This window comes from Gopherus flavomarginatus, chromosome 12 (genome assembly GCF_025201925.1).
Source record: "Gopherus flavomarginatus isolate rGopFla2 chromosome 12, rGopFla2.mat.asm, whole genome shotgun sequence".
Taxonomy (NCBI): domain Eukaryota; kingdom Metazoa; phylum Chordata; order Testudines; family Testudinidae; genus Gopherus; species Gopherus flavomarginatus.
The window spans coordinates 18,745,357-18,817,207 of NC_066628.1; the positions used below are offsets into that span (position 1 = coordinate 18,745,357).

The 71,851-nt window shown below is 43.4% G+C and overlaps 5 protein-coding genes across 5 annotated transcripts; 1 reads left to right on the forward strand and 4 right to left on the reverse strand.

Annotated features, from left to right (window-relative positions):
- Window positions 1-1,588: 1,588 nt before the first annotated feature.
- Window positions 1,589-4,755, reverse strand: LOC127032119 (olfactory receptor 14A16-like). Its single transcript, XM_050919150.1, has 2 exons — window positions 4,744-4,755; window positions 1,589-2,530 (listed from the first exon to the last, which is right to left on the reverse strand). The coding sequence occupies exons 1-2, from the start codon at window positions 4,753-4,755 to the stop codon at window positions 1,589-1,591; spliced, it is 954 nt and encodes a 317-aa protein (XP_050775107.1).
- A 10,867-nt stretch (window positions 4,756-15,622) lies between these two features.
- LOC127032609 (olfactory receptor 14A16-like) lies at window positions 15,623-16,585 on the reverse strand. The gene has a single exon (XM_050919896.1). The coding sequence runs from the start codon at window positions 16,577-16,579 to the stop codon at window positions 15,623-15,625; it is 957 nt and encodes a 318-aa protein (XP_050775853.1). The 5' UTR covers window positions 16,580-16,585.
- Window positions 16,586-28,622: 12,037 nt separating this feature from the next.
- LOC127032494 (olfactory receptor 14A16-like) lies at window positions 28,623-29,582 on the reverse strand. Its single transcript, XM_050919806.1, has one exon. It carries the CDS (start codon window positions 29,580-29,582, stop codon window positions 28,623-28,625), a length of 960 nt encoding a protein of 319 aa, XP_050775763.1.
- Window positions 29,583-50,208: 20,626 nt separating this feature from the next.
- On the reverse strand, window positions 50,209-51,144 carry LOC127032533 (olfactory receptor 14A16-like). Its single transcript, XM_050919837.1, has one exon. The coding sequence runs from the start codon at window positions 51,142-51,144 to the stop codon at window positions 50,209-50,211; it is 936 nt and encodes a 311-aa protein (XP_050775794.1).
- An 11,716-nt stretch (window positions 51,145-62,860) lies between these two features.
- On the forward strand, window positions 62,861-63,808 carry LOC127032513 (olfactory receptor 4D1-like). The gene has a single exon (XM_050919822.1). It carries the CDS (start codon window positions 62,861-62,863, stop codon window positions 63,806-63,808), a length of 948 nt encoding a protein of 315 aa, XP_050775779.1.
- The last annotated feature ends 8,043 nt before the right edge of the window (window positions 63,809-71,851 follow it).

Sequence of the window (71,851 nt, forward strand, 5' to 3'; positions counted from 1 at the left end):
CGTGAGCTGGTGAATGCTACCTCTGGATCACAGACCTAAGCTTCTGAAGGAGGAATGATCTGGCCATCAAACCTGAGCCCTACTCCGGCATGAAGTTTGACTCTAATAGTGGGCCAAAGTCTGAAACTAAAAGAAGGTGGCATCTGCCTCTGTCCAAGGATTTTTAATTTTGGAAATGTCACTTGAGCACAGCAGAAAATTTGGAAGGTGCTGAAACTATTTTTGGAATGAAAATAGGTTACAGATGCACATTACTGCTGGGTAGAGAGGATGGGAGGGAACAAAGGGAGAGGGTGTTACCCACCAGTTTTCTGAACCCAAAGCTCTCACTAACTTTACTCCTTATGAGGCAGTGTCAGGAAATAAATCAATGGGGACACAGCACACCCATATCATAAGTGGTTGATATAAACAGTGCAAACAAGAGTGCTTTCACTTAAAGCTTTTACTTTATTTAGTCTCCAGCAAGTACACACACAAGCAACAGGTTATGTTGTAGCACCCCAAACTGTAGTTACCCCAAGGTCTGGAGTGGTCCTCAAGTGTCCAGTGACAGATTTCCAGTGGCCAGCCTTCTGTCTGCTGCTGGGGACTTGAGATGGTGTTCACAGCAGGAGTTCACTTAACCCAGGTCTTGTCCCCTTCTTCTCCTTACAAGTGTTACATAGCTTGGCAATCAAAACCAACCATTAAGCAAGAAGCAGGTGTTAAAAAACATGTCACTTAAAAAATAACATTAGCAAGCAATTTTGAGCTGTTAGCCTTGCAGCTGTATTTCCCACATAACAGCAGTCAAAACTATAGCCAGACTTCCTGTTTTTCTAAGATGCAAACTTCAGCAATTTCAAAAAGAGAGCTTACCAGGAAGGATGCAGGCTCATGCTCACGTCTTGTGTTCGCTCACCCCTGAGCTGCTTTTAGCAATGATCAAGATAATCAGGATTCCAGCTACAGGCAGTGGCCAAGGCATTTTGCTAGTTGTCAAAAGCTCACCAAGAGGGGTTTTGGATAGCAACAGAGGAGTGATTAAAGTGGGGGATAAATGGGGTGGTGGGTCAGTTGGAGAGGAATGGGAGCTAGGTGGAGTGGAGGGGAGGGTGTGGCACTGCAAAGGGGGACGTGATAGTGAGTGACAGGGGACTGGGGGAAAATAGATGCAGAACAGGTATGGCTGACAGCCCCTATTCCCTCCTGTGTGTGTGCCAATATCTGCCTTTACCATTCAATAGAGCTGCAGTGGACACAGTCAATGCTGCTAGTGTGCAAGCAGATGATTACCACTAGCTATTGCCAGCTCCGGGGGACAACCTTAACTAAACTACAGTGTTAACTAAAGTTTTGTTTTGGTTTGTTGCAATATAGAGAGAGAAATATATAGATAGTTCGATCTTATCTAATTTACACCGGTGTAAGCCTAAAGTAACTCTATTCACTTTAGTTAACTGAGTTTTGATCATTACAACTCATTTTACATAAGGAGATTGCACATCACATTCCTGTGGAGACAATAATTCTATCTAAAAAGTCAGACAGAATGAAGTCATGGTCTTGGAAGAAATCTGGAAATTTTATTCTTGGTTAATAATGTTCACTGAGTCAGTTTCTTCAGAGCACTTTTAATTTTCTTGTTCCTCATGCTGTAGATGATTGGATTCATGATCGGTGGCACCACGGAATAGAGCACACCCACCACAAGATCCAGACCTGATGGACAGATGGAGGGTGGTTTCACATAGGCAAAGATCCCAGTGCAAATAAACAAGGAGACCACAATGATGTGAGGGAGGCAGATGGAGGTGGCTTTATGTCGGCGCTGCTCTGAGGGGATTCTCAGCACCGTGGTGAAGATCTGAACATATGACACAATTATTAAAACAAAGCAGCTTATAGTCAAACATGCAAAAAAGGCAATAACGCCAACTTCATTGAGATATGAGTCAAAGCAAGTGAGCTTGAGTAGCTGTGGGATTTCACAGAAGAATTGATCCACCATGTTGCCTCCACAGAAGGTTAATGCAAATGTGTTCCCAGTGTGCAGTGCAGAGCAGAAAATACCACTGATCCAAGCACTGGCTGCCATTTCAATACAAGCTCTCCTGTTCATCAGAGACTCATAGTGTAATGGTTTGCAGATGGCGACGTAGCGGTCGTATGCCATGATGGTGAGAAAACCAAGGTCAACCGCCATGAATAAAATGAAGAGAAAGACCTGGGCAACGCACCCAGAATAAGAAATCGATCTGGTGTTCAATAGGGAGTTGGCCATGGACTTGGGGACAGTGACAGAGATGGATCCAAGGTCTGTCATGGACAAATTCATCAAGAAGAAGTACATGGGGGTGTGAAGATGGTGGTCCAGGGCCATAGCTGCAATAATGAGGATGTTCCCCATCAAGGCTGCCAGGAAAATCCCTAGAAACACCACAAAGTGTAAAATCTGGAGCTCTCGAGTCTCAGAGAAACTCAGGAGAAGGAATTCAGTCACAGTAGTTTGGTTGGATATTTTCCTTCTCAGGACATCGTATGCTGCCTGTGGAGGGAGGGGCAAAAGCAATGTCAAGATAGAGCACTTCTGCCTGCTCACCTCTGACAATCACACCACGACTCAGGTGCATTATCATCATACTAGTGTAAATCGATATAGCGCCCTTACAGTCAAAGGATGGCTCCATTTCCACCATCTGACTATCCATCCAAGATGTGGCTTAATAAAAAGTAGTGTAAATATAGAATGAGTCACAACACAAATCGAACAATCTTAGGAATGATGGTCCTGCTATTGCGACAATGGAGAGCTATTTTAGGAGAGGAGAATCAGGCACTGCCTGCACTATGAGCTAGGAGTGTGATTCCCAGCTTGCATACACACACTCGCAGTAGCTCAATAAGAGCTGATATGAGTATAAATTGCAGTGTAGCCACCATAGCATGGACAGTGACAGTGGGGGCACAGCTGGCCACGTTCCTGCAGGGCACAGAGGAGGTTGTAGCTGTGCCCATGACCCCACAGATACACTGCTATTTGTACTCGCGCTAGCACTCATCAAACTAGTGCAAGTATGTAAACGGGAAATTACACCCCTAGCCCTTAGTTTAGACATAGCCTAGGCGAGTTTGGTTTGTGTAGCCTAGCCAAACACCAGTTGAAAGGGGATATGATTATTCTCTGTAAATAGATCAGAGAGGTAAACACCAGCGAGGGAGAAGAGCTGTTGATGCTAAAGGACTGTGTTGGCATAAGAACAAATGGTGATAAACTGTCCATGAGTAAATTTAGACTGGAAATGCAGAGAAGGTTTGTCCCCGTCAGAGAAGGGAGGGCCAGGAACAGCCCTCAGAGCAGACAACCCAATTAGATTAACATGGGAATGGGTCAGTTTCTGATGGAGATTATATGACGGGGTTGCCAGTGGTAGCAGAGGATTGGATTTGATGACTCAGGTCCCTTCCTGTCATATAGTCTTATGATACACAGCAAGTTCACCCCTTGGACAGGAAACTAAACTTCTAAACCACCAGCACAGCCTGATTCCCTTGTCCTAGGGAAACATGACGCAGACATGCCCAGCACACTGAGCACCAGCTGATCTCTAATAGTTCCTATCTCCCTTTCCCTGCCTTGTCCAGGGCTGCTGAGAGCGGATTCAGGCCCTGGTGAAAAAAAAATTTTGGGCCCCCCAGCAAGGTTGGACTAGCTAAAAATCTTTACCCAGCATTTGTATTGATGTGCAGAAAAAAAAATGCCCTCTCTGGTATACAAATGAAACACAGAATAGGAAAAGAAAATATTTATTCTTAAAGAATGTATTAAAAAAATTAAACATTTAAAAAAAACTTACATTAAAATCACATATGCAGCATAGTTGGGCCCCATTCCTGACCACTGGGTCCCAGTAATTTATACCGGCTTCCCACCCTCTCGTCAGCCCTGGCCTTGTCTAGTTGCACTGTGAGCTCCCGTGGGGAGTGTCTGTGTCTTACTATGTCTGTCTTCTGTACCTTTATCAAGAGCATTGGTGTTTGGCTGGCACCAGTGTGGGGCAGAGGCTCTGATGCTAGAATAGAAGAGCTGGGTTCTCTTTCTGTTGACCTTCTTTCTCTTCTTAGGTTGTATCATAATAGCCAGACCTTAGCTGGCCAGTTCAACTCCTACTCTAGGTTAAAGGTAATAGTGGTTGTAAAACACATTCTGTGGCTAACAGCTTTGCTTGTTACTCAGTTTTTATCGTCTACTCGCTATTCCTTGAAACTGAAATAAACACAATTGCAATAGCACAAATGGGTTGGAAATCATGGTATTATTCACAACTATTGATGTTTCCCACTTTTGCTAACAACTCCATTTCCAATAAGGGGCAGTCAGAAATTTTCGTTCCAATTATTGTTTTCAAAAACAGGATTTTAAACTAAACAAAAATGATCAGGGAAAGTGTCTGTGATATTATTTTTTAAAAAAATTGGAAACTTCAGTTTTCTTTAGTTTTCAAATTAAAATTTTTAGTTTTCAAGGTTTCAGCTGAAAAAAATAGTTTTTGGCTGCCAAGTCTCCAAAACTTTTCTGATTTCATGTTTCTGGTGCAAAGTCAAAATTTTCCACTGATTTTTTTTTCGGACTGGATCTAGATGTATGACTAAATAGATAGCAAAAGCCTTACAGAGTTCAAAATGTAATTTATATGTTGGGTCTTATGTATACTCTGTATATTAGTCCCCAAACATTTTAAATTGAAATAATGAACTTACTGTGCAGGTCATTGTGGATTTTTCCCAAACTTGTGATGCATTCGATCCTCCAGTGCCAGGATTCTTTGGTCATTAGCTATCTAACTGCATTGTTAACACCACTGGAGTATCTAGAAGTCAAAAGCTAAGCCATGTACGAGTAATTTCTCCTCTCACTCTTAGACTGATCTGACAGAGCTAGGCACAGACTTGTTACCCTCAGTAGATGAGCTGTGTGCAGCTGGCTTTGAGCTTCACTGATATTAAAGAACTGATGCTGTGGAAGGTGACTTATCCATGTCTATTTTCAGGGTTATGGGAGTCACTCCCCGGAGCTCTGCACAGCTCAAAAGCAGAGGCCCAGAGGCAAAAGTTTAAAGAGTCATAGAGACAGCCAAAAGAAGCCATTATGATCCTATAGTTTGTCCCTCTGCATAGCACAGGCCCTAGGATTTCCTCCAAAGTTCCCCAACTCCAGCCCAGTTCTATGTTATCTGTGGGTCAGGATTACAAAGGCATTTAGGCACCTAAAGATGGAGACAGATGCCTAGCGGAATCTATCAAAGCTCCTAAGTGAGCGAGGTGGCTAAGTCTTATTGACATTCAATGGGATTTAGGAGCCTAATGTGCTTAGGTGTTATTGTAAATCCCAATAGGTCTGTATCTCCATTCTTAGGTGCCTAAACATCTTGCAATCCTGGTCCTGTGTCTATCTCATTAACTTCCAAGGCCTGGGCTTCTCTTGAATTTCAGAAACATTAAGCCTGAGTTTTGCAAAGGAGCCTAAGGGAGTAAGACATGAACTCCCTTAGACTCCTTTTAACATCCCAGCCTATGATAACAAGTACAGCCAGGTAACAGTGGCTAGAAAGGTGATCAAGACACTAGGTTAGCTCAATTCTTTGTGCCTCAGTGTCTCCAGGCCTAACATGGGACTTATAGTGATTCCTTAATTTCGGTCTGACCCACAATTTTTTTTTCTCTAGGTAGGTGCTGTGAACCTTCTCTTTGTTAAGCTATGTGTTGATACATTTTGTTTGTTTGTTTGTTTGTTTGTTTGTTTGTTTGTTTGTTTGTTTGTTTGTTTGTTTGTTTGATGGAAAATTCAGTTTTCAGCTAAACAATTTTTTCTCAGAATATTTTCTTGGAAATATTGATTATTCTTTGAGAACTGAAAACTAAAAAAAATGGTTTTAATCTTAAAATGTGCATTTTTCAGCTGAATTTTTTGACAGACAAAAAGTGAAAAATAAATACATAAATAAAACTCATATTTTGAGGTTTCAGTGAAAATTCAGAATTTTGCAGAAGGGAATAAAAATTCTGGCCAGCAGTAGATATTTCATTACATTGATACTAAAAGTCAAAACCAGATCAGATTGTAATTTCACATTTATGTTCTTAAATTTCCCCTGCATATTAATCCCCCAAAATATATTTAACTGAGATAGAAAATTTACTGTGCTGGTCTTTGTGGAGTTTGTATCAGCTTGTGATTCCTTCAGTTCTCAACCATCAGTATTGTTTAGTCTATCTACCTGTCATGCACCCATCATTGTATTAGCCCACAGTCGTTTCCATGTGTTCAGTTGAGTTATGCTGATTTACACAGGCTGGGATCTGGCCCACTCTCTCCAATGGAGCTATGTCAATTTACATCGGCTGGGGATCTGTCCCATTACAGTTTCAAATCCATATTCTTTGCCTGTGAATCTGAACTGAAGACAAGTCACAAGTTCCTAGCTCTGCTGCACGTCCTTAATTTTTTGCCTTTGAGATTAATTAGAAGTGTAACTTTTAATGGTTAAGGATTGATTCATTCAGTCCTCGGGATAGAACTTGGAGGAATTCAGTGTTACTAAGATTTTCTATATCTAGTCTTCCTATTCTATTGGAACGAATGACCCAACTTCTTTCTTTCTTTCTTTCTTTCTTTCTTTCTCAGCAATTCCAATTTTTTTCTTACCTCAGACAACAGCTCATTAAGCAGCAGGTGCAATGATTCATGACATTAGTATATATCAGCCGTAATTTTATTGAAGTCAGTGGGACCTGATCCCCAGTTTGTGTAAATTGGCATAGAGCTAAGGAGCTCTGTTGCTTTGCCTGAGTTGAGATTTTGAAGAACTTGCAAAAGAAACAAAAATTAACAGCAAAATAATAATAAATAATAATAATATTAATAATAATAATAACAGAAGCAGGAAGCCTATCAAACAGTCAGTGGACCAAATGGTTGATTGAAGTGCTAAAGGAGCACACAAGGAAGACAAGGCCATTTCAGATAATCTAAATGAATTCTTTCCATCAGTCTTCACTTCAGAGAATGTGAGGGAGATCCCCACACCTGAACCGTTCTTTTTAGGTGACAAATCTGAGGAACTGTCCCAGAATGTAGTGTCAATAGAGGAGGTTTTGGAACAAATTGATAAATTAAACAGTAATAAGTCACCAGGACCAGATGGTATTCACCAAAGAGTTCTGAATGAACTCAAATATGAAATTGCAGAATTACTAACTGAGGTATGTAACCTATCGCTTAAATCAATCTCTGGATCAGATGACTAGAAGATAGTTAATGTAACACTGATTTTTTTAAAAAGTCTCCAGAGGCAATCATGGCAATTACAGGCCAGTAAGCATAACTTCAATACCAGGAAATTGGATGAAATTACAGTACAGAATAGAATTATCAGGCACATAGATGAACACAATATGTTGGAGGAAGAGTCAACATGGCTTTTGTAAAGAGTACTCATGCCTCACCAATCTATTATAATTCTTTGATGGTGTCAACAAACATGAGGACAAAGGTGATACACTCAGCACAGTGTACTTGGACTTTCAGAAAGCCTTGATAAGGTCTCTCACCAGAGGCTGTTAAGCAAAATAAGCAGTCATGGGATAAGAGGGAAAGTCCTCTCATGGATCAGTAACTGGTTAAAAGATAGTAAACAAAGAATAGGAATAAATGGTCAGTTTTCCTAGTGGAAAGTGATAAATAGTGGGGTCCCCCAAGGATCTGTACTGAGACCAGTGCTGTTCAACATATTCATAAATGACCTGGAAAAAGGGGTAAACACTGGCATGGCAAAGTTTGCAGATGATACAAATTTACTCAATATAGTTAAGTCCAAAGCTGACTGCAAGGAGTTACAAAGGGATCTCACAAAATTGAGTGTCTGGGTAACAAACAACAGATAAAATTTAGTGTTGATAAATGCAAAGTAATGCACACTGGAAAACATAATCCCAACTATACATAAAATATTATGGGGTCTAAATTAGCTGTTACCACTCAAGAAAGTGGAGTCATTGTAGATATTGTTCTGAAAACATTTGCTCAATGTTCTGTGGTGGTCAAAAAGACTAACAGAATGTTAGGAACTGTTAGAAAAGGGATAGATAATAAGATAGAAAATATCAAAATGCTTCTATATAAATCCATGATACGCCAGCACCTTGAATACTGCCTGCAGTTCTGGTCACCCCATCTCAAAAAAGATATATTAAAGTTAGGAAAAAGTACAGAGAAAGGCAACAAAAATGATTAGGAGTATGGAAAAGCTTCCATATGAGGAGAGATTTAAAAGGCTATTTTAAAAGGGCCTATTCAACTGAGAAAAGAGACTACAAAGGGAGAATATGATTGAGGTCTATAAAATCATGTATGGTGTGAAGAAAGAGAGTAGGGAAATGTTATTTACTCCTTCACATAACTGAAGGACCAGGGGGTCACCCAATGAAATAAATGGGCAGCAGGTTTAACACAAACAAAAGAAAGTACTTCACGCAACGCATAGTCTACCTGTGGAACTTGTTGCAAGGGGATGTTGTGAAGGCCAAAATTATAATGGGGTTCAAAATAGAATTAGATAAGTTCATGGAGGATAGGTATATCAGTAGCTATTAGCCAAGATTATAAGGGATGCAACCCCATGCTCTGGGTTTCCATAAACCTTTGACTATCAAAAGCTAGGACTGGAGGACAGGGGATGGATCACTCAATGGTTGCCTGTTCTGTTCAAGCCCTCTGAAGCATCTGGTGTTGGCCACTGGTAGAGACAGGATACTGGGCTAGATGGACCATTGATCTGACCCAGTATGACCGTTGGGGAATACATCACATCTTTCTACGTGGGACAGATGCATGTGTATCTATAGTTCTCTGTACAGATAGAAAGATAGTCATGTAACTTTATTTGCTATTTTTCTCACTGTCTCTGATACTATGGGATAGTATTAAAATGGAAAAAAGTCAATGATGGTTATGAAGGAGATTAGAGAGATACAATGTCAGATAGTAAACAGTCAATCTGAAAGTTTTAGAGTTCACTTAAACAGCTGAAAGCTAAGAAATAAAAATGATGACACAAGATGACAAAGCTCCAAGTTTAATTTTTAAATCAAATTTTACTTAACATTTTCTATTGATGCTCAGGCAAATTTCAGTCTATGCAGAGCCCTTCCTTTCTATAGTGACAATGGATACACGATGTCAAGTAACATACAGACCAGGGGTGGCTCTAAACATTTTGCCACCCCAAGCATGGCAGCATGCCGTGGGGGTGCTCTGCTGGTCCCACGGCTTCGGTGGACCTCCCGCAGGTGTGCCTGCAGATGGTCCTCTGGTCCCACGGCTCCACTAAGCTGCGGGACCAGTGGACCCTCCGCAGGCACGCCTGCGAGATGTCCACCATAGCCGCGGGACCAGCAGACCCTCCGCAGGCAAGCCACAGAAGAAGGCCTGCCTGCCCCATCCCAATGACCGACAGAGTGCCCCCCTTGGCTTGCCACCCCAAGCAAGGGCTTGGCGTGATGAGGCCTGGAGCCGCCCCTAACACAGACTGAAACAATATTATGGTCACCTTTTGCCTTTTGGCCCTGCTCCCCTGCCGGAGCCCCGCAAACCCGTGGCCTCACTCTCCCGGCCAGAGCCCCGCAACCCTGAGGTATTGCTTCCCCGGCCGGAGCCCCACAATCCTGCAGCCCCACTACCCCAGCCAGAGCCCCGCAACCCAGCAGTCCCGCTACCCCAGTTGCAGCGCGGCAGGTTCCGCTGCCCCGGTACCCCAGCCAGAGCCCCGCAACCCCTTGGTCCCACTCCCTCAGCCACAGCGCAGCAAGTCCCAGGACTTCGCTACCCTGGCAGGAGCCCTTCAACCCCGCAGCCCCACTCCCCCAGCCAGAGCCCTGCAATCCCTTGGCCCTCGTTCCCCGGCCCGAGAATGGCAAGTGCGTCTGCCCTGCTCCTGTGGCCGGAGCCCTGCAGCCCTGCTTCCTCAGCTGGAGTGCAGAAATCCGAAGTGCCGCAGGGAGAGTACATGCCCCATGAATCGGGCCCCGCACTGTCTAAAGCTGGCCCTGATCATTCTTATGAACTGTACACAGATCACCAATCCAGTTCATACAGCTTAAATGCTTGTGATAACACTGCCACTAGTAAACTTGAGGGGTGAATGGTCCCTGTGTGCCCAGTGATGAATGCAAGGTGGGTGTTGAACACTCCAAAGCTCAGGCCTGATTCTTTCTGGTGTTTTTGTTTGGCCAAAGATAAAGGATAGGCCAACTGTAAATATGAGGCTGGGTAAATTTCCGCTTCCCAAAGCCTTCAGCTGGCATTTTCAAAGAGGCTTAATTTTCAAAGGTGCCCAGCTACCATGGACTGTCAGATATCTAGCAAACGGAATAACCTTTAACTGATACCCAGCTGGGAGCAAATTGATCTGTGTGAGTTAGAGGTGAGAAGGTCCCTGTCTCAAATGAGATGGTAACAGCCCTACACTTTCAAACCCCCAAACTCCTATTCATCTAGTTCAACCTCCTACTTAAAGCAGGACCAATCCCCAATTTTTGCCCCAGATCTCTGTAAATGGCCCCTCAAGGATTGAACCCTGAGTTTAGCAGGAAAAACGCTCTCATCACTGAGCTATTCCTCCCCTCAGGGTCTGTGCTAAGCCTTACCCCTGTTGCAGTACTAGGTGCCTCAGTCCAGGTTGGTGGAAAGCATCCATCTTGGCTTGTGTTCCAAGAGTCGGGCACGTATGGTATGTTTTTGCAATGTGGCTGAGCCTCTAGCTCATAGCTGTCAGACCCGTGGCTAGGATACTCAGCTGGTCTGTGGGAGAGCCCTTGTTCAAATCCCTCATCTGCCTGATGAGGAAAAGGGACTTGAAGAGGGATCTGCTATCTCTCAAGTGAGTCAACTAACCACTGCACTGTAGGATATTCTGAGATGAGTGCCCTCAATTTGATCTGATCCATCTTGGATAAAGACGTCATTGGGACAGAAAGAAAGCAAGCACCAGAGTGACTCCCTAGCCTGGTGATTAGCAGAATCCTCTGGGAGTTGGCAAACCCATGGTCCAGTCCCCTGCTCCAATGACTCTGTAGTAATTTATTGACAAGGAGCCCTTCCTGATAATACCCCATAGCACTGATGATGTGGAGAGTGGCACTACATCCTTCCTCAGTGGAAACCCTTGTCAGTGTTTTTCTCTCTCTGCTCATCCACACTTTTGCCCTGTTATTCAATCCCAAGTGACAGGTTTGAGTTTGGGGCTGTGGCTGGATAGGGTGACCAGGAATCACAGGAGGGAGCCTGATCTATCAGAGCAAAGGGGACTGGTGGGTAGGACAGACTCAGCAGAGGTGTCTCTGGAGAAGCCCAGAGTCTGGAATGGGCCTGAGAAGCAGAAAGAGCTGGACCTGATGCTCTAATCCAAGGGTAAAGACTAGAAGAATTTCAGGGCACAGAGAGTCTCTTGAAGGGGACCCAGGGTGGATCCAGGGTCAGAAAGGACTTGGGAAGGAGCTCTCCAGAGGGGAAGATTGGCTGGAGTGACCTGTACTGCAGGGCAGGAACAGAATCCGCAGAGGGACTTAGGAGCACAGGAGGAGTGTAATGGCTTGGTGAGCCTGGAGAAAGCAGCCTGGAGAGACTGGCTTTGAGATAAACATTTATTTTATGTCAATGACCAGATCCCAGAAGCAGAGATAAATTTACATGCACCAATTGTAGCAGTTTGTTTAATTGGGAAAGGGGAGAAACTGAGGCAGTGGCAAGTCTGACACCAGTTGGCCCTATCCTTAATCCAACAAAACACAAGCATGAGATTAACTTCCAGTTTTCAATGGGACTGCACATGTATTTAAAGTTAAGCATGCCCTGAAGTGGTTTGCTGGATCAAGGTCTTAAGTGCAGAATATTCAATGGAGAGGAGTTTCGAATTCACAACTATGAGTGTTCTGAATAGATCCTCAGGTTGTGTAAATTCTCAGATCTCTGTTGACTTCAATGGAGATATAACAATTTACACCAGCTGAGGATTTGTCCTTTCCTTTTTAAGGAACCTGCCTAACATGGTTAATGTCAGGCTGGCTGAGTGGTCTAAGACTTGGTCTTTCCACCAATCATCTGTTTTGGTCTTTCTATGGAGACCTAGATTCAAATCTCACTTATAACACATTCCTTTCATATAAGTAGGAGCACAGTCAGCAGATTCAGAGAGGTTATCATTCCCCTCTATTCTGCATTGATGAGGCCTCATCTGGAGTACTGTGCCCAGTTTTGGGCCCCACACTACAAGAAGGATTTGGAAAGAGCACAGCAGAGGTCAACAAAAATGATTAGTTTCAGAGTAGCTGCTGTGTTAGTCTGTATCTGCAAAAATACCAGGAGTACATGTGGCACCTTAGAGTATGTCTATACTACCTGCCAGATTGGTAGGTAGTGTTTGATGTACTGGGGATCGATTTTTCACATCTAGTCTGGACATGAATCAATGCCTGTACTCCACCTTGGTGGGAGGAGTAAGCGGAGTAAGCAGGGGAGCCGCAGGAGTTGACTTACCAGTGTGAGAATGGCCAGGTAAGTCGAATTAAGATACTTTGACTTCAGCTACATGAATAGCATAGCTGAAGTTGTGTATCTTAGTTCGAACCTCTTTGCTAGTGTAGCCCAGGCCTTAGAGACTAACTAGATACATACAGAGAACAGGAAAGGTGGCAGTTGCCCTACCCACCCTAAAGGTTAATTAATTAAGATGAGCTGTTATCAACAGAAGAAAAAAAAATTGTAGTGATAATCAAGAGCCCACGTGAGACAGTTTGACAAGAAGGTGTGAGGATACTTAACATAGGGAAATAGATTCAATGTGTGTAATGGCTCAGCCATTCCCAGTCTCTGTTTAAACCTAACATGATGGTATCTAGTTTGAATATTAATTCAAGTTCAGCAGTTTCTTGTTGGAGTTTGTTTTTGAAGCTTTTCTGTTGCAAAATTGCCACCTTTAAGTCTGTTAGTGAGTGACCAAAGAGATTGAAATGTTCTTCTACTGGTCTTTGAATGTTATGATTCCTGATGTCAGATTTGTGTCCATTTATTCGTTGCATAGACTGTCAGGTTTGGCCAACGTACATGGCAGAGGGGCATTGTTGGCACATGATGGCATATATCACATTGGTAGATGGCTGGAGCACATGACTTATGAGGAGAGGCTGAAGGAACTAGGATTGTTTAGTCTCCAGAAGAGAAGAATGAAGGGGGATTTGATAGCTGCTTTCAACTATCTGAAAGGGGATTCCATAGAGAATGGACTGTTCTCATTGATACCAGATGACAGAACAAGGAGTAATGGTCTCAAGTTGCAGTGGGAGAGGTTTAGGTTGGATATTAAGAAAAACTTTTTCACTAGAAGGGTGGTGAAGCACTGGAATGAGATACCTAGGGAGGTGGTGGAATCTCCTTCCTTAGAGGTTATTAAGGTCAGGCTTGACAAAGCCCTGGCTTGGACAATTTAGTTGGGGATTGGTCCTGCTTTGAGCAAGGGGTTGGACTAGATGACCTCCTGAGGTCCTTTCCAACTCTGATATTCTATGATTCTATGAACTGATCCACTCAGGGAAGGGAAACAGAGCATGTTAAAAATGTATCCAGTTGAAACAGCTTAAAGTTCAAACACCAAGTATTTAGGATGAACTGTTTGTAGCTGAGCTGTGTAGTAAGGTATTGCGAGAGAAATTCTTTGGTAAATAATGTTGAATAATTAATTTTTATAATAAAATCATGTTCTGGGCATAGTCTTGGTCAGGAAATGAGTCTCAATAATTTGCATAAACTATTCATTATCTATCTATCTAACAATTCACAGTCAAATAGAAATCTATCATTATGACACAATTAGGTTGTGCCTTAGGACAAAGAATGGTCCTCTCTTTCTGTCTATCTAATTTCAGACTCTGCCTTTGTCATATATGCAGTGTACACAACCATGCACAAAAATAGTGTTCTTATACTAATAACAGCCCAACTTCTTAGATCCTTTCTCAGTTTGGATGTGACTAGATTTACACTGAATAACATATGGAATACCAGATCGGTGCATGTTCAAGCATTTTCCCATTCACACAAATATTATAACAAAATGATCCCTGACAAATAACTTGCACCAGAGTTTGTTACTATTGAAGTTAGTCCTGTGTCTTTGGTCCACGACCTTGTCAGTATCAAACTGGTGGTGTTAACGGAGCTACTCTGTATCTGTTCTGGTTTAGCTGAGATGGGAATCTCACCCTTATATCTCTGTTGCATTCATTTTCTCCCGGCTGCCTTTACCGACACTTGGATCCTTGTGTGTTTTGGCCACTGACCAAATCATGATTCCTTTGAAGTGAGTGGCTAAATTCCAGTTACTTCAATGGGATCAAAATTTGGCCTCATTATCCAGAGTCTGATTGTCTTTAGGAAACATTGCAAAACCTTCCTCTTAAATAAGCCTTTCAACAACATCAAAAATAACACAACACTGATTTATGCACTGGTGTTGTCGCCATGTTGGTCCCAGGATATTAGAGAGACAAGATGAATGAGATAAGATCTTTTATTCCTCAACTTCTGTTGGTGAGATAGACAAGCTTTTGAGCATACACAGAGCTCTTCTTCAGATCTAGGAAACGTACCCAGAGCGTTACAGCTAAATACAAATTGGAACAGATTGTTTAGTGTAAACAGTTAACATATTTCAAGGGATCATTCAAGGTGAATTGGCCTGTTGACGACACATGGTATCATCAAACAATCACAAGCCATACTCAATGGGGACCACGTCCTGAAAGAAATCTTTCCAGAACTCCTTCTTCTGGTCCTCAGACAACCTTCCAATTGCTCCAAGCTCATCCTCTGAAGCAAGCTCCCCACAGAACAGGACACACCAACGCAGCCAGAACAACAGATATAAAACCTGCAGACATATCTCCACTGCTATGATGATCAGCACCCTCCACAAAACATCTGTCAAGATCCATGGGTCCTACACATGCTTATCACAACATGTGGTGTGCCTCATCCAGTGCACTAAATGCTCCAATAACAATTATGTGGGTGAACCCAAACAATCACTATGCTCTTGAATGAATTCACACAGGAAAATGATAAAACACAAAAACACCCTACTGCCTATGGGTGAACACTTTTCATAAAGTGATCATTCTATATCTGCAAAAAGAGTCTATATCTGATGGCTCAGTACTTCTCTCAAAGGAAACTTGCACAACACCTTCAAGGGATGGGCCTGAGAGCTTAAATTCATAATGTTGCTAGATGCCAAAAATCATGGACTTAATAGAGACATTGGATTTATGGCTTATTACGACAATCCATAATCCACTAACTACCCCATCCCCCCACCTCCTTCCTCATGACTGGAGACGTGTTAATGGACATCTTACTTACACTGGTATAAACCTAGAATAACTCCATTGACTTAGTCGAGTGAGTCTAGATTTACCACTATAAATACAGCATTTTGCATAAAAAAACCCACAACATATTCTTATGGGGACAATAACAAAGTTTCATCAATGGATTGTGTTTGTAAAGAAACACAGACAAAATCCATGTTCATAAGAGAAATATAGACACTTTATTCTTGCTGAATAACCTCCACCCAGTGAGTTTCCTCAGGGAAGCTTTGATTTCCCTGTTCCTTATGCTGTAGATGATCGGATTCGTCACTGGTGGCAGTATGGAATAAAGAACAGCCACCAGGAGATCCAGACCTGATGGAGAACTGGAGGTGGGTTTCAGGTAAGCAAAGATGCCAGTGGAAAGAAACAAGGAGACCACTATGAGGTGAGGGAGGCAGGTGGATAGGGCTTTATGCCGACCCTGCTCAGTGGGGATTCTCAGCACTGTTTGGAAGATCTGAGTGTAAGACAGAATTATAAAAACAAAACAGCTTAACGTTAAACATGCACCGAAGATGAGTACCTCGACTTCACCAAGGTATGTGTCAGAGCAGGCGAGCTTGAGTAGCTGGGGAATTTCACAGAAGAACTGATTCACCTCATTGCCGCCACAGAAGGAGATTGCAAATGTGCTCCTCGTGTGCAATGAAGAATAGACAATTACACTGATCCAGGCACTGGTTGCCATTTGAACACAAGCTCTCCTGTTCATTATAGCCTCATAGTGCAGTGGTTTGCAGATGGCGACATATCGATCGTATGCCATGACGGTGAGTAAGGCGAAGTCAGATACAGCAAAGAAGACGAGGAAAAAGACTTGGGCGACACATCCAGAATAGGAAATGGACCTGGTGTTCATGAGGGAATTGACCATGGATTTGGGGATGGTGACAGAGATGGTACCGAGATCTAGAATGGACAAATTCATCAGGAAGAAGTACATGGGGCTGTGAAGGTGGTGATCAAGAGCTATGGATGTGATGATAAGAAGATTCCCTGTCAGGGCTGCCAGATAAAGCACCAGAAACACCAAGAAGTGCAAAATCTGCAGCTCCCGAACATCAGAGAATCCCAGGAGAAGGAACTCAGTTATGTTGGTTTGGTTGGACATTTTCTTGCTTAGTTCATGATGTCCTGCATGTGGAGGGAAAGACAAGGGCAATGGTCAGGATTATACTGAGAGAGAGAGTGACCCTGATTCCCCTCTCCATAATCTCTCATGATGTGAATGTCAAAGGTGCACAGCATTGGTCACTACTATTGACTAGAGTAGCTAGTGTTCCTCACCACTCACAAACAGAGCACTACTCTGCTGTGGTATCACAGGACTGTAAATTGGCATCACTCCCTTAAAGTCAATGTAGCTTGGTCAGTTTACACCATCTGAGGATCGGGCCCAATATGTGGCTTGATCAAATGCAGTATGGAGGATAGAACAAAGTACAACCCAAATCAAAAATGTTAACCAATGTTTTGCCCCTGTTGCTAAGACACCAGGCTCATAACTTGTCCCTGAAACTAAAATGCCCACACAGCCTGATTCCCACTTGGGTGACCAGACAGCAAACGTGAAAAATCGAGACGGGGCGTGGGGGGTAATAGGAGCCTATATAAGTAAAAGAACCAAAAATCGAGACATCTGCTGACCCTAATTCCCACTTTCCTGGGAAAAGCAGCATAAATTTATCAGGAGTCCCACATGGCAGTTCCTCTGTGATGATTCCATCCCAACAGCTGATGCCTGTTTTCACATTGATTTATGGCACCAAATCGTAGCTGCATTTCCATCTCTGGGTGATGATGGGCTAGTAGCATTGCTCAGTTAATTCTAGGTTGTATTGTTTCCCTCTGTGACTTTATGTCTGTATAGTGAGGGTCAGTGGCAGTCAGGAGACTTGGGTTCTACTCTTGGCTTTGCCATTGACCTTCACTGTGACCTTGGAGATGTCACTTCTGCCTCTCTTTCCCCTCCCTCCATTTCTCTGTCTTGTCTCCTTTGAATGTAAACTCTTTTGGGGATGGACTGTTTCTTCCTAGGTGTATGTTCTGTGTATATGTGGACAGTATTTTTGTACAGAGGGCAGCAGTGTGGGACAGAGGCTACGATGGTAGAAGAGGAGAGCAGAGTTCTAGTTCCATTAACCTCCTGCATTTCCTTGGGTAAGATGAAGATAGACAGGCTTTGTCTGGGGCTTCAACTCCCTGGGCTTCAGTTTAGAGAGGTCAGTATGTTTAAAACATATTGTGTGAGCTACCAACTTTGCTACTTACTTAGTTTCACCATCCGGCAGCTACCCCTTTGAAAGACATAAACATGGTTGCAATAGAGGGAATGGGTTGGAAACTGTGGTGTCATTGGACAATATTCACCTTCCCCAAACCCTGACTTAAAGCTAAGTTTCCAGTAGTGAGACAATTTCTGCTTTATTTCAAAAGAAAATTGAGTTTTCAGTTGAATTCATTTTTATGGAAAGTCTCTGCTAGCCGTAAAAATGAAAACATTTTGTTATTATGACTAAAATTTTTCAGTTTCCAACAGTTTCAGGATGAAACTGTTTGGTTCTCACAACCTCAATGAAAAGTCATTTTTTTCTGATAGATTTTTTTTAAATCTGATCATCTCTAGATTTCTGCATAATTTGATAGTTAAAGTCTTAGAGAGCTCTAATGGCAATTCATATTTCTGAAATTAAAATTTCCCTGTACATTAATACTCTAACATATTTAATTGAAATAGAAAACGTACTTTCATAGACTCATAGACTCATAGATCTGGAAAGGGCCTTGAGAGATCATTTAATCCAGTTCCCTGCAATCCTGGTAGGACTAAGTATTATCTAGACCAGGCCTGTACAACTCGTAAAGAGGTAAGGGCCATGTTACTCCAAAGAAAACAGCTGTGGGTCGAATCCCCCCAGCCTCGCCGAATCCCCTCCAGGTCCGGGAAACCCCCCAAAATACTCCCCCACCCAGCACTGCCCACCCCACAGAAACTAACCCACTTCCGCAGCACTGCCCCACCGAAACAACGGTATTGAACCTTGGTAATATGTAATAGCGGGCCCCTAAGGTAGTATAATTAAGGTAAAAGAAAAATATCTTTTTGCTAGAAGTAGAATAAGATCTTCCCCCAACTTTGTAATCAATTGTCCTTTTGAATGAATGAGGTGTGAATGAGGAAGGTGTGGAAGGCAGCACCTCCAGACAGCTGCAACCCTTGGAGAGGGGATGGGAGCCAGACCAGTTCAATAGAACAGGTCAGACACTGACTCCTCGCTCTCCTCCTCAGCCCCCCATCCACTCCCAGATCACCTACTCACCTTCCGCCACTGCCCGCCCGCTTGCCTCCTCAGCCCCCCACCCCCTCCAGCTCGTCTCCTCACCACCTGCCACTGCCCACCCTCCTCCTCGGTCACCCTCCCTCACCCGCAGCTCGCCTATTCACCCTCCATGGGCCGCACATTGAGCCCACCTTCTTACCCCCCATGGGTCACACAGTGAGCCCACACAGGCCGCACGCAACCCCCAGGCTGCATGTTGTACAGGCCTGATCTAGACCATCCCTGACAGGTGTTTGTCTAACCTGCTCTTAAAAATCTCCAATGAAGGAGATTCCACAACCTCCCAAGGCAATTTATTCTGGTGCTTAACTACTCTGACAGTTAGGAAGTTTTTCCTAATGTCCAACCTAAACATCCCTTGTTGCAATTTAAACCCATTTCCTCTTGCCCTGTCCTCAAAGGTTAACAGTTTTCTCCTTCCTCTTTGTAATGACCTTTTACGTACTTGAAAACTGTTATCATATCTCCTCTCAATCTTCTCTTATCTAGACTAAATAAACCCAATTTTTTCAATCTTCCCTCCTAGGTCATGTTTTCTTGACATTTAATCATTTTTGTTGCTTGACTCTGGACTTTTTCCAATTTGTCCACATATTTCCTGAAATGTGGTGCCCAGAACTGGACATAACACTCCAGTTGAGGCCTAATCAGCACAGAGTAGAGTGGAAGAATTACTTCTCATTTCTTGCTTACAACACACCCCACAATGAGGTTTGCTTTTTTTGCAACAGTGTTGCACTGTTGACTAATATTTAGCTTGTGATCCATTATGACCCCCAGATCCCTTTCTGCAGTAAACTTTCCTAGGCTGTCATTTCCCATTTTGTATGTGTGCAGCTGATTTTTCCTTCCTAAGTGGAGTACTTTGCATTTATCCTCATTGAATTTCATCCTATTTACATCTGACTATTTCTCCAGTTTGTCCCGATCATTTTGAATTAAAATCCTATCCTCCAAAGCAGTTACAACCCCTCCCAGCTTGGTATCATCTGCAAACTTTATAAGTGTACTCTTTATTTCATTATCTAGATCATTGATGAAGATATTGAACAGAACAAGACCCAAAACCGATCCCTGTGGAACCCCACTTGTTACAACCCTCCAGCATGACTGTGAACCACTCATAACTACTCTTTGGGAACAGTTTTCGAACCATTTATGCACCCACCTTATAGTAGTCCCATCTAGGTTGTATTTCCCTAGTTTGTTTATGAGAAAGTCATGCCAGAAAGTATCAAAAGCCTTACTGAAGTCAAGATATACCACATCTATCGCTTCTTTCCCATCCGCATGGCTTTTTACCCTGTCAAAAAAAAAATCAGGTTGTTTTGACGTGATTTGTACTTGACAAATCCATGCTGACTGTTACTTATCACCTCTTTATCTTCTAGACGTTTGCAAATTGATTGCTTAAGTATTAGCTCCATTATCTTTCCGGGTATAGAAGTTAAGCTGATTGGTCTGTAATTCCCTAGATTGTCCTTATTTCCCTTTTTATAGATAGGCACTATATTTTCCCTTTTCCGGTCGTCTGGAATAGCTAATGGCTCAGATATCAACTTCTTCATATTCATCCTTTGTAATTTGACCTAGTTTCCACTTTTTGTAGGACTCTTTTTTGAGTTTTAGGTCATTGAAGATCTGGATGAACCAGCAAAGAATCCTGTGGCACCTTATAGACTAACAGACGTTTTGGAGCATGAGCTTTCGTGGGTGAATACCCACTTCCTCAGATGCATGTAATGGAAATATCCAGGGGCAGGTATATATATGTGTGCTAGCAAGCAAGCTAGAGATAACGAGGTCAGTTCAATCAGGGAGGATGAGGCCCTGTTCTAGCAGCTGAGGTGTGGAAACCAAGAGAGGAGAAACTGGTTCTGTAATTGGCAAGCCATTCACAGTCTTTGTTCAATCCTGAGCTGATGGTGTCAAATTTGCAGATGAACTGAAGCTCAGCAGTTTCTCACTTCAGTTTCTCAGCAGTTTCTCACTTCGTTATCCCAATTTGCAATGCATTTGAACTTGCAGTGTTAAGAATCCTTGGTCATTATCTATCTATCTATCTATCTATCTATCTATCTATCTATGTGCCCACTTTCAGGATTGATTGGTTTTCTCACTCTCTCCCATGCCCCCAACACTGTATTATCCACCAGCTGTTGTTGTGCCCCTTCACTGCATGTTCTGAGTTGCAGCGTCTCTCTGCAGTTCCTAGCATAGATGGGTGTTCCCTGCTTCCCTCCTAGGATAGGTTTGGGTGAGAGGCTATGGACTGATTGGGATCAGGGACTGAGAGCCCCTCACAGCTCTAGAGATGATGCCAGCTTGTGCATATTTCAGACACAATTGAAGCCTAGGATGCTCCTGTTGGGGCTAAAAACTGAATCCAGTCTCCAGGGCTGTAAGCCCAGCTCTGATCTCACCTCTGGAGCAAATCACCCAGACAACCTGCACTACCTGATCCTAACCCCCTCCTCCCCCACCCCGAGGGGGAACAGCACCTGCCCTGGATCTCACACGATGGCAGCATCCCTGGAAGTAGCCTTGGCTAAAAACAAGGCAGGGCTGAGTCACAAAGGAGGTCCCCACAGGATGGCAAAATAAAATATAAATTAGTAGCACCAACATGTGACCTACAATAGCTGAGAGCCTAATGGCACCAGAGTCTCAGCTGGCCTGTTCCTTCAATAACTTCACATAATTACTTCTGAGTGAGCACAGATGGTCTTCTCCTGCATTGCACCAGCAACTCTTGGGATGCAGCCACCAGAGGAACCCTCAGCTCAGGCTGTCCTGGCTGCTTGAAGTTGATCACTAAGAGGTACCCAGAGGCAAACACTAAAAACTAAGGACCAGGTCCTGAGCTGGTGTAAATGGATGGTGTAAAGTTCCATTGACTTCAGAGTAGCAAGGGCTGTTTACACCAGTGGGGATCTGGCTCATTGACTTCCATGGAGCAGCATCCATTTACTCCATCTGGGGATCTGGCCCATGAGGCAGTTTCCAATTTATATTCTTTGCCTGTGAAACTGAACCAAAAAAGAGTCAAAAGTTCGTAATCAATCTGCTCTTTCTTAGTGCTTTGTCCATGATATTAGTTACAAGTGTAATTTGTAAGGGTGACAGAATGATTCATTCCCACTGGGGACAGAACTTTGGAGGAATTCGGTGTTGTGGAGATTTTCTATATCTGACCTTCAACTTCTACTGGGATGAATGGCCCAGCTTTTCTTTCTTTCTTTCGTTCTTTCTCAGTAGTTACATTTTTTCCTTTCTGCAGACAACACTTAAATAAAAGGCTCCTTTGGCTGCAGATGCACTGTTTAAAAGTGTTACATTCACACTAGACATTCATGTCAGAGAATGATATATGAAGGGCCATATCCCCAGTGGGTATGAATCAGCCCTAGATCTATTGGAATCAATGGTTCTGATCCCCAACTAGTTCAAATCAGGGAAGCACCACTGGAGTGAATGGGTCAGAGCCTCAGTTTTTGTAAATCACCTTTAGCTGCCTTGGCATCAAAGGGTCCAGATCCCCAAACAGCTGTTGCGTAAACCAGCCCCAGTCCCACTGAAATCCATTAGACCAGTTCCTCAGCAGCTGTAAATTGGCATAGTTCTATGGAACCAGGCCAGGTGACATAAGCTGAATATCTGTGCCATGATGTCTAGTTTTTTGCTTGTTCCTGTATCTGAGATGCTTATTGCTGGACTTCACAATCCTATCTCAATGCTCATAGAATATTCCAATAACATGGTTAATAGAAATCTATGAGATGGGTACCAAGCCAGTAAATGAGCAGATTAATATTATAACTACACAGGAATACCCCGATAGTGAAGGCTGCGCCATGACTTCCGTTTAAATTACCACCTCTCTTTAAAAAAAAAGAGACACTTAGTCAAATTTCTTTGATATTTAATGTGCCTTAGGAGGGTGAAGGATAGGGTTAGTGACCTAAGTTTGGGGTCATTTGAGCTAAGGGTTGTGGAGATATGAGCCCAGTTACAAGTTTCTAGGTTTGTTTATTTTGCTTAGAGCCAAAGATCAAACTATTGATGTGATGTGGGTCAAAATTGTCTCAAGGTGTTGAGTTTTACCCCAGTAGTAAATGGCCCCCATTAAATGTTCTCTGAGCTCATGCAGTCCCACACTGAAAGAGCTCAGCAGAATGTGTGGAGGCAAACAGTGTCAGAGTCCAGGAAAACAGGTAATGAACGCAAGGAGAGGAGGGATGAGTGAGATGAGAGGTGACGGGAGCAAGATGAGAGGTGGTGGCAGAATGATGAAAGGAGTCAGGATCCAATGCTGAGGCCATTGGGGGAATGAAACTGATATGCTCCGGCATCTGGTGGAGCTGCAGGAAAGGAAACTGGAGCACTGACCACCACTGCAGACCCTGTGTAACTGCCCTCCCCGCTCTCCATGTTCCATAACCTCCTCACTCAGATGCCCAAGAACACGGAGGAGTGGGGCTTCGGGGACCCAACCACTCCACCCCAGAGGACTGCCCAAGCAACAAAAGACTGGCATTCGATCAGTTTTGAAGTACAGTGTGACCTTGTTCTTCCCTCCTGCCCTCATCCACCTCACCTGGTGATTCCCTCCTCACCACTCCTCCCAGGCTACCTTGTGAGTTTCCCCCCTGTTTGTGTGATGAATTAATAAAGAATGCATGATTCTGAAACAATAATGACTTTATTGCCTCTGCAAATGGTGATCGAAGAGGGGAGGTCAGTTGGCTTACAGGGAAGTAGAGTCAACCAAGTGGGGCAGGTTTTCATCAAGGAAAAACAAACAGAACTGTCACAGTGTAGCCTGGCCAGTCATGAAACTGGTTTTCAAAGCTTCTCTGATGTGCAGCGTGCCCTGCTGTGCTCTTCTAAGCACCCTTATGTCTGGCTGTGCGTAATCAGTGGCCAGGCAATTTGCCTCAACCTCCCACCCCACAATAAATGTCTTCCCCTTACTCTTACAGCGTAAGGGGAGCACACAGCAGGCAGCAATTAAAATGGGAATATTGGTTTCGCTGATGTCTAACTGAGCCAGTAAACTGCCCCAGCAAGCTTTTAAACCTCCAAATGCACATTCTACCACCATTCTGCACTTGCTCAGCCTGTAGTTGAACAGCTCCTGACTACTATCCAGGTTCCTGTGTATGGCTTCATAAGTCATGGCATTAAGGGGTAGGCTGGGTCCCCAAGGATAACTATTGGCATTTCAACATCTCCATTGGTAATTTTTCTGGTGTGGGAAGTAAGTTCTTTCCTGCAGCTGTTCAAACAGATCAGAGTTCCTGAAGATGCGCGCATCATGCACCTTTCCCAGCCTTCCCACACTGATATCGGTGAAACGTTCCTTGTATTCCACCAGTGCTTGCAGCACCATTGAAAAGTATCCCTTGCGGTTTATGTACTTGCTGCCTTGGTGCTCCGGTGCCAAGATAGGGATATGTGTTCCGCCTATCACCCCACCACAGTTCGGGAAACCCACATCCTCCTCCCATGTAGTCCAGGCAGGAACCTGTTTGCTGCAGGAAGCCAGCATGCTCAGCTGGGCAGTAGCTATGTGAGGTCTCCACATCAAGCAAACAGGAAGAATAATTTAAAACTTCCTGGGGCTTTGAAAGAGGAGGGGTGCATGCCAGAGTAGCTTGATTCAGGGAGGCTGAATTCAAAAACAGTGACTGGAGTGGTCACAGTGAGCATTGTGGGGTACCTCCTGGAGACTTGTTACAGTGATGTGAGGAACGCAGTGTCTACACTGATGTTATGTTGCAAAAAGCTTCACGACTCTTGCCAAGGTGGTTTTATTATGTCGGAAGAGCAGGAGAGTTAAATCTGCAGGAGGAGCATTGCAGTGTGTACACTGTCACTGCTTTGTCAACAGAAGTTGCCTTTTGTTGACAGAACTGTGTAGTGTAGACAAGGCCATAGTGTCACAGCTAAATATGAGGTAGAAAACATAGTTTAGCATAAGTAGTTGACACATATTCCAAGAGACCATTCAAGATGAAGTGCCCTGTTAACATTCCTCGTCATAGAACAAAACAGAGCACACAGAAGCCAAAGTGGCAGCTATGGAATCTTACCCCATTCAACAGTCTCTGGATATGTGCCTCTACCCTGCCCTAGAAGGACCCTTTCTGTATATAAAAGAAGATTCCCTTCTCCATATCCCTGTATGCTTCCTTAGTAATGGACCAGAAGAATTATTGTGGCAAATTATTGCCAGTAATGTTGATATTAGTGTAATGGGGAGACATCCTCTGGGAACTGGACAAAGATATGCAGTGCATTTCATACAGGCCACCATAAAGAAATCAGTAAAAAACCTAATAATTATTTATCCAGAGTGGAGCAGCTTCAAATGGAGTGATTGTGGGAGCCTCACATCAGAATACCCTTAACTCTGATGACATGGATGGGGCACTGGATGCTTTCTGTATGCAAGCCCTTGTCAATTATGATCTCTCTCTCTACTCCTTTCAACAGTGTGGTGTCTAAAGTCACTGACACATCAGGTCCCAGAATCCTAATTATTGAAAGAAGCCAGCAAGAGTGGCAGAATGGTGTCAGAGGGCACAGCATTAATGTAGATAACATTGCCCCAACAGTTACATAAAAGCTAAATTTGTGTTGTTCCTTATGAGACTCACAGCTCCAAGTCTGGAGACTCCTTGCAAGTTCTCAGATGTGAAATGCCATAAAATTAAGTGACAGCAATATTTGTATTATTTGTTCATTTGGCCTGGTAAGAAAGCCCACACGCTAGACCTCTGCTCTGTATTGTAAGAATATATGCAAAATACACTGACTTGGTCCAGCAAATCCTGGGTAACATTCTCCTTCCTTCAACATTAAACTCTTCCATTAACCGACCGTAATTTTTCACCATTAACCAATGGCAAAATTTTCCCCATAAGTCAACTAGAACATTCTCATCCTTCAACCACCCATAGACTCCTCTGCTCTCCGTAGCCAGACAAATCTGTCCTTCACCACCCGTAGACTCGTCTGCTCTCTACTAATGATGAGATTATCCTCCATTCACCCACCAAAACATTCTTCAGCAGAACTAGCCATAGACCTCTTTGCCCTTCACCACACAGAGTCTTCTGCACTTGACAACAATCACAGACCTTCCCTCCTCCTTATTCCCTATTCACAATCCATACAATTTGCCTTAACCAAACTAGACTTCTTCCCTTTTCACTGACCAGGAGATCATTCCCCGTTCATTGACTTTAATATTCTCCCTCCTCAACCAATGAAACTTCCATAAATTTTCCCATCAACCCAGCCAAGCCCTCAAGGAAAGCTAGGGAGAACAGATAAGCCAGCAGCCCATCCTGAAGGTTAACAGACTTGGTTTGCAGCTTCAGAAGACAATTCCACTGTCAGTGAAGCACCGTTGGTTTGTTCAAGTGCCTCAGCAGATTACCGTTGCCCTGGTGTCTACCTTAGGATGAAAGGAGGGACACTGTACCTTGATGTTTTCCAATGAGGCCATAACAACAAAGCTTGAAAGCAGAGCTGGCCAAAACATAGGCTTTCCGCTTTGTGGGAAATGTTGCTATTTCAAAATTTCCCTCTAACTGAAAACTCGGGGGGAGGGAATGTTTTAGAAACACCAACACATGGTGCTTCAGAAACGAAATTTTCTCCACAGGACCCTGGCATCTGCTGAGTGAAATGGACATTCTTGTCAGTTTTCTTGTCAGTTCAGCTGCTAATAGGAGCAGAATGTGAGTTTCACTCAAGAGCTGATTCCAGTCTCCCAGGTCAGCTGGTTGCCCATATTATGTGACTCAGTGGCAATTTTGGGAAGCCAGCTGGCCTGGAAGTCTGGAAGCGCTCGTGTTCCTGGGCCAGGGCTGTCTGCATGCTGAGATTGCCCTAGAGACATGACCCCTGGGAGCCCATACCAAGGTCTTCAAACTTCTTGCTCCTTAGCAGCTCAGCTTGGCAGGCAGGCAATCCATTGCCAGTCTGACCTTTCTTCCCTGGAAGTTCATCAAACCTGAGATGTTTCTGTGAATCATTTTGGGTTCTATGAATCAGCATTTTTGGACAAAACTCTGTTTCAATCAGAAGTTTTCCATCCAGCTCTACTTGTGAGCTACCCTGTGATTTATCTCTTCCAGAAGCTGGAGTGAGCTCCTACTCTGTATCACTGGAAAAACGGAATGAATACAGCTAAATCTTTTTGTATGAATAATAACTTTGCTTTTTCAGGGAATGTGATTCAGCTGAGTTGATGGCCCCTGCGTGAACATTCCAGCCATGCAGACAGGAACATTTATGGAAACAGTGACATTTAGGCAAATGGGATGGGGTTTTGGTCAGTGCACGCAATGGCACTTACATGGAAGCTAGGGAAGAAACTGGTCTTCCAACTGCACACCATGTTGGTCAACATCTTGGTGATGAGCATGCTGGTGAGCAGGATTTCCAGGAGGAGAGGTTGATGATGAAGAGTCATAATGGACTGGTAAGTCTAGAGAAGAAGGTCCAGTGATTATAACTTTGAGATAAAAAATTATTTTATGTTAATAATTCAAACTCAAGAAGGAGAGAGTAATTCCAATACACCAATTGTAAGGCTTTATTGGGAAAGGAGAGAAATGGAGACAGTGTCAGGGTCTGACACCAGTTTGGTTTTAGCCTTGAGCCCTATCCATATCCTTAACCCATATCCAACAGAGAATTGAGCATGAGTTTCCTTTAAACCTTCCCTTTAAACCTACAATTAAAGTAAAGAATGTGCTGAAGTGGCTGTGGAATCAGGGCCTTTGTACAGAATATTCAAAGGGAGTGAGTTTGAAATTCGTAATCATGAGCATTTGGAGCAGATCCTCAGATGATGAAAAGTCTCCGAGATCTATTGACTTCAATGGAGCTGTGACAATTTAAACCAGCTGAGGGCTGCCTCCTTGATGTTTAAGGATCCTGAGTGTGATGCTTCCATTTGTTCAGAGAAATGAAAGAGAGCATGTTAAAAATGTATCCTATCAAAACAGCTCAAAGTTCAAACACCAAGTATTTTAGAATGAACTTTTTGTAAATGACAGATAGAGTAAGATATAACCATAAAAATCTCTGTTAAATAATGCTTAATAAGGAGTATTTATAAGAAAATCATGATCTGGACATAGATAATCATTAACAGGAAAAGAAGCACGATAATTTGCACAATAATCTCCCTAGATTATTCATTATCTAGCTAGCTAGCTAACATAATTCACAATTGAATAGAAATCGATCATTATGATTAATGAGGTTGTCATTGTGGGGAGCAAACCTTCATGTCGCTCAGAAAATCCCATCAAAGAGATGACATATGAGCACTTCCAAGAGAGGGCAAACATTGGAAATCCTGTCTAACCAAACATTCACCACCTCCTTGGGCTTTCAGCAAACAAGTTAAGCAAAAAAAAAAAAACAAAGGTAAAAATCTGACAAACAAGTAAACAAAAAACACAAAGAACAATTGCATTGATACTTCAATCAAAGATTATCCCCCCAAAAAAAGAAGAGCTTGAGACCTCACTAGGGACTTTGCTATGGGTACTGATTTTATGGGCAGGGTGCTCAGATAGTATGGTGGTGGATAGCAGTACATGAAGATAGATTCCGATCTTATTTACATTGGTGTAAACCTATAATAACTCCTTTTTTCTTGAGTCATGTTTGTCAGAATTTTTCCTAGTGTAAATACCAGTTCTGCATAAACAGACTGAACAGTGTTTTCTCAGGGAGGCAATAAAGTCATCATCTGATTATGTAAAGAAACACAGAATGAAATTGTTACTGATGGAGAAATACGGACATTTTATTCTTAGATAATAACCTCCAACCTATCAGTTTACACAGTGCACCTTTGAGCTCTTTGTTTCTCATGCTGTAGATGATCGGATTCGTCATTGGTGGCAACATAGAATAGAGAACAGCCACCATGAGATCCAGACCTGAGGTTGAGCTAGAGGTGGATTTCAAGTAGGCAAAGTTCTCAGTGCAAATAAACAAGGAGACCACAATGAGGTGAGGGAGGCAGGTGGAGAAGGCTTTATGCTGGCCCTGCTCAGAGGGGATTCTCAGCACTGTGGTGAAGATCTGAACATATGACACAATTATGAAAACAAAGCAGCTTGAGGCTAAGCACACACTAAAGATGAGAAACCCGACTTCACTGAGGTCTGAGTTAGAACAAGCTAGCTTGAGGAGCTGGGGGACTTCACAGAAGAACTGATTCACCTCATTGCCGCCACAGAAGGAGATTGCAAAAGTGTTTCCAGTGTGGACTGCAGAATAGAGAATAACACTGATCCAGGCACTGGCTGCCATTTGGACACAAGCTCTTCTATTCATCACTGTCTCATAGTGCAGTGGTTGGCAGATGGCAACATATCGGTCGTACGCCATGATGGTCAGTATGGCAAAATCTGCTGAAGCAAAGAAGAAGACAAGAAAGACTTGGGCGACACATCCAGAATAAGAAATCAATCTTGTGTTCATGAGGGAGTTGGCCATGGATTTGGGGATGGTGACAGAGACGGAGCCGAGGTCTAGGATGGACAGATTCATCAGGAAGAAGTACATGGGGGTGTGAAGTTGGTGGTTGAGGGCTATGACTGTGATGATGAGAAGGTTCTCCAGCAGGGATGCCAGGTAGAGCACTAGAAACACCACAAAGTGTAAAATCTGCAGTCCTGGAACATCAAAGAATCCCAGGAGAAGGAATTTGGTCATGGTGATTTGGTTGGACATTTTCTTCCTCAGTACACTGTGTGATGGCTGTAGGGGAAATGAGAAGGACAATGATCAGATTTAGAGCGACAGTGGGAATAGCCCTAATTCCCTTTAATGTAATATCTCATTATATGAATGTCAAAGGTGCATAGCACTCATCACTTGCAATGATGAGGTATTGTTAGTGTTCCTCACCTCTGATGATCAATCAGTCAAGTTATCACATTAGTGTAAATTGGGTCGGCTCATTTAAAGTCAATGGAGCTTTGTTACTTTATACTTTTTGAGGATTTAGCCCAAGATGTGGCCCGTAAAATGCTTTATGAAGGATGAAACAAAGTACAATTCAAACCCAACAATGCTTCCAAAGAAGGTCCCTCTGCTGCAACCATCACCAAGCTCACGGGTTGGCCATGAAATGGATAAACTAAAATGCCAGCACAGCCTGATTCTCATGTAGACTCACCCAGCATCATAAGTAGCAGCTCATCTGTGATTTTTCTACCCCAAGCTCTATGCCTAGATGGCCTGCTGTCTGCTTCCAAACTGATTTATGGCACCAACTCCCAGCTGCACTTCGGCCTGCGTGTAACAATGGACTAGCGGCATCTCTCTGTCACCACTATGTTGTATCATTTACTCTGCATTGTGTGGTGCAGGGGTTGTTAGGACACTTGGACTCTACTCTTGTCTCTGCCAGTGACCTGCTGTGTGACCTTAGGCTAGCCATTTCCCCTCTTTTTGCCTCTGTTTCCCCTCCCTTCCTCCCTTTCTCTGCTCTGTCTACTAGGACAACTATCTCTTTGGAAGAGAAATCACATAGATGCAGTAGAATAAATGGTTTGAAATTAAGGTCTTATCAGGCAATATTAATGTTCTCCAATTTATTTGAAGTTTAAGGCAGGTTGGAAATTTTCATCTGTGTTCTTTTTAAAAGAAAGCGGGTTTTCAGCTAAACAACAACAAATCTCAGAATCTGTCTGCTTTTCTCCAAAGATTTTGTGATTGGTTAGTAAAGAAATTGAAAATTCAAAACTGAAACATTTTTGGTTTTGTGATAAAAATAATCCAGTTTTCAGCAAGAAGTTTTCATTTGGCAAAAACTGAAAAAAAATGAATTTGATGTTTTCAGTTAAAAGTCAAAATTTTCCAGAAGGATGGAAAAATTCCAATCAGCAGTAGGTATTTGATTAAATTGAGAGTAAAAGTCTTAACAAGTTCATATTGTAATTCATATTTATCATCTTCATTTTCCCCTGTATGTTGATTCCCCAACATATTTAATTGAAATAGAAAACTTACTATGCTGATCTTTGTGGATTTTTTTCCCAACTTATGATACATTCAATCATCCGGCACCAGGATTCTTTGGTCAATATCTACCAGAATCTAGAAGCTAAAGGCACAGGCATCTGAGAATCCTTTCCTGCTTCATTTTGAGACTGCTCAGCCAGAACTTGACTCAAACCTGTTGGCTTTGCAGATGAGCTGTGTGTAGCTGGTGCTGATCATCACCGGCATTAAAGGACCGATGCTGCAGAAAGGTGATTTATTTATGTCTATTTCCTAAGGGCTAGTGGGACTCACTCCCTGGAGCCCTGCACAGCTCAGCAGCACAGGCCCACAGGCAAGTGCATAGATGAGTTGGTGATAAAGCCAAAAGAGCCATTCTGATCCTCTAGTCTGCACCTAAAATAGCACAGGCCTATGATCTCCCCTGGTGTTCCCTGATTCCAGCCCAGCTTCTGTGTTATCTGTGGGCCAGGATCACAAAGCTGAAGACAGGCACCTACAGGGATTTATCAATGTTCCTAAATGAGTTAGGTGGCCAAGTCCCATAGTCATTCAGTGGGAGTGAGGAGCTTAACCTGCTTAGATGCTATTGTAAATCCCAATAGGCAGCTATCTCCTTCTTTAAGTCCCTAAACCCCTTTGTAATCCTGGCCCTGTGTCTCTCGTTAACTTCCAAAGCCTGGGCTTCCCCTGAATTGCTGAAAATGGTGCCAGGGATTTGCAAAGGACTCTATGGCAGTAAGGCATGTACATCCTGGGCTCCTAAATCCCTTAGACACCCTTGAGAATCCCAGCCTGAAATGATAACTAGGACTGCCTGCTGTCTTGAGAAAGAAGGTCGAGATGCTAAGAACTCCTGTGATGGAAGCCCAGCTATGCAGCTATGTTACCTCAACTCTCTGTGCCTCACTGTACCAAAATCTGGGGAATAATAATTTAGACTGGATGACAATTTTATAAAGAAACTTTTATTTAGAGATGTTTCCCTCCCTCTCCCTCCCTCCATCTCCCTCACCCTACCCAGACCCCCAAGCAAACACCCACAGCCCTTAATCTTCTCCCACCCTTCTCACAACCCCCACCCCACGGACCCTGTCAGCCCCTGTTCTTTGAGATTTCCCCTCCCATGGCCGAGTCAATTCTCACCCAGAGTTCTTGACTTAGCTTCCTCAGAGATCCGTGCTTAACCTCTTTGTCCACCAGTCCCCTGCTATGCCCACCAGTTCTCTCCTCTCTCAGCCCCACTCCCTTGACATGGCCCCAGCTCCAAGGAACAGCCACTCACCTCTGGCTCCAAACACCTGCCCATTCTCTCCTCCTCCTCCCCATTGGCAAGCCCCGGCCACCACTTCCTTCCTTCCTTTCCCACTCTCCTCCTTCATCTTCCTGGCCAAGCACCTTTTCTGAACAGTATTTCCAGGGTGGCCTCTGCCCACTGCCAACCAGGAACTCACTTCCACAAGGTATTGCTGAGACAAAAAGGTCAGCGGGATGAGACATTGGCATGGATCACAAGAGCCTTCGTGGTTACATTAGATCAGAGAATGAATTCAACTGCCATGGTGCAGGTCTCCAAACAGCCATTAACTCACAGGGAACCTCCCTGAAATAGAGATCAGCGCAGAATTGTCCACTGGGGGGGGGTGGTCCCTGTCCCTCTATTTTCAGCAGCTGATGGCGGTCCCTCCAAGAGTCACAGCTCTGAGCTGGGCTGTTCCCAGGAGCTTGTGGAAAGAGGTACATTTACTCCCATAAAGCTCTGCTTACTCCCAGGGCTGGATTTAGATACTCCAGGGCCATGCATGGAGGTGGAGAGGGCTTCAAAGAAAGGCTGGGACAATAGCATGGGACCCTGCTCTGTCACAGAAGAGTAGCAGGTGAATGTCCCCCAACCCCTTGGGATCAGCTCGGTGCCCACAGACAGGCAGAGGGCAGTCATGGTCCCCACAATCCTTACCTCCCCAGCCAGGATGTGTCTGCTAGGGTGAGGCGGTCAGGACTGCTGTGCTCTTCCCCTCCCTGAACAGAGAGCCCCCTGCATTGGTGGGGTTGTTGAGGTGCTCCAGAGCACAGGTGCTGGGAATTCAAACGCCATGGAGATGCCTGGGGCAGTTCCCTTCTCCCAGAACCATTCTCTCAGACCCTCTTCAGACTCAGGCAGACAATGGGGCTGGTGCTGCAATGGGGGCAGATTTCCCTATTCTACCTCTATTGTTCCAGGCTGTGGGTAGTGCAGCATCTGTTGCTGGCCCCAGTCAGACCAAGGGCACTGGACACCCCCATCCACCGTACCCCAGCATGTCCCATTCCTGGTATCTAGTCATGCTGTCCTTGATGCGGTACAGCAGGCACTCTGATATCAGTGGGTTCTCCTTGAGATTCATCAGGTGAGGAGTTTACAGGTGGGGGGGCAGAGGGATAGTGAAATAAGGTAGGAGACGCTGTGATTAGTGGGGGGCTGAAGGGCAAAGCACTTCATAGAGAACGGTCATGCCCCAGGGGAATCTGGGTTTGAAGGGCCCAGAACCACACAGAAGGGCCACACCTCAGCAGGGGCTGGAGTCAAAGGACATGCATCTCCTCTTCCTTAGACCGGACATACTCCATTGTAACACCCTGGGGTGAGTGAGGGGGAAATCAGCCCCATTCAGTACAAAGGAGTTACTCCTGATTTACGCCAGGGTGAGTGAGAGGGAATCAGCCCTATCCACTCCAAAGGAGTCACTTCTAACTTTTCTTAACGTTGGTGTGTTTTGGTGCTGATTTATTGTGCACAGACAGAGATCAAACAAGGGCTCAGATACTCACAGCAGGGAGCATTTCTAGTGTTCAAGGGCCACTCACCAACTCTTTGGAAGAAATAAAGTGACAGCGTTATTAGTCAAAGGGTTTAGCTCTCAGTTAGGCCCATCAGCCTTCGAAGGACTTGGAGTCGCAGCGAATGGATTACGCTGAGCATGTGCATGGAGAGAGGATGAACAGGTTCAAAGCTACCTCTGGCTCACAGGCTGCGAGTCCTTGAAGGGGGAATGTCCAGTAGTGGCTGACAAACCCGTATGCCATCTTGGCACTTTGAGTTCAGATCAAACCCTGATCCAAAATCTGAACCTAAGAATAAGGAGGCACCTGGCTTTGTCTGAGGGTTTCTAACTGTAGGGAAAAGTCACCTGGGCACCACTGGATATTTAGATGGTAATGAAACAATTTTTGAAATACACTTACCTACTGGGAGACGAGGATGATGAGGGTGGAAAAGCAGGTGGGAATTGCGAGAATAGGGTTTGCGGGGCAGCAAGGGGAGGGAGGTTATGGGGAAAGGGACGAATAGGATGGGTGGGTAGGAGATGAGTTGGGGGTCAGGAGATGAGGGGTGGGACACTGTGAAGAGGGGACATGAGGGTGAGTGACAGGGGACTGGGAGAACATCTGGGTGTGATGTCCTAACTCTTTCAATCTTCAGAGAGCTCTATGTTCTCTCCCCTCCCCAGTGCAAAGCCTCACTTTCCTGTTAGGTCCAGTTTTGCAGTGTGAACAATAAAGCGAGCACAACACTGAGCTGTTTTTCCGTCAGCGCTGTCATAAACAGATGGTTAAGGGTTAATGCCTCTTTTACCTGTAAAGGGTTAAAAAGTTCACCTAGCCTAGCTAACACCTGACCAGAGGAACCAATGGGGGAACAAGATGTTTCAAAAGGAAGGAGGGAAGTTTTTCCTTTGTTTAGAGTTTGTTTTCAGCCGGATTGAATAGATCAAGGAAGCAGCCTCTTATCAGAGTAGTAAGTTTTAGAAAGGAATAAATAGGTTTATGTTTATTTTCTTTGTAACTTGTCTTGGTACCATTAAGGGAATTATCAAAAATTGGGTACATGGGTATTTTTTCTTTGTGTAACTAAATTTGTGCCCAGGGGAACATCATCTGTGTTTTGAATCTGTTGTCTGTGAGAGTAGCTAGTATGCTAATATCTCCCAGAGGGTTTTCTTTTATCTTTCTTTTCTTTAATTAAAAGCCTTTTTAATTAATACCTGATTGATTTTTCCCTGTTTTTTTTTTAGATCCAAAGGGATTGGATCTGGACTCACCAGGGATTAGTGGGGGGGAAAGAAGGGGGGATGGTTAATTTCTCCTTGTTTTAAGATCCAAGGGGTTTGGATCTGTGTTCACCAGGGAATTGGTGAAGTCCCTCAAGGCTACCCAGGGAGGGGAAAGTTTTAGGGGGATAGGGAGTGCTCCAGACTCTGAAATTCTGGATGGTGGCGGCGATACCAGATCTAAGCTAGTAATTAAGCTTAGAAGTGTCCATGCAGGTCCCCACTTCTGTACCCTAAAGTTCAGAGTGGGGAAGGAACCCTGACAAGTGCTCTCTGCACCTGTGTGCCTATCTCCTACCCTGCTGGATCCAGAACTAGAACGAGGGGCAGGGCGCCTGGCAGCCCCACATTCACCTCCCTTGTATGTGCCAGTAGCAGGGGGCTCGCGATGCATCTATGGTGTCGGATACCCTTCCCTCTCCCTCTTTTGTGATCTTGGGGGCTTTCTCCTTCCCTTTTGACAGGAGAGGGAACTGAGCCTCTCCCTAATCACCCCTCCCGATGTGTGCCAGGGTCTGGGGAAGCGCCGCCGCTCAGGGTGTGAAGCTGAGAGGAACCCAGAATGACCAAGTAGTGCACAGATTACAGCTCCTTTCTAGAAAAATGTGATGGTTCTTAAAAGATCCTTTTACTTCACTCATCATCCATATCCACAGCCACCTGCAGCTGCCACAGTGACCACTAACTCCAATCAACAAGCTTCCTTTTTGTTGAAAAACTAGGAAATAAAATGGCAAAAAACATTATTAACACAGAGTTAATGTTTCCCAGTGACAGCTCATGCCTGTTCAGAAGGTCGAGTTCAGCTAACTCATGATTCTAACAAGGAAATGCAGAAATGAATTAAATGCCCTCATAATTTAGATAGATAGATAGATAGATTCTTATCTTAATCACAGTAGAGTAACTCCACTGACTTCAGTGAACTTAGTCTGCATTATTACTACCGTGAACACAACATTTTTGCATAAAAAGCCTGAACATCACATTCCCATGGAGACAATAATGTCATCAGTTGATTATATCTGTAAAGAAGCACAGAATGAAAACATAGTCATGGGAGAAATCTGGAAATTTTATTCTTTTTGGATAACTTCCCCTCAGTTAGTTTCCTCAGGGCAGATTTTATCTCCTTGTTCCTGATGCTGTAGATGGCTGGATTCATCACTGGAGGCATCACAGAATAAAGAACAGCCACTATGACATCCAGACCTGATGATGAGCTGGAGGTGGATTTCATGCAGGCAAAGGTGGCAGTGCAAACTAACAAGGAGACCACAGTGAGGTGAGGGAGGCAGGTGGAGAAGGCTTTATTCCGGCCCTGCTCAGAGGGGATTCTCAGCACGGTTTTGAAGATCTGAACATATGACTCAATTATAAAAGCAAAGCAACATAAGCCTAAGAAAAAGAGAAAAGAAGTAATAACAACTTCACTGAGGTATGTGTCATTGCAAGTGATCTTGAGCAGTTGGAGGATATCACAGAAGAACTGATCCACCTTGTTACCACCACAAAAAGGTAATGCAAATATGTTCCCAGTCTGCATAGTAGAAATGGGAATTCCACTGATCCAGGCACTGGCTGCCATTTGGACACAAGCTCCCCTGTTCATTGTAGTCTCATAGTGCAGTGGTTGGCAGATGGCAACGTACCGGTCGTAAACCATGATGGTGAGAAAAGCAAAGTCAGTCTCAGTAAAGAAACTGAAGAGAAAGACTTGGGCAATGCACCCAGAATAAGAAATCGACCTGGTGTTCAACAGGGAGTTTGCCATGGACTTCGGGACTGTGACGGAGATGGAACCGAGGTCAGGTATGGACAAATTCATCAGGAAGAAGTACATGGGGGTGTGAAGGTGGTGGTCGACCACTACAAGGATGATAACAAGGAGATTTCCCACCAGGGCTGCCAGGTAAATCCCTAAAAACACCACAGAGTGTAAAATCTGCAGCTCCCGAACCTCAGAGAACCCCCAGGAGAACGAACTTGGTCACGGTGGTTCGGTTGGACATTTTTTTTCTCAGTACATCATGGACTGTCTGTGGAAAGAAGGGCAAGGGCAGTGGTCAGGCTAATGTTCTCTCATCTCCTCATCTGTCACAATCACACCACTAGTGAGGAGCATTGTCACACCAGTGTAAATTGCCACAGCTCTCTTACAGTCAATGGGTGGCGTCCGTTGCCTCCATCTGAGGATCTGATCCAAGATGTAGCTTGATAAAAAGCAGTGTATATATGGATCAAGTTACAATCCAAACCCAACAGTCTTAGAAATGATGGTCATCCTATTGCGACAATAGAGAGGTAGTTTAGGCTACATCCAAACTATGAGCTAGGGAAGTGATTCCCAGATCACATATACTACTTGCAATATCTCAAGGATGACTAGCACAAGTCTGAAAATAGTGTAGCCATGGCAGAAGGGGAAACTGTGCTGAATACAGTACTGTCATAAACAGATAGCTAAGGGTTAACATCTCTTTCACCTGGAAATAAGTATCTGAAGCACCTGACCAGAGGACCAATCAGGAAACAGGATTTTTTCAACTCTGGGTGGAGGGAAGTTTGTGTGTGAGTCCTTTGTTCTTGGTCTTCTGTCTGACTCTCTCTTGGCTATGAGGGGATTTCTATTTCCTGCTATCTAATCTTCTGTTTCCAAGTTGTGAGTACAGAGATCATAAAAACAATAGGGGTTATTGTTTTTTTCTTTTGTATTTACATGTCTATAGTTGCTGGAGTGCTTTGAATTGTATTCTTTTTGAATAAGGCTGTTTATTCATATTTCTTTTAAGCAATTGACCCTGTATTTGTCACCTTAATACAGAGAAACCATTTTTATGTATTTTTCTTTCTTTTTATATAAAGCTTTCTTTTTAAGACCTGTTGGAGTTTTTCTTTAGTGGGGGACTCCAGGGAATTGAGTCTGTGCTCACCAGGGAATTTGTGGGAGGAAGAAGTCAGGGGGAAATCTGTGTGTGTTAGATTTACTAGCCTGACTTTGCATTCCCTCTGGGTGAAGAGGGAAGTGCTTGTGTTTCCAGGACTGGAAATAGAGAGGGTGGACTCCCTCTGTTTAGATTCACGGAGTTTGCTTCTGTGTATCTCTCCAGGAACACCTGGAGGAGGGAAGGGAAAAGGTTTATTTCCCTTTGTTGTGAGACTCAAGGGATTTGGGTCTTGGGGTCCCCAGGGAAGGTTTTTGGGGGGACCAGAGTGCCCCAAAACACTCTAATTTTTTGGGTGGTGGCAGCTTTACCAAGTCCAAGCTGGTAACTAAGCTTGGAGGTTTTCATGCTAACCCCCATATTTTGGACGCTAAGGTCCAAATCTGGGACTAGGTTTATGACAAGTACATAGCACCAGAGTTCAGGCGGCTTTGTATTCTGCATGGCTACCGCAGGTACACTGCTATTTATGCTCACAAAGCTAGCACATGTGTACATCCATGCAAGCTGGGGAATCACAGCCCTAGCTTGCTGAGTAGATGTAGCCTAAAAGAGTTTGGCTGATTAACTGAGCAAAATGCCAGCTGAAAGGAGTTATGATCACTCTCTATAAACACATCAAGGGAGTAAACACGAGGAAGGGAGTAGAGCTACTGATGCTAAAGGAGAATGTTGGCACAAGAAGGAATGGGGATAAATTGTCCAGGAGTAAATTTAGCTTGGAAATGAGAAGAACGTTTGTCCCCATCAGAGCAGGGACAATATAGAGCAGCATCCCATTAGGAGCCGTTGTGGATTAACAACCTAACTGGTGTTAACACTGAGCTGTGTCAGTTTAGGATGGGGATTATATGACTGAGTTGCCAATGAGAGCAGTGGATTGGACTCAGTGAGCCAGGTCCCTTCTAGTCATATCTTCCTTGCAGGGGCAGCTCTAGATATTTTGCCACCCCAAGCACGGTAGGCAGGCTCTCTTTGGTGGCTTGCCTGCGAGAGGTCTGAGGAAGCTGAGGGAACAGCGGACCCTCCGCAGGCATGCCGCTGAAGGCAATCTGTCTGCTGCCTTTGAGGCAACCAGCAGAGGGCACCCCATGGTTGCCGCCCCAGGCATGCGCTTGTCATGCTGGTGCCTGGAGCCACCCCTGCTTCTTAGGACAAACAGCAGGCTAACAACTTGGACAGGAAACTAAACTTCTAAAGCAGCAGCACAACCTGATCCTCTCTTCCCAGGGAAAAACGACACAGACATACCCAGTGGCCTAAGCCCCAACTCATCTGTGATGATTCCACACTGAGTTCTGTGCAGAGACGTCCTGCTACCTGCTTACAGATTGATTCATGGCCCCTGATATCTGCTGCACTTGTGTCTCTGTGTAATGATGGGACAGGAGCATCCCTTTGTTACTGCTATGGTTTATCATTTCCCTCTCTACCTTCATGTCTGCGCTGTGCAGATCAGTGGCAGTCAGGAGACCTGGGTTATGTTCTTGTCTTTGCCACTGACCTTCTGGGTGACTTTGGGCAAGTCACTTCCCCTTTCTGTGCCTCTGTTTCCTCTCCCCCACTTTCTCTGCCTTGTCTACTAGGACTGTGATCTTGGTTAGGGAGGGGCTGTGTTTTACTATGTGTATGTTCTGTGCACCTGTTTACAGCCTTGGTGTTCAGATGTCAGCAGTGTGGGACAGAGGATATGGGGCTAGAGCAGGAGGTCTTGATGCTCTCCCCTTCATTTCCTCTGTGTCTTTGGGCAGGGTTGAGATAGACAGGCTTCAGGTGGCTGGTGCAAAGCTGACTCTGAGTTTACAGTTTACAGGTGCTAGAGTGTACAAAACACAATCTGCAGGCTTTGCTGCTATCCTGTTTTTGCTGCTGTGCTGGTTTTTTTACCTTTCCATAACTATTCCTTTGAAATAGAAATAAACACAGTTGCAACAGAAGAAACAGGTTTGAAATGGCTGTATTATTAAATATAAGAATAATGGTTCCCAACTTTGTTTAAAGCTCAATTTCCAGTTAGGGGTGGTCAGAGATTTCCTGCCCATTTTTGTTTTTAAAAAATGTCCAGGTAAAATTTCTGCTATATTTGAAACAAATTTTTTAAACTGAAAACCACAATTTTCTTTTGTTGGCAACTAACATTTTCACTTTACACTAATTTTTTGCTAAAAACAAATACGTTTGGTTGCCAAATCCTGATTTTTTTACTGATTTTAGGTATCTGATGCAAAGTCAAAATTTTGCACTGATTTTTTCTCTGACTGGCTCTAGCTCTCTGACTTAACTGATAGCTAAAGCCTTAAAGGGTCCAAATGCTAATTTATGTTTAGTGTCTTACATTTGATCTGTATCTTAAACCACAACTATATTTAATTGAAATAGTGAATTAACTGTGCTGCTCACTGTGGATTTTTCCCCAACTTGAGATGTATTTGATTTTCCAGCACCAGGATTCTTTGATCATTATTTTTCTATCTCCATTTCCCTACCACTGTAGTATCTAGAAGCCAAAGACACAGCTATGTAAGAGCCCTTTCACCCCTCACTCTGCATCGATGTACCGGGTCTGGTGAAGACACACTACATCAATGGGAGACCATTTTTCCATCGACGTCGGTAATCCACCTCAACAAGAGGTGGAAGATACATCGAGGGGAGAACGTTTCCCTTTGACATAGCATAGTGTGGACACCGTGGTAAGTGGTTCTAAGCTACGTTGATTGAAGTTACATGTTTAAGTAACATAAGTAGAGTATCTCGGATTGAGTTAGCACGGTAGTGTAGACCAGACTTAACAGTTCAGATTGTAATTTCACATTTATGTTCTTAAATACTAATAGCCCAAAATATGTAATTGAAATACCAAACTTACTGTGGTGGTCTTTGTGGAATTTGTCTCAGCTTGTGATGCGGTCAATTCACAGGCATCAGAATTATTTGGACATTATCTATCTATCTATCTATCTATCACTGTGTTATCCAGCAGCCCTTTGCTGTCCCCTTGCTGTATGTCCTGAGTTGCTGGCTCTCTCTGCAGTTCTTAGCAGATCAGGATCTATTCCACAGATGGGCACTCCCTGCTCCCCTCCCAGGGTTGGCTTGGCTGAGAGGCGATGGACTAAATGGGACCAGGGACTGAAAGCCCCTTCCAGCTCTAGAGATGATTCAAGCTAGTGCAGGCTTCAGATATGGTCACAGCCCAGAATGTCCCTGCTCTGGGGTTAAACAGCTGAATCCAGTCTCCAGGGCTGTGAGCCCAGCTCTGAACTCACCTCTGGAGCAAATCATCCTGACAACCTGCACTAGCTGATCGTAACCCCACAGATGTGAAGCAGCATCCACCCTGGATTTCTCATGATGGCAGCAACCCTGGAAGAACCCTTGGCTAAAAACAAAGCAGGACACAGTCTGAAAGGGTACCCCCAAGGTGTTTTCAGAAATAAAATATATAGCACAGACATGTAACTTGCAAGAGCTAAGAGCCCAGTGGCACCAGAGCCTCATTTGGCCTAAAATACCCTCTTCCTTCATTAATCCCACATAATTACCTCTGGGAGAACAGAGATATTTTTGTCTCTTGCATTGCATCAGCATCTCCTGGGATGCAGCCACCAGAGATAACTGCTGCTCAGACTGACCCGGTTGCTTCAAGCAGATTACTAGAAGGTACTCAGAGGCAAAGACTAAAAACTAAGGGCCAGGTACAAACCCAGTGGAAAATTATACAGTTCAATTGACTTCAGAGTAGTTGGGACTATTTATTCCAGCTTGGAATCTGGTCCTGTGATTTGAATGGAGATATGCTGGTTTAAACCAGCTGGGGATCTGGCCCACCACAGAAATTCAAATCTATATTCTTTTCATGTGAACCTGATCTGAAACTGATTCCAAAGTTCCTAACCTGTCTGCACTTTCTTAGCTCTTTGCCCCTTGGGATTAATTACAAGTGAAACTTTTAATGGCGATGGAGACATTCATTTCCACTCAGGATAGAACTTTGGAGGAATTCAGTGTTGCTAAGATTTTCTGTATCTGATCTTCCGCCTCTGTTGGGATGAATGGCCCAGAATCTTTCTTTCTTTCTTTCTTTCTTTCTTTCTTTCTTTCTTTCTTTCTTTCTTTCTTTCTTTCTCAACATTTACAATGTTTTTCCTCTTACTGCAAACAGCACTAAACTAAAAGGCTCATTGGGCTGTAGATGCAACTCTGCATGACATTTTGAAAACCTGTAATTCATATTAGTTGCCCAGCATGTGTAAATAGGCTGTAGCTCCTTTGGAGTCTGCATCCATGATGCCTACTCTGCAGTGTTAATTACCTACTTCGTGTTAATTATCCAATTCATTTTAAGTGGTTTTCTACAACATGTGTGATCTCATTAGAGTAACAATATATCCTCTCTTGTGTTTAGCTTGGACACTCTGGTTCTCTTCTCTAAGACCCAAGGAAGAGAGCTCTGAGAAGTCTGAAAGCTTATGCCTTCCACCAGCAGAAATTGCTCCAATAAAAGATGTTACCTCACCTATCTTGTCTCTCTCAAAATCTTGACAAGTCTTGCCCTACAGGAAACCCATTTCCCACCCAACTTTACTCTTCAAGTATTCTTCTGTGCTCTCTGTCTGGTCACCATGTACATGTAGACAACAGTAAAATTTAGATGTCTGTCTCAAAGTGATTTATCAAGCAGGGTCGGTATCATCAATCACATTTTCCAGATTGCACAAAGAGGGGAAATGACTGGTCTGAGGTCACACAGCTGCTCAGAAGAACAGAGCTCAGGTGTACTGAGTCCCAGTCCTTTACTCATGTTGCAATGACTGAGGAAGGATAGTCCATTCATTCGGATGCTAACCTGGAATCTGGGAGACCCAGCTCATTTCCCTGCTTTGCCACAAATTTCCTATGTTATCTTGGGCACATCACTCTCTGGGCCTCAGTTCCCATCTGTAACATGGGTATAACAGCACGGTCCTGCCTTATAGGGGTGGGTGGAGGATAAATATAGTAAAGAGGTAGGGGTTAAAACCGATGTGGTTGAAAATATTTGTTCTTTATGAAAATTTTGACTTTTTCTAAAACTGAACATTTTAGTCTGAAAATTGCCAAAAACTATTAAATTAAATTTTCAGACAAAATTTTTCTTTTTTCATATTTCATTTTTTAAAGAAAAACTGAAAAATTACAAGCATAGAAGAGGTATCATTTAAAAACTCATAGTTTGTTGACCAGTAATATCATGGCAAAATGTATGTAGCAGCGTTATATGTGAAGTTATAAATAAAAGATGAGCTCATGACTTAAAGTATGTTTTCTATATAAGCCTCAGGAGTGGACAAACCCGTTCCTCAAAGACAAAGAATAAGCCGAGGCCTCAGCCAAGTGTCAACAAGGTTGATGGGCCATTATCTGCTAAGTGGCCATGCTTTGGCAGAAAAGGGGACGGGGCAAAATTCTACATTTTAGCAAAGAAACTGCTTGGAGTTCCCTTCCACAAAGACTGCCTGTTGCCTTGCTCCTGGATGGAAATGGTTCTCAAAAAGGGGACAGAACTATAAAAAGAAGGGTCAGACACCCCAAGACACTGCTCTCTCTCTCTCTCCCTGTCCATAGCATTCACTGCATCTAAGGAAATAAAGGAAGCTGTTGTTGGACTCTGGAGAATGGACCCTGACTTAAGGGTTTTGGTCAGTCAAACTGCTGGAAGCACGTGAGGAGAAAACTTTGCTTTGAATGTAATAAAGTTTGTTAAGTTAGGCAGCATATTATCTTTATTTTTCTTGTATCCCATTTCTTTTATACCTCATTACTGGTACTCACTTCAAATCTATCTCTTTGTAGTTAATAAATTTATTTTATTGTTTTATCTAATCCAGTTTGTTTAAATTGAAGTGTCTGCATAACTATTTAAAATAATAAGCTGATATATTATTCCCTTAAAGGAATAACTGACTTAATGTATTTGGACTGTCCAGGAGAGGGCTGTGTTGAAGCAGGAGAGCTTGAGAGTGGCACCAGGTAGCAGAAAAAAATGGTTAGTGAGATTGAGACCACAATATGGAAGTCAAGCCACCCAGAGAGTGGGCAGAATCAAGGCCAGGAACCCCCATGTCCATTAGACAGCCACCAGCAAGAGGGAGACGTGAGTGATCTCAATGGTGGCATATTGCAATGGGTATCTGATAATCGCAAAGTAGTCAAAGGACATGACAGCAAGGAAGAAAAACTCCATGGAGCCCACCAGAAAGAGGAAGTAGGCCTGAGCATGGCAGCTAGAGAAGGAAATTCACCATATTGGTCAATATCTTGGGGATGAGCATGCTGGTGAGCAGGCCCTCCAGGAGGAAGAAGTTGGTGATGAAGGGACATTATGGACTAGTGAGTCTGGAGAAGAAGGTCCAGAGATTCTGGCTTTGAGATTAACTTGTTATTTTACATTAATACTCCAGACTCCAGAAGGGGAGAATAATTTCAATGCATCAATTGTAGGGCTTTGTTTGACTGAGAAAGGAGAGAAACTGCGGAAGTGTCAGAGTCTGACACCTGTTTGGTATTAGCCTTAAGTTCTATCCATAATCCTAACCCATATACAACAGGGATTTAAACATGGCTTTATCTTTAAATCTTCAGTGGGCCTACTCATGTGTTTAATGTTAAGAATGTGCTGAAGCGGTTTGTGGAATCAGGACCTTTGTACAGAATATTCAAAGGAAGTGAGTTTTGTTCAGTGCAGATCCTCAGCTGATGTAAAAGCAGCAAAGAAACCTGTGGCACCTTATAGACTAACAGACATTTTGGAGCATGAGCTTTCGTGGATGAATACCCACTTTGTCAGATGCATTTAGTGGAAATTTCCAGGGGCAGGTATATATATGCAGGCAGGCTAGAGATAATGAGGTTAGTTCGATCAGGGACAATGAGGCCCTGTTCTAGCAGTTGAGGTGTGAAAACCAAGGGAGGAGAAACTGGTTTTGTAGTTGGCAAGCCATTCACAGTCTTTGTTTAATCGTGAGCTGATAGTGTCAAATTTGCAGGTGAACTGAAGCTCAGCAGTTTCTCTTTGAAGTCTGGTCCTGAAGTTTTTTTGCTGCAGGATGGCCACCTTAAGGTCTGCTATAGTGTGGCCAGGGAGGTTGAAGTGTTCTCCTACAGGTTTTTGTATATTGCCATTCCTAATATCTGATTTGTGTACGTTTATCCTCTTCCTTAGCGACTGTCCAGTTTGGCCGATGTACATAGCAGAGGGGCATTGCTGGCATATGATGGCGTATTTTACATTGGTGGACGTGCAGGTGAATGAACCGGTGATGATATGGCTGATCTGGTTAGGTCCTGTGATGGTGTCGCTGGTGTAGATATGTGGGCAGAGTTGGCATCGAGGTTTGTTGCATGGATTGGTTCCTGAGCTAGAGATACTATGGTGCGGTGTGCAGTTACTGGTAAGAATACGTTTCAGGTTGGCAGGTTGCCTGTGGGCGAGGACTGGCCTGCCACCCAAGGCCTGTGAAAGTGTGGGATCATTGTCCAGGATGGATTGTGGGTCCCTGATGATGCGTTGGAGGGGTTTTAGCTGGGGACTGTATGTGATGGCCAGTGGAGTCCTGTTGGTTTCTTCCTTGGGTTTGTCTTGCAGTAGGAGGCTTCTGGGTACACATCTGGCTCTGTTGATCTGTTTCTTTATTTCGTCATGCGGGTATTGTAGTTTTGAGAATGCTTGGTGGAGATTTTGTAGGTGTTGGTCTCTGTCTGAGGGGTCAGAGCAGATGCGATTATACCTCAGTGCTTGGCTGTAGACAATGGATCATGTGATGTGCCCGGGATGGAAGCTGGAGGCATGAAGGTAGGCATAGCGGTGGGTAGGTTTTCGATATATGGTGATGTTAATGTGACCATCACTTATTTGCACCGTGGTGTCCAGGAAGTGATGTAAATTCTCAGATTTCTATTGACTTCAGTGGAGCTAGAACCATGTATACCTGCTGAGGACTGACTCCTTGATTTTTAAGGATCCCAAGTGTGATACTTTCATTTATTCAGAGAAGCGAAAGAGATCATATTGAAAATGTATCCAGTCAAAACTGCTAAAAGTTCAAACAACGAGTACTTTTGATAAGTTGTTTGCAAATGAGCGATGGTGTAAGATATAGTCATAAAAATCTTTACTAAATAACATTTAATAAGGACTACTTATAGGACAATCATGCTCTGGACATAGACAATCATTAACAGGAAAAGATACACATTAATGTTCATAAATTATCTATCTACCTATCTAGCTAGCTAGTTAGCAAACATAATTCACAATCAAATAAAAATCCATCTTTATGACAAAAGGAGGTTGTGTGTTAGGACAGGGAATGGTCCTAGGGAATGTGAGGGAGATTCCCAAACCTGAGCCATTCTTTTTGGGTGACAGATCTGAGGAACTGTCCCAAATTGAGGTGTCATTAGAGGAGGTTTTGGAAAAAATTGATAAACTAAACAGTAATGTATCTGCAGGACCTGATGGTATTCACCCAAGAGTTCTGAAGGAACTCAAATGTGAAATTGCAGGACTTCTAACTCTCGTTTGTAACCTATCATTTAAATCAGCTTCTGTACCAAATGACTGGAGGATAGCTAATGTAACACCAATTTTTAAAAAGGGTTCCGGAGATGACCCTGACAACTACAGGCAGGTAAGCCTCACTTCATTACCGGGAAAATTGGTTGAAACTATCATAAAGAACAAAATTGTTGGACACATAGATGAACAAAATTTGTTGGGAAACAGACAATATGTTTTGTAAAGGGAAATCATGCCTCACCAATCTACTAGAATTCTTTGAAGGGGTCAACAAGCATGCGGACAAAGGAGATACAGTGGATATAGTGTATTTTGATTTTCAGAAAGCCTTTGACAAGGTCCCTCACCAAAGGCTCTTAAGCAAAATAAGCAGTCATAAGATAAGAGGGAAAGTTCTCTCATGAATTGGTAACTGGTTAAAAGATAGGAAACAAAGGGTAGAAATTAATGATCAGTTTTCAGAATGGAGAGAGGTAAATGGTGGTGTCCCCTAGGGATCTGTACTGGGCCCAGTCCTATATAACATATTCATAAACGATTTGGAAAAAGGGGTAAACAGTGAGGTGGCAAAATTTACAGATGATACTATCATAAACCTAGTCCCAGATTTGGACCTCAGCGTCCAAAATATGGGGGTTAGCATGAAAACTTCCAAGCTTAGTTACCAGCTTGGATCTGGTAAAGCTGCCACCACCCAAAAAATTAGAGTGTTTTGGAGCACTCTGGTCCCCCCAAAAACCTTCCCTGGGGACCCCAAGACCCAAATCCCTTGAGTCTCACAAGAAAGGGAAAAAAAACCTTTTCCCTTCCCCACTCCAGGTGTTCCTGGAGAGAGACACAGAAGCAAGCTCCGTCAATCTAAACAGAGGGACTCCACCCTCCCCGTTCCCAGTCCTGGAAAACAGAAGCACTTCCCTCTTCACCCAGAGGGAATCCAAAGTCAGGCTAGTAAATCTAACACACACAGATTTCCCGATTTCCCCCTGACTTCTTCCTCCCACCAATTCCCTGGTGAGCTGCAGACTCAATTCCCTGGAGTTCCTCACTAAAGAAAAACTCCAACAGGTCTTAAAAGAAAGCTTTATATAAAAAGAAAGAAAAATACATAAAAATGGTCTCTCTGTATTAAGGTGACAAATACAGAGTCATTTGCTTAAAAGAATATTGAATAAACAGCCTTATTCAAAAAGAATACAATTCAAAGCACTCCAGCAACTATAGACATGTAAATACAAAAGAAAAAACAATAACCCCTATTGTTTTTATGATCTCTGTACTCACAACTTGGAAACAGAAGATTAGAAAGCAGGAAATAGAAATCCCCTCATAGCCCAGAGAGAGTCAGACAGGAGACCAAGAACAAAGGACTCACATACAAAAAACCCTCCACCCAGAGTTGAAAAAATCCTGTTTCCTGATTGGTCCTCTGGTCAGGTGTTTCAGATACTTCTTTCCAGGTGAAAGAAACGTTAACCCTTAGCTATCTGTTTATGACAGATACAAAACTACTCAAGATAGTTAAGTCTCTGGCAGACTGTGAAGAGGTACAAAAGGATTTCACAAAACTGAGTGACTATGCAACAAAATGGCAGATGAAATTTCATGTTGAAAAATGCAAACGAATTCTTTGGAAAACATAATCCTAAGTATATACATACAACGATTGGGTCTAAATTAGCTGTAACCACTCAAGAAAGAGATCTTGGAGTCATTGTGGATAGTTCTCTGAAATCATCCACTCAATGTGCAGCAGCAGTCAAAAAAATCAAGAGAATGTTGGGAATCATCAAGAAAGGGATAGATAATAAGACAGAAAATATCGTATTGCCTCTATATAAATCCATGGTACACCCACACCTTGAATTCTGCATGCAGATGTGGTCGCCCAATCTCAAAAAATATATATTGGAATTGGAAAAGGTTCAGAAAAGGGCAACAAAAATGATTAAGGGTATAGAACAGCTTCCTTATGAGGAGAGATTAATAAGACTGGGACTTTTCAGCTTGGAAAAGAGGTGACTGAGGAGAGATATGATAGAGGTCTATAAAATTATGAGTGGTATAGAGAAAGTAAATAAGAAACTGTTATTTACTCCTTCTCATAATACAAGAACAAGGGACCACCAAATGAAATTAATAGGTAGCAGGTTTAAAACAAACACAAGAAAGTATTTTTTCATGCAATGCACTGTCAATCTCTGGAACTCCTTGCCAGACAGTGTTGTGAAGGCCAATTCTATAACAGGGTTCAAAAGGGAGCTAGATAGGTTAATGGAAGGTAGGTCCATCAATTGCTATTAGGCAGGATGGGCAGGAATGGTGTCCCTAGCCTCTGTTTGCCAGAAACTGGGATTGGGTGACAGAGCGTGGATGACTTGATGATAACCTATCTGTTCATTCCCTTTAGGGCACCTGCCATTGGCCAATGTCAGAGGACAGGATACTAGACTTGATGGACCTTTGGTCTGACCCAGTATGGCTGTTCTTATGGGCCTATCTGGTCTGTCTGTCTATCTAATCACATGCTATTACATATATACTGGATGGCATATGGAACACCAAATCAGTGCATGTGATGGCACTTTTCCACTTACACCAAGGTTAGAACAAAATGACCCCAGACAAGTTACTTACCCCAGTGTTTATATTACTACTGAGTGTAGCCCAGAGACTTTGGGCCAGAATATCATCAGTATTATAGTGGTGATGTCGGTGGATCTACTCTGCACTGGTGGTGGTCTAGCTGAGTTGGAAAATGTGACCCTTACATCTCTGTCACCCTCACTTTTTCCAGGGTGCTGTCACCCAAATCTGGATCCTTGTGTGTACTGGCTATTGGCCAAAACCTGATCTCTTTGAAGTCATGGCTAGACCTCAGTAACTTGAATGGGATGCAATTTTGGCCTCATTATCCCGAGTCATATTTCTTTAGGAGACACTGGAAAAAGTTTCTCTTCAGAACAGCCTTTCCACCACAGCACCAATGACACAGCTTTAAAATAATTGTTTAAGTTAAAGCGATAAAAACATGCCTCCCTGAGGTTCTTTGTTCTCCAACACATGATTAATAATACAATAATACCCCAACAATATAAACATAAACATTTAAGCAGGAATTCAACCATGCAGAAACCTCTTTTGCAGCCTTGTTTCATTGTGGGGAGCGAACCTTCAGTGCGCTCAGAAAAAAACCATCAAAGAGATGATATATGGGCACTCCTGTTGAACCAAATACTCACTGTGTCCCTGGGCCATTCCACCTCCAAAACCACCTGGAACAAAGAAACAAATCAAACCACCAACCAACCAGCTAAAGAAAAATAAATTAAAAAATAGAGAAACAAACAACATGTGCATTGATACCTCAGTCTGACTTCTTATCTCTCAAAGTAAGAAGAGCCAGAGACCCCACTAAGGACTTTTGCTATGGCTACTGATATTAAGTGCAAGGTGCTCAGATAGCATGGTGATGGGTAACAGTATATAAACACTAGATAGATAGATAGATAGATAGATAGATAGATAGATAGATAGATAGATAGATAGATAGATAATGATCTCATTTACTTTTATGTAAATGTATAATAACTCTTTTTTTCTCTTCAGTCAAGTTTGTCTGGATTTTTACTAGGATAAATACCCAATTCTGCATGAAGAGATAGCATGTTATGTTCTCATGGAGACAATAATATTGTCAGATAATTATATTTCTAAAGAAACACAGAATGAAATCATGATCAAAAGATAAATATGGACATTTAATTCCCAGTTAATAATCTCCAATCTATCAGTTTATTCAGTGCACCTTTTAGGTCCTTGTTCCTCATGCTGTAGATGATCGGATTAATCATTGGTGGCAACACAGAGTAGAGAACAGCCACCAAGAGATTCTGAACTGATGGAGAGCTGGAGATCAGTTTCAGGTATGCAAAAATGGCAGTACAAAGGAACAAGGAGACCACAATGAGGTGAGGAAGGCAGGTGGAGAAGGCTTTATGTCGGCCCTGCTCAGAGGGGATTCTCAGCACTGTGGTGAAGATCTGAACATATGACACAATTATGAAAACAAAGCAGCTTAACCATAAGAATAAACTAAAAATGAGAAACCCAAGTTCACTGAGGTCTGAACCAGAGCAGGCGAGTTTGAGGAGCTGGTGGATTTCACAGAAGAACTGATCCACCATCTTGCCGCCACAAAAGGATATTGCAAATGTGTTTCCAGTGTGCACTGCAGAGTAGAGAATAACACTGATCCAGGCACTGACTGCCATTTGGACACAAGCTCTCCTGTTCATCACAGTCTCATAGTACAGTGGTTGGCAGATGGCGACGTATCGATCATACGTCATAACGGTCAGTATGGCATAATCTGCTGAAGCAAAGAAGGCAAAGAGAAAGACTTGGGCAACACATCCAAAATAAGAAATCCATTTGGTGTTCATGAGGGAATTGGCCATGGATTTGGGGATGATGACAGAGATGGAGCCAAGATCCAGGATGGACAGATTCATGAGGAAGAAGTACATGGGGGTGTGAAGGTTGCGGTGGAGGGCTATGGCTGTGATAATGAGAAGGTTCCCCAGCAGGGATATCAGGTAAAGCAGTAGAAACACCACAAAGTGTAAAATCTGAAGTTCATGATTGTCAGAGAATCCCAGGAGAAGGAACTCGGTTACAGCGGTTTGGTTGGACATTTTCTTCCTCAGTACATCGTATGATGGCTATGGAGGGAATGAAAAGGACAATGATCAGCATTAGGGTGATAGAGAGAATTACCCTGTTTTTCTTACCCTAATACCTCATTATATGAATGTCAAAGGTACACAGAACTCGTCACTTGCAATGATTAGGTATTGTTAGTGCTCCTTGCCTCTGACAATTAATCAGTCTATTATCGCATGAATGTAAATTGGATCAGCTCCTTTAAAGTTAATGGATCTTTGTCGCTTTACCCCATCTGAGGATTTGGCCCAAGGTGTGGTTTGATAAAATACAGTGTGAAGAATGGAACCAGGCACACTCCAAACCCAACAGTTTTTTCAAAGATGGTACCTCTATTGTGACCGTCACCAAACTCACAGTTTGGTCAAGAAATTAAGAGATTGAAATGCCAACACAGCCTGATTCCCACTTTGCAGGGCAATATGACATAGACTCCTCCAGCATCGTAAGTAGCAGCTCATCTGTAATGTTTCTACCTCAAGCTCTGTGCTTAGACGACCGGCTGCCTGCTTCCAAACTGATTTATGGCAACAACTCCCAGCTGCACTTCTGCCTGCATGTAACAATGGACTAGCAGCGCGCCTCCATCATTGCTATGTTGTATCATTTACTCTGTGCGGTGCGGTGCAGTGGCTGTCAGGACACCGGGGCTCTGTTCTTGTCTCTGCCAGTGACCTGCTGTGTGACCTTGGACAAGTCATTTCCCCTCTTTCTGCCTCTGTTCCCCACCTCCTTCTCTGCTGTGTCTGCTAGGACTGTAAGGGCTTTTGGAAAGGGGCTGAGGGCAGATTTTCAAAGGCATTGAGGCACCTAGTGGGATTCTCAAAACATCTAGGCCCTCAACACCCTTTGAAATTAACGAGTTGTGAGCTCCTAGGTGCTTCTGAAAATCCCACTAGGTGCCGAAATACCTTTGGAAACATGGCCCCGTGTCTTGTTATGTGTAAGTTCTGCACACTCATTTACACCATATATACTCAGCCAGCAGCAATGTGAAGCTAGGCCAGTTCAGGGTTCTACTTCCAGTGAGCCCCCTTATGTCCTTGAACGGGGTGAGGATAGACAGGGTTTGGTTGCTTGGTTCAGCTCCAGCTCAGGGTTAAAAGGGGCTAGTCTGTATAAAACACAGTCTCTGCACTATCAACTTTACCAGTTATTCAGTTGTTACCTTCTTGCAACTATCCCTTTGAAAGAGAAATCACACAGATGCAATAGAATAAATGGACTTGAAATTAATACTTTATCAGAGAATATTAACGTTCCCCAACTTATTTAAAGTTTAAAGCTGCTTGGAAATTTTTAGCTGTCTTTTATAATGGAGATTGTTTTTTCCAAACAACAACAAATCTCAGACTCTTTCTGCTTTTCTCAAACATTTTGGGTTTATTGTGTAAAAAATGTGAAAACTCAAAAAACCAAACATTTTTGGTTTGATTAAAAAAAATCCAGTTTTGGCAAAAATTAAAAAAAAAAAAGATTTTGCATGTTTTAGTGAAAAGTCAACCTTTTCCTGAGAGGTGGAAAAATTCCTATCAGCAGTAGATAATTGATTAAACTGAGAGTAAAGTCTTAACCAGTTCATATTGTAGTTCATATTTATCATCTTAATTTTCCCCTGTATGTTGATCCCCAAACATATTTAATTGAAATAACAAACGTACTGTGCTGATCTTTGTGGATTTTTTCCCCAACATATGACGCATTCTGTCATCCAGCACCAGGACTCTTTGGTCAATATCTATCTATATACCACCTAGAAGCTAAAGGCCAAGGTATCTGAGCATCCTTTCACTCCTCACTCTGTGACTAAACTAGACTCTGATCTGTTGCTTTCTGCAGGTGAGATGTGTGTACCTGGCTTTGATTTGTACTGGTATTAAAGGACTGATACTGCAGGAAGGTGATTTATTCACTTCTATTTTCTAAAGGCTAGCGGGACTCACTCCCTGGAGCCCCTCACAGCTCAGCAGCAAAGGCCCAGCAGCAAGTGCATAGATGCCTTGGTGATAAAGCCAAAAGGGTACTTGTTATCCTCTAATCTGATCCCCTGCCTAGCACAGGGCCTACGATCTCCTCCAGGGTTCCTTGATTCCAGCCCAGCTTCTGTGTCATCTGTAGGCCAGAATTACAAATGGATTTAGGCATCTAATTAGATGGAGACAGGCACTGACTGGCATTTATCAATGCTCCTATGTGAGCTAAGTGCCTAAATCCCATGGGCATTCAATGGGAGTTGGGTGCCTAAACTGTTGGTGCTATTGTAAATCCCAGTAGGCACTTATGAGCTTCTTTAGGAGTCTAAGGCCATTTGTAATCCTGGCTCTGCATCTATTTTGTTGACTTCCAAGGCCTGGGCTTCTCTGCAATTCCAGAAAATGACATCAGGGAATTGCAAAAGAGCCTAATGGAGTAACATATATACACCTTGGGCTTCTAACTGCAAGATTTCCTTAAGAATCGCAATCTTACTTAACAGCACGTACAGCAGTCAGCAGTGACTAGAGAAAGGAGGTCAACACACCGGGAGCTCATGTGATCTAAGCCTGACTATGCACTATATTACCTCAACTCTCTGTGCCTCAGTTTAGCAAAACAATCTGAGGAATATTAACTTATATGGGAAGAACAACTCATAGAGTCATTTATTTAGAACTGATCCATGATTCAGTTTTGTCTGAGGTTTTAATGAATTTTCACAGATCTGGATGAAATATTTGTCCAGTTATTTTTTTAAAGAATTTCCTTGTTTTCCACAGGAACATAGGAATTGCCAGAGACCCGTGCCCTAGGTCTGACTGGGGCCAGCCCCAGATCATGCACCACCCACAGCCTGGAGCAAAGATTGGAGAGTGGGGAGATCTCCCCCCAGTGCAGCAGCTGCAGCATTGACTGCCTGATTCTGCATCGAGCCTGAGACAGTGGCTCTAGTAGAGGGGAACTGCCCCACACATCTCTATGGGGTTTGAACTCCCAGACCCACTTCTCTGAGGACTCCAACAACCCCAATCCATCAGGGGGCTCAGTGTGCAGGGGGAGGGGAAGAGCACAGCAGTCCTGACCCTATCACCCAAGCAGATACACTCTTACTGGGCACGTAAGGACTGGGGAAACCACAATTGCTCCCTGCTTGTCTGTGGGCACCATGCTGATCCCAAGGGTGCAGGAGAGTTACCCACTATCTCTTCTGGGAGAGAGCAGAGGTCTCATGCCACCATCCCACCCACCACTGACACTCCACGTGGGCAAAGCGTCAAGGGGGCAGAGCCCCATGCATGGCCCTGGAGTGTCTTGACCCAACCCTGCGAGTCAGCAGAGCTTTATGTGACTAAGTGAGCCTCTTTCCAAAGGATCATGGAACAGCCCTGCTCAGGGAAGTGAGTCTTGGAGGGACAATAAGAGAAGTTCCCTGTGAGTTAGTGGCTCGTTGGAGACCTGCACCATAGCAGTTTAATTCATTGTCTTATCTAATGTAACCTTGAAGATTCTTGCAATCCATGCCAATATCTCACCCTGCTGAGCTCTTTGTCTCAGTGATACCTTGTGGCAATGAGTTCCCCAGGTCAATGGATTTATGAGCTCTTCAGGAGAACTTCTTGAACATTTTCTATCTAAAGGTTTTGTTGGTCAGAAAATGCCATTTCATCAAAACAAAAACCTTTCTCAGGAAAAGGTTGGATTCGATGAATCTTCTGGTTTAATATTTATTTGTTTAAGGCACAAAAATGGTTGAAATATCCTGTTGTGACATTTTCCAGCTTAAAATGTTTTTTTTCATTTTGATATCTCAGTTAATTTATACTAAAGAAAGGGTGAAAATAATTTAAAAGGTCAAAATCAAAGCAAAACTTTCCTCTGGAGCATGGGGCTCATTGCCTGGTGGGACCCACTGGCCATGCCTCAGCTGATCAGTTCCCTGCCTTGGACACTGGAGGCATCTCTGCCTCTTCCAGTCTTTGCCTGCGGCAAGAGTGTAGTCTGCTGAGGACTGAAATGCTTTAATTTAACTAAAGTCTTTGGGCCTCAAGATGCGGGTAACTGAGTGAAGTTAAATGGCCTGTGATACACACAAGGTCAGAAGAGATGATCGAATGGCCCCTTATGGCCTTAAACTCTGTGAAACTATGAAAATTATCAAATTAAAATGTTTCCATTGACCAAATGTATTTATTTATTAATTTTTAGATTATATCTTAATCACTCAATGCTTAAACATCCAGGGTAACAATTCCCTCATCACCTAACTTTCTGACTTTGAGCATAAGCAATACCATCTCCTTCTAGGTGTTTGGAGTGATCCACAAACCAGAGAAGATAAGTATTCACCTGCATAGTGTTCATGCGGGGCCCAGTCTGGTAGGTCTGCTTAGAGGACACCTACCAGATTTGGTCCCATTCAGACCCTGTCTGCCAGAGACAGAGGAAAGGTTGATGAACTTGAAAACTTGCCCCATCCATCAATATTAGCTGGCCCAATAAAAGATATAACCTACCTTGTCTTTCTCTCATAAAATGTGTTTAGCTGGTCAAAATTTTTGAGGGATTATTTTTTCTTTGAAAAACCGCATTTTAATTAAAGTTAAAAATATGCAAAAGTATTTTCAGAAATTGTGCAATTTTTTTTCAACTGACAACAAAAAACTGGGGAAAACCACATTTTTTGTGTTTCCTCCAATGCTACCCCTGTTTCCCTATGTTCAGCTCTTTTTCTAAGGAAAACAAACTAATATTAATACTACTACTAATAGTAATAATTAATAAGATTGAAATACGAAAACCTGAACATTTTCAGTTAAAAACTTCATGAAAATTTTCAAACATTGAAAAAACGGTTCTTTTTATAAACTTAAATATTAAAATGTTTTTGAAATATTTCAAAAATAATTATAACAAATGTTTTTATTCCTGAATAATTCTATATTTTTAATAGTTGAAAGCTCAGAAAAGTGATTCAGTAAAAATGGCCTCTTCTTACTCAACACACAGATCTACTAACCATGTGTAGCCGAGTCAGATTTTCAGCAACAAATATAAATAAATAAATTGTAAATACTGTTACTCCTGTCGGCCCTTCAAAGTCAACACAGATCTGGGAAACTGACTGGTGGCTATTCCTGGCTGGCATATTGGCAACAGAGTTGTGAACAGATTTTTCATCAATGATTCCTTTGTGAAATGGCAGAAAGTAGCAGGAGTGCATAGGGGTACATGACAGCAGGGTGTGAAGGAGATGGGGCTGCACAGGGGTACATGACAGCAGGGTGTGAAGGAGAGGGGGCTGCACAGCTTAAAGCTTTGTATTGCCTATAGAGCGTTTGTTGCTGGTGATGATGACAAAGAAGTTGAGACACAGCTTCACGCTCAGGTCCCAGGCTGAGCTCACAGAAACTCAGGTAGGGAATTAAAGTTTAATTTGTAAACTGATGAAGTGTCCAAATGGCCCGAATTAATTCATTTTACAAGCACATTTCAGAAAATTGTACAATAGAGCCTAGAAGCTGTCCTCAGTGAGCAGAGGGTGGGATATCAAAGGAGTCTGATGGATCTGAGTATTTTTCCTTTAATAGCCACTCATGATTTTTGTTGTTGTTTTATTGTGTTGGTAATTTAGTGCCTATGAGCCCCAGTCCTGGGCCAGGACTCCATTGTGCAAGGTGCTGCACAAACACAGAACAAAAAGACCATCTCAGCCCCAAGGAGCTTAACTCCATGCTCTTCTGGAACTAGCCTAGGACCCAGAAGGATTGACTCCTTTCCTTCTGTTCTAACCCTGGATCACATTTCTCTCCCAGTGCCAGCAATAAAACTCACTGGAATTCCCTCAGACTGAGGCACTCAAATGTCTATTTCTTTCTCTACACCCCAAATACTTCCTTTGTGTCCACCCTGCCCGGCAGAGGAACTCCAGAGCAGGCTGAGTTTGGGCGGCTAAAATAAACATGTAACTGAACCGAACCACTCCAGGGATTTCTTAAAGATTCTGCTTGTGGCAGACTCCCTAAATCTCCGAAGAGTCAGGTCCCCTCATCCTGCCAGGAAAGCAGAGGGATATTTCAGAGACTCTTTCATCCTAGAGCCAGCCTTACCTCATGTATCAGCTATTATATAAGAGGAAGATTTCTGGGGCTGTCATAAACAGATAGGTAAGGGTTAATAAAACAGGAGTGCTTCATGTCTATATTGACTGTAAAGAGTTAACAAGTTCAGTGAACCTGGCTGTCACCTGACCAGAGGACCAATCAGGGGATAGGATACTTTCAAACCTTGAGGGAGGGAAGTTTTTGTGTGTGCTGTTAGATTTTGGTTGTTGTTCTCTCTGGGTTCTGAGAGTGACCAGACGTGCAACCAGGTTTCTCTCCTATCTCCCCGATACAGGTTCTTATAGATTCAAAATAGTAAGTACTAGGTGATAAGGCGAGTTAGGCTTATGTTTGTTTTCTTTATTTGCAAATGTGTATTTGGCTGGAAGGAGTTCAAATTTGTATTTTGCTGAAAAGATTTTACTTTGTACTCGTATACTTAGGCTGGGAGGGTATTCCCAGTGTCTATAGCTGAAAGACCCTGTAACATATTCCATCTTAAATTTACAAAGATAATTTTTACTGTTTTTTGATTTCTTTAATTAAAAGCTTTTCTTATTTAAGAACTTGATTGTTTTTTCATTCTGGTGAGTCTCCAGGGGACTGGGTCTGGATCCACCAGGGAATTGGTGGGGAGAAAGGAGGGAAGAGGGAGAGAAAGGTTAATTTTCTCTCTGTGTTAGGATTACTTTCTCTCTCAGGAAGAGTCTGGGAGAGGGGGAGAGAAGGAGGGGGGAAGGTGAATTTTCCTCTCTGTTTTAAGATTCAAGGAGTTTGAATCACAGTAATCTTCCAGGGTAACCCAGGGAGGGGAAGCCTGGGAGAGGCAACGGTGAGGGAAAGGGTTTACTTTCCTTGTGTTAAGATCCAGTAGGACTGGGTCTTGGGGGTCCCAGGGCAAGGTTTTGGGGGACCAGAGTGTACCAGGCACTGGAATTCCTGGTTGGTGGCAGCGCTACAAGTACTGAGCTGGTAATTGAGCTTAGAGGAATTCATGCTGGTACCCCATTTTTTGGACGCTAAGGTTCAGAGTGGGGATTATAGCATGATGGGGGCTGTCTCATTTTTGGAACCAGGTCCACTTCCCCAGCCTCCCAGCACAGCAATGATCAACTCTGAGATGTAACTTCCCCAGCCTTTCTTGCTTATTTGGAGGCAGCTGGCTATGAGACCATGCACACGGCAGGTTATGCGAGGTATTGACCCTTGATTCCTAAACTGTGCAATGTGATATTAGGGATAGGCATTGTTACTGCCAGATAGGGGGATGCTCAGAGCCCATAGTGAGAAGGAAGGAGAGCTCTGGTTGGGGCCATCACACTGAGCACTTGTACTGTTTTCTGTTTGAAAGGGTTATTACAGCTATTGGTGGGGCTGTCAGAGAAAAAGAGTTTGGAGGATAATAGCCCACAGACAAATTCTTCTTCACCGGGGCCCAAACCCGCTCTCAGCAACCCTGAAATTCTTGCTATGATCCTCTGAAACCTTCCTGTGATTAGCTGTGTCCCCAGGTTCTCCCACAGCAGATAATCTGTGGAGCTCAGATCTCCAGGGCAGGTTAGAGCTGGGAAACAGACCCCAGGGAAGTGCCCAGATTGATGGATAAAACCATAGTGAGATTCCCACCATGGGTTTCGTTATTTCTTTCTCTTAGTACAGTCCAGGTTCTGTGGCTCTCTAGCAGCTGTGGACTGGAGTGGTCAAAGTGAACCCGCATCAGAACTGAAGGTGGAATTTGGCACCTAACTCTTCTGGGTTCCTTTAAGAATCTCAGCCTTGGAGCCCACGAAAACAGCCCAGATTCACACTAAGGGCTGGACTAAGAAAAAACACAGGTACCTCACTGCTACTCTCAGAGTCTAAGTCCAACATCTTGGTGCCACTGGCATTCACAGCTCCCCACTTAGATTCACAGTGGACCAGAGGTGCCTCACGGTTATTTTTGGTGCCAAAGTCCATCATTTTCTGCCACTCATATTCACAAACCCTGCTTATCTGCCACTTGTATTCACAAATCATGCTTAGCTGCCCGGTGGGCATCTAAACTCACTCGGCACCTAGATTTCTGCTGTAAAAGTTCCCCAAGTACCTAAGTTTACTCCACTGGGCACCTCCAGGCAGGTCAATGCCTCAACCCCAGTGTGTCTCACAAAACAGAGGAAGATGGGTGGAGGAACGGCTCTCCTTCCAGCAGCTGAGCTCAGAACTCAACTACTGAACAGGGGCCCATTCATAATCAAGCCAGAGAAAGTGGGGTGGTGCAATATGCCAGGGGAGAAAGGACTTTAATAGGGGTCTCCCACAGCCCATGTGAGAGCCCTAAACCCTGGGCTAAACACTATAAGCTGATGGGTGCTGCTGCCTCCCCCTCTGGCATGTCTTGCCAAAAAATGGTGTAGATGCCTAGCTCCAGTGGAGGGGTCCTGGCTGTGGATCCTGTAGCCCAGAGTTAGGCTCCAAGCTCTGTGAGAAGGGTGGGGTAGAGCACTCATCCCTTTCTGTGCCATCTCCCATCGTAAACACAGGCAGTGAGCCCTTCAGCATGCTGGCTTTTGTGAATCTCATTCTTAGACACCAACCTCTTCCCATTTGTTAGGGAGCTTAGGCACTGAACTCAGGCATTGTGAATCCCAGGGAGTTTTTTTAATTGTCTGAAAGCCAATGTCCCATTGTGAATCCAGCCCTAAGGTCCTCATATGATTAAAAATGGATTGTTTGGTAAACTGTGCACAAGCAAATATGCATTTTAGCACAGGCAAAATGTAAATGTATACATAAAGAATGCAGGTTGCACTTAAAGGGTGGGGGAGTCTATCCTGGGAAGCAAGGACTCTGAAAAGGATTAGGGGGTCATGGTGTATAATGAGCAGAACATAAGAGCCTAAGGTGACACTCTGGCCAAAACAAAAATGATCCTTGGATGGATAAACAGGGGAATCTAAAGCACTTATGCAACCTCTGCTGGAATAGAGAGTCCAGTTTTAGTGCCACAGTTGAAGAAAGATGTTAAAAAAATTGGAGTGGGTTCAGAGAAGAGCCACTAGAATGATTAAAGGATTAGAAAATATACCTCTTAGTCATAAACCCAACGAGCTCAGTCCATTCAGTTTAAGAAAGAGAAGGATAAGGGGTGACTTGATTACAGGCTACGTAAGTGTCTACACAGGGAACAAATATTTAATAAGGGCTCTTCAATGTAGCTGAAAAAGGTCTTACATGATTAAGTGTCTGAAAGTTGAAGCTAGACAAATTCAGACTGAAAATAAGGTGCAAATTTGTAACTGTGAGAGTTATTGACCCTTGGCATCTTCTTGATCAGGCCCGGCTCAAGCTCAGGGGGATTTTAAAGAGTCTTTGATGTTAGTGCTAGTTTCAGTGCATGGGTCAGATATGTATAAGGGGAAGATTTCTGGGGCTTTCTCTTCTTTGGAATATGATTTCCTTCCCCTGTCTATTCGGAGAGCAATGATCAGCTTTGAAATGTGACTTCCCCTGGTCATCCTTAATCATTAAGAGGCAGCCGGATCTGATACCACCGGCACAGCAGATTGCACGAGGTAGTGACTGTTTTTGTAAATAATCTACAAAGTACAATTAGCCATAGGCTTTATTACTGAAGGGGGGAAGAGGTGGGTGGGAGGCTTTTCAAATGTAGGCTTGAGTATTAGAGAAGTCTAAGTGATTTAGGAATATATCAGCCCACTGAGCCTTTACTACCAAAACTATATGACACCTTTGTAAGGCTAACTCTGTCTGACAAGGCTTCTCCTTAGGCAACAGCTCTATGCTGCTGTGATCTGAAAGCCATTTTCTCTGGGGTTGGCTGGAGCTTGGAAGTTAAAACCAGAAAAAGCCAAGGGAAGTGCCCACATCTGCTTATGAAACCTAATTGAGATTCCCTGCACCTAACTCTCTTATTCCTCTTTGATGATCCTAGACTGAGAAGTGATATGTGTTATGGAAGGCCCCAGAATGTGTCCATGGTAGGACAGAAATTGAACCCAACTCCCTAGAATCCACAGCCAGTGATTTACTCATAAAGCCATCCTCCCTCTCTCCTCCCAGCACAGAGCACTGTCATTTAAGAATGAGATATTTATTTAGGGCTGGCTGATATTTTCAGCTCTCTGGATTTTCAAAAATACTAGTGTGAGTTGAGTGTCCATAATACCATGGTAGCTTTGAATATTTCATTGTAGATGAATACCTGAAAATCTTTAAGTGTTCATAGTTTTTCAATGGAGATGGCTGAAGCTTAGCACTAGAATGCATGTGTACCAAAATACAGAGACCTGATTTTTTCAGAAATCTTGAGCAAAAGCTATTCCTGCTTAAGCCAATCAGACTTAATTCCTTTTCTTTATGTAGCCACTCTAAGGGGTCAAAGACCATTGTTTTGTTAAGGCAGGATAGAGGAATTCAGTACCTCTGATGGGGTAGAGAACCCCAAACTATCTGCCTCTCTCTTTCTTTCACCTAAAAACGCCAGCACTTTTGGGCCTCTGGGAGAGATCCTGACCACATAAGAATCAGTCGCCATCTTGCTGGAAGACAGTGTGTGAGAAAGGCCAACTTGAGCAAAGCTTTGAACCAAAATTTGCTAAATAAATCTTTAGACTTTTACCTGCATGTTCGCACTTTTATTTGCTGGTAACCATTTCTAACTTTGTGTCTTATACTTGAATTCACTAAAAGTCCTGTCTTCTTTTTTTTATAAATTGGTTTCATTTTGTAATCTAAACTAATCCAATGCTGTATTTCAACTGAACTGTTTGGTTACTCCAGTTAAACTAGCAAAACTATTTTATATTGACTCTGCACAGAAGCAATGAACCTTTAATATCTGAACTGTGCAGAAGAGGGGCAGGACAGTGCAGAACACAGGTTTTTGGTAAAATTCAGGACTGGGAGAATGCTGGGGTTACCTGCAAGTAGTAATCAAGGCTGGTGGAAGCCAGGGTGTGACTGGTAGGTTGTTGACAGGCTGCTGAGGTCAGAGATGCTGGTCCAGCACTGCAGCTCTACCCAGACACTGAGGAGGTGACACCTACAAGCTGGTAAGCCGGTCATGAGAGTCCCAGGTTGGAAGCTACAACACCAAAGCATTGTAAGGCACCCAGGGTTATGGGGAGGACTGACACAAACCTCACTGGTCTGGATGGCACCCCAGAACGTGACAGACACCCCTGATGAGAACCCCTGGTCTATGAGTACATCCGCTTTGCAAATACACCTTCTTCCCAACCCTGAGCCTCTAGGCCACATGAGGAATCTGTGGCCCATGTGAGCTGTGCACTATCAGGGCTTCAGGAAGATGAATGGAGACAGTTGTTAGCAGGGGGCATTTTGAGTGTGTAGGTTGCTCCTGTTCACTCCCAAAGACCCCACATTGGAGATGACCACTGGTGGAGCTCAGAAGTTCTGCTGAAGCAGGGGTACTCACCATTGGGACAGAGTACACAGTCTGGAATTTGGTAAACAAAGAAAATTTCCAAGCAAGTGTATCAGTTAACATAGAGTTAATATTATTTTAATAACAGTAATGTACTGGGATTGCATCATAATTATTATCATCACTGTTCCTTCTTCAGGCATATTTTGAGGTTAATAAATGGAGAAGAAGAATTTCACTACCGCAGTGACAGAATTTGTCCTCTTGGGCCTCACTCAGAGACCTGAGCTGCAGTCATTCCTTTATGTGACTTTCTTCATAGTCTACATAAACACCTGGCTGGGAAACTTCATTATTATCACCACTGTGATCTCTGACTATCAGCTCCACACCTCCATGTATATCCTGCTGCCCATCTTGGCTTTCCTAGATATCAGCAAATCATCAGTCAGTACTCCAAAATTACTCTCAGATCTCCTCTCACAGCATAAAACCATCTCATTCAATGAATGCATCCTTCAGATGTTTTTCTTCCACTTCTTTGCTGGCACTATGGGGTTTTGCCTTGTGGGGATGGTGGTCGATCGGTATGTGGCCATCTATAAACCACTGCAATACTTGACTATCGTGAACCGGGGTATATGCATGAGGATAGTGGCACTGGCATGGCTGGTTGGATTGGTTCACTCTGCTATTCGGACTGGACTGCTCCTCCAGTTACCATTCTGTGGTCCAAACATCCTGGACAATTTCTACTGTGATGTCCCACAAGTCATCAAACTGGCCTGCACCAACACTCACTTGGCTGAAATGCAGATGAATTTCAACAGTGGGTTAGTGATCATAATATTATTCATCATTCTGCTTATTTCTTACACCATCATCTTAATCAAGATCAGGACACATGTCACGGAAGGGAAGCACAAGGCTTTGTCCACCTGTGGAACCCAGATCACTGTGATGTGTTTGCAATTCATACCCAGCATCTTTATCTATGCTTTGCCCATCAAGCAGTTCGCCTTGCATAAGGTGGTCTCAGTCATTTACTTTGTAATCACCCCAATGCTGAACCCGATGGTCTACACCCTGAGAAACCCTGAGATGAAGAAGGCCATCAGGAGACTATTGAACAGAATGCTGTTCTCACGGTGGGAAAGACAGACATAGTTTATCTCTCAATGTTCATTTGTGTTAAAAACCTGATCTCAGTCATATATCAGAGATCAGACATATGTGGCACGTGAAATGTGTGTGTGGTCAAATAAGATCAAATCTTGCACACTCATGAGAATCTCAGTTCACAAATGCATAATAGATGGAGAGCCAGAACCTCCATATAAGGAAGAAAAGCAGTCAGTGGAAATAAGACGTACCTCCATATCGGTAAATAGTCCAGATCCCCAGCTGGAGGAAATAGGTGCATCTCACTAAATGACTTCCACTACCTAGGGCTTTGACACTGAGAACTGCTGGTCAAAATTATTCTAAGAATGATTTCAACTAATGAGGAATCCATGAAAATAAATATCTTCTAAAAAAATCTGTTGAATAAATTTTGTATCCTAACTAATGGACTGATTGTGATGAAGAAATTACTATCAAATGTTCCAATAATGAATAAGGTCATTTTTTATGTAATGGCTAATTCTGTTATCCCTTATACATATACAGCACTTATCTGCATTTATCATGTGAAGTCTCATAAAAATCTTTTAATAGTCTTCACAACTCACCTTAAAAAATTACTCGGTTTTAGTTTTCTTGCTATTTCTATTTCTAACCCTAACTTCACAGGTTAAACTGAAGTTTTCTTTGCTTCTTTTTTCTGCTAATCCTGATACAGAATGGGAGTAGAATGGGAAACATTTTTGATGGATTTTTTAATAATTCTCCTTTTCTTTCATAATATACATATTTTGATTTTTCCACATTTACTCCTTTTCCACATTTACTCCTAAGAAAGAAAGAAGTTGGGTCATTCATCCCAATATAAATTGAAGAAAAGATAGAGAAAATCTTAGCAACACTGAATTCCTTCAAAGTTCTATCCCTAGTGGGAATGAATCACACCTTAACCATTAAAAGTTCCACTCTTGTAATTAATCCCATGGGACAAAGAGCTAAGAACATGCAAATAGGTTCAGAGTTTTTTTCTCATCTTTGATTTAAACTCACAAGCAAAGAATATGGATTTAAAACTGTGTAATGGGCCAGATGCCCAGCTGATATAAAAGGTCCAGATCTCCAGTTGGTGAAAATAGGCCTACATACTATGAAGACAGTGGAACTATATCAATATACATCAGTAGAGGACCTGGCCCTTAGCTTTTAGTGTTTGCTTTTGGGTTCCACTTAATGATCTACTTCAACCAGCCAGGGCGGCCTGAGCTGTGGGTTCTTCTGATGGCTGAATCTCTAGAATGGTTAATGTGATGTGGAGCGAGGAGGTGGAATCCCTGCTCATCCAGAAAAGATTATGTGGAGTTAATGGAGGAACAGGCTTTTTCAAGACACATGAGTTTCTGGCACCAGTAGGCTCTTAGCTATTCAAGGTCACATGTTGGTACTAAAAGTATATTTTTTTATTCTGCAAACACCTTGGGACACCCTTTGTGCCTCAGCCCTGCCCTGTTTTTAGCCAAGGGTCCTTCCAGGGATGCTGCCATTTTGTGAGATTTGGGCAGCTGCTGTTCTCCCTCTGTGGGTTCAGGGTCAGCTAGGGCAGGTTATCTGGCTGGCTTTGTCCGAGGTGAGATCAGAGCTGGGCTCACAGCCCTGGAGACCGGATTCAGCTATTTAGACCCAGAACAGGGACATCCTGGTCTGTGACCATGTCTGAAGCCTGCACAAGCTGGGATAATCTCTAGAGCTGGGAGGGGCTTTCAGTCCCTGGTCCCATTTAGTCCATCAACTCTCAGCCAAGCCTGCCCTAGGAGGGGAGCAGGGAGCACCCATCTGTGGAATAGATCCTGGTCTGCTAGGAACTACAGAGACTCAGCAACTCCAGCGAAAGGGCATGGAAATGACTGTGGGCTAATATAGCGATGGAGGCATGAGAAACAGACAGATTAATTGTAACCCTTCTGCCAGGCAGAGTTGATAGCAACAAGGTTTGGGTTCAGTACATAGAGGTTCCCTTTCAACAATACAATGCAAAACTGGCTCGAACCTCCACCCAGTGATCTGGGAAAATTACACACACATCCCTGGGTGCCTCAAAGAGGCAATACTTCCTCTCTGGCAAGCACAGAGTCTAGGTGTAGCAAAAAATCTTTAATAACAGGAGGTAAACAACTCAGCATCAAATTGGGAAAACACCAGAACAAGGGTTCATAAACACAAGGCATAAACCAGAAGACCCATCCTCAAGTAGGTTGGGCCGTGTCCTTTCCTTTTGGGTTCTTGAGTCCAGTAATCTAAAAGTTACCCCACTCACAGTTGCTGTCCTTGGTCAGTGAAGCCTCAGAGTTAAGAAGTTCATCTGCAGAGTTTACCTTCCAGCCTGAGTGGAAGGGAGGGAGGTACAGAGGCACCTTACACCAGAAGTCTCAAACTCAATTTACCTTAGGGCCAGTGCCAGTCCTCAAATCTTCTCAGTGGGCCAATAATGTCACTGAAGATGGTGTTCATATCACTTCCCAGCCCATTTCCCACCCTTTTCCCTCTTTCCCTTGGCCTCATGCCTCCCCAGCTGACTCTGCCTGGTGACTAGTGATGCTGCCTCCATGGCTGACTCTGCTCAGCAACTAGTGATGGTATCTCTGTCCCTCTCCCCCAGTTAATGGGAGCTGCGGGGGCAGGAGGGGGAGTCTTGTAGCAGACAGCAGGCAGCATGGCTGCATGGGTCTCTCCTCTGCAGCTCTGCCAGTAATAGCAGGGATAGGGACCCACTTGCAGGGAGTGGAACTGCCCAAGGTCAATGACAGGTTGCCGAGTGCAACCCCTGGAGGATCCCAGGAGCAGCAAGAAGGAGCAACGTTCAGGGGAGGGGCAGGTGAATTTTCCCTGTGCACTCCTCTCCTGCCTCCACCCTCCCCTCAGCCAGCAGCCATGAGGGCTGGATGAAAGACCTTTTTTAAAAGTTTCCATGGGCCGCAGTGGGGAGGTTCTCGGGCCACAGATGTCCCGTGGGCCAGGACTTTGAGACCTCTGCCTTACACGCTTCACTACTCAGGCTGTCAACAGCTGATTGCCAAGCCTATGTGTGGGGTTCTGCTCCAGTCTTCACCCCCAGGTGCCCAGCTGCCCACACCTCTCCACCAGCTGCCCAGGCCTATCCACCAGCCACCACACCTCTCCATTAGCCATTCACCAATATGTCTGCACCCCTCCCCCTCAATTCTTAACACAGCTCTCAGTGATTTCAGCTGTTATTAGGGAGCCTCACTGCTGGTGCATGTGGATAGTCTTCTTGTACCAGAACCACTAGCCCAGAGTAGATCTAATGCTGAGACCTAGGCATCAACAACTTTATAGCATGTAACAAGACTCTTAATTGAGTTTAAATTAACTCTAGTATTACAGAGCAGAATGATTAAATTGGTGTTTAAGACCTTCACCATCAGATACAAATACCTGTCTCCACCCTCTCACAAGTCCCTGGGCTTTGGAACCCATGTCTCTTACCTAATGAATGCTACTCAGTTGAGGGTGATTCCCTCAGTCATAAAATGCTAAGTACAGTTCTACTGTCCTTGATGCACATAACTGGGATAACAACTCTTTAATACTTCTGCCCCAATAATAAAGAGACTGGGGATCTCACAGCAGCCAAAGTGTCCATTTGAGCAAGCAGTCCCATCATGCTAGGCAGGACTGGTGTGCCCATGCAAACGAGATCAGCCCCTGAAGTTCTTTTCCATAGCTCACCACCAAATGTCAAGGGAGAGCTCATTCTGATTCTGCTTACTGTGACAGACTTAGGCCAGTGGGGTGCAGGAGTCTGGTAGAGGACAAATATACTGGTCACTGGTGAGTAGTTTTCTGTTCCCTGAGTAACCAGAGCAGGGTCTGTACTAGAGTAGTCAGGAACTTGCTAGAACCAATTAAGGCAGACAGGCTGATTAGAACACCTGCAGCCAATCAAGGCAGGCTAATCAGGCACCTGGGTTTTAAAAGGAACTTTCCCCAGTCAGATGGGGAGGAGCCAGAGGAGAGGAAGTGTGTGTGAGGAGCTGGGAGCAAGAGACACAAGGAGCTGAGACTGAGAGGGTGTGCTGCTGGAGGACTAAGGAGTACAAGCGTTATCAGACACCAGGAGGAAGGTCCTATGGTGAGGATAAAGAAGGTGTTGGGAGGAGGCCTTAGGGAAGTAGCCCAGGGAGGTGTAGCTGTCACACAGCTGTTACAAGAGGCACTAAAGACAGCTGCAAATCCATAGGGCCCTGGGATGGAACCCGGAGTAGAGGGCGGGCCCGGGTTCCCCCCAAACCTCCCAACTCCTGATCAGACACAGGAGGAGTTGACCCAGACTGTGGGGGAGATCACTGAGGTGAGCAAATCTGCCAATAAGCACAGGACTCACCAAAGTAGAGGAAGAACTTTACATTACTTCACATTACAAAATAATGACAAAATAGTCAGAATCCTGCTTCAGAGGGAATGAACAGAACAGGGCACTTATCAAATGATCCCTCCCCTGTTGTCCAATCCCAGGTTCTGGCAATTAGAGGTTTAGGAACATCCAAAGCATGGGGTTGTGTCCCTGACCGTCTTGGCTAATAGCCATTGATGGACCTATCCTCCATGAACCTATCTAATTATTTTTATAACCAAGTTATACTTTTGGCCCTCACAAAATCCCCTGGCAATGAGTTCAACAAGTTGACTGTGCCTTGTGGGAAGAAGTAATTACTTTTGTTTGTTCTGAATCTGCTGCCTATTTATTTTATTGAGTGACCCCTGGTCCTTCTGTTATGTGAAGGGGTAAATAACACTTCCCTGTTCACTCTCTCCACAACATTCATGATTCTATAGACGTTTATCATATCCCGCTTTGGTCGTCTCTTTCTAAGCTGAACAATACCAGTCTTTTTATCAATCCTCATATGGAAGCTGTTCCATATCCCTAATCATTTTTGTTGCTCTTCTCTGTACTTTTTCCAATTCTAATGTATCTTTTTTTTTAGATGGGGCAACCAGAACAGCACGCATTTTTCAAGGCATGCACATACCATGGCTTTATATAGTGGCATTACGATATTTTCTGCTTTATTATCTATCACTTTCCTAATGGTTCCTAACATCCTGCTAGTTTTTTTCACTGCTACTGCACATTCAACAGATGTTTTCAGAGAACTATCCACGATGACACCAAGATCTCTTTCTTGAGTAGTAATAGCTAATTTAGACCCCATCATTTTGTATGTATATTTGAGATTATGTTTTCCAGTGTGTATTACTATGCATTTATCAATATTGAAATCCATCTACCATTTTGTTGCCCATTCATCCAGTTTTGTGAGATCCCTTTTTGATTCTTCACTGTCAGCTTTGGACTTAACAGTCCTGAGTCATTTTGTATGGTCTGCAAATTTTGCCACCTCACTGTTCACTCCAAGATCATTTATTAATATGTTGAACAGCACAGGTCTCAGTAGATACCCTTGGGGAATGCAGCTTTTTACCTCTCTCCATTGTGAAAACTGACTATTTATTCCTACCCTTTCTTCTCTATCTTTTAACAAGATACTAATCCTTGACAGAACATTCCCTCTTATCCCATGACTGCTTACTTTGCTTAAGAGCTGTTGGTGTGGGACTTTGTCAAAAGCTTTCTGAAAGTCCCAATGCCCTATATCAACTGGATCACCCTTGTCAACATGTTTGTTGATTCCCTGAGAGAATTCTGATAGGTTGATGAGGCATGATTTCCCTTTACAAAAGCCATACTGACTCCTCCCCAACATATCTTGTTTAGCTATGTGTCTGATAATTCTGTTCTTTAAAATAGCTTCAGCCAATCTGCATGATACTGAGCTTAGGCTCACCAGCCTGTAATTGTAAGGATAGCCTCTAGATCCCATTTTAAAAATCAGCATTACATTAGCTACCCTACAGTCATTTGTCCAGAGGCTAATTTAAGTGATGGGTCACATTCCACAGTTAGTTATTCTGCAATTTCATATCTGAGTTCTTTCAGAACTCTTGGGTGAATACTATTTGGTCCTGAAGACTTATTACTACTTAATTTATCAATTTGTTTGAAAACCTCCCCTACCGGCACCTCAATCTGGGACAGTTCCTCAGATTTGTCACCTAAAAAAATAAAAATCTCATGTGTGGGAATCTCCCTCACATCCTCTGCAAAGAAGACTGATGCAAAGAATTTATTTAGCTTCTCTGCAACAGCCTTGCCTTCCCCGAGTGCTTCTTTAGCATCTTGACCAGCCAGAGACACCACTAGTTGTTTGGCAAGCTTCCTGCTTCTGAAGTACTTAAGAAAAATTGCTCTTAGTTTTTGTGTGTTTTGTTAGTTGCTTTTCATATTCTTTTCTGGCCTGCCTAATTATAATTTTATGCTTGTCTTGCCACAAATCAATGTGTAAATAGGTAGCTGGCCGTTTACCTGGTGTTGGGATGGAATCATTACAGACAAGCTGCCATGTAGAAGGCTGGGTGAATCAATATTGTATTTCTCCAGAAAGTGGGAATCAATATTTTAGTTATCAATAGTATTAGCCATGTTAGTATTTAAATTTCATGCCCAAATTTAGAGCCAGCTGTTTGTCATAATTGGGTACCATATTGGCTAGAATTTTTGGATTTGGGTTGTACTTTGTTCCAGCCTTCATACTGAATCTTATCAAGCCACATCTTGGGCCAGAACCTCAGATGGTGTAAACTAACCCCGCTCCGTTAACTTTAAAGGAGATAATCAAGTATTCAGTGATGTGATAATGCATTTCATTAGTGCTCTGACAGACAGGGGTGAGGAGCACTCCCAAATCCTAGTTGGTGGAAGTGATGAGAGCTGTGCACCCTTAACATTTCCATCATGATATATTATTGAGAGAGAATTAGGTCATTTTCTCTCTCAATCTAATCTTGACCATTACCTTTCTCCTTCCATCCACAGGCAGGACATAACTGTCTTGTTTTACAGATCTATATCTGTCGAGGGCTTACTACATAAAGTTTTCCTTTGCTAAACCCTTTGCTAAACCTGTATTCCTTGCCTCCCTGCCACATTCTTCTTAAAGGGATTCAACTAGAAGCCCAGAGTGAGCACAGCCTAGGTGAAGCTTTGGCTGAGTTCCAAGGCAGCTGGACAGTGGCCACCTATGGCCAAAAGAAGGGTGTCAGAAAAGGAGTCTGAGCTGGAGAGTGTTTCCCACAGCCCCCGAGCTAGAAAAAAGAATGAGACTCTACTCAGATGCAGTTATCTTGGAAGTACATGGCTCCCATTGATTGGGCTCTCTTGCAAGAGACAGGTGACTATAGTGCTGGATAAAGGGCCAGGTTGAAACACTTCGCTTATCTGGCTTTTGTTTTATTTTATCAGTTTGCCAATTTGGTTTTAGTTCTTTTTTTCTGCTTTGAGGAGGGGAGGGAAATGTTTATTACATGGTGGGAGCGTCGATATTCTTTCTTGTGTTTGGGAAGCCAACATGCCATCACTTTGATGTTGTTTTCTGAGTGAGCTTAAGCATTGCTTTCTACAATGATCACAGGGTAGAAAGGAGTTGCTGTAGCTCTCTGGATGGCTGACTTACTGTTGAAAGGATTATTTTGATGATGCTGGGATTGTATTCTATTAGTAATAACATATTAGGGGACCTCGAGCCTTGGACAGGCTTCTTCATCATTTTAAACCTAATACAGCCACACTCTCATGTATTCATCTAGATAGAATAAATGGGCTAAAGGTGTTAACATAATCCAGTCACTGTCCAACATTAAACAGTGTTAAAGAAGGACTGGAACTTCATCTACAGAGACCTCAGCTTGCTTCACACCATAGCAAACACACCATTTAAAATGTGCTATTAAGCTATGTCCTCAGCTGATGCAAAGCAATGTAGTTGAAGTCAATGGAGCTATATTGATTTACAAGAACCAAGGAGACAGCTCATTAACTTCATCAGCTCCCATAAACTTCAGACCATACACCATAACCTGAACTGCACCTTCTCAACCTTCCTTTCTTCACACACCCTGTCACTGGGTGAGCTGGGCCTTTATGAGGGAATGGATCCAACCCATCTGTGC

Excerpts from the sequence above, each read along its gene's own strand:
- LOC127032609 (XM_050919896.1), bottom strand. The coding sequence starts at position 16,579 with ATGTCCAACCAAACCAACATAACTGAGTTCCTTCTCCTGGGATTCTCT.
- LOC127032494 (XM_050919806.1), bottom strand. The coding sequence starts at position 29,582 with ATGTCCAACCAAATCACCATGACCAAATTCCTTCTCCTGGGATTCTTT.
- LOC127032533 (XM_050919837.1), bottom strand. The coding sequence starts at position 51,144 with ATGTCCAACCAAACCGCTGTAACCGAGTTCCTTCTCCTGGGATTCTCT.
- LOC127032513 (XM_050919822.1), top strand. The coding sequence starts at position 62,861 with ATGGAGAAGAAGAATTTCACTACCGCAGTGACAGAATTTGTCCTCTTG.